The sequence below is a fragment of the Sturnus vulgaris genome, chromosome Z (assembly GCF_052056855.1).
Source record: "Sturnus vulgaris isolate bStuVul1 chromosome Z, bStuVul1.hap1, whole genome shotgun sequence".
NCBI lineage: Eukaryota > Metazoa > Chordata > Aves > Passeriformes > Sturnidae > Sturnus > Sturnus vulgaris.
This window is the reverse complement of record NC_142283.1, coordinates 25,922,378-25,994,466: the sequence shown is the minus strand read 5'-3', so window position 1 is coordinate 25,994,466 and position 72,089 is coordinate 25,922,378. Positions and strand designations below refer to the sequence as shown.

Sequence of the window (72,089 nt, the reverse complement as noted above, 5' to 3'; positions counted from 1 at the left end):
CTTTTACTGCTATCAAGCAGATCCCTTCACTCTCTGCATGACAAGCTAAACGGATTGCATTTTTTGTCCCTCAAGATACAGGATATTTTCCCAACTTAAACATTCCTTACATCTTTTTCTGATCTGTCTGATTTCAGTGTCTGTCGTGGATGTTGAGAACTGAATGCCATATGCTGGAAACAATCACTGTAAAGCCAAATGCAGAGGTTATGTAATGTCCCTATTTATACAGCTAAAACCAGCATGTTTGCCATTTTGCAGTACTGTTGCACTGACAAGTCACATTGCCTTACAGATCACAATCAATCCTATGTCTCAGCCGCAGAATAAATGCAATATACATTAGTCACTCATGAGCATACAGTGTATATTTGATTCTGTCTATGCATTTACAATTTGATTGAGACAGAGAAGTCAAAATATCCAGATCACAGAAGTAGATTTTATTATTTGCTGGTCTTCCTATCTGTGTCTTTTGCAGAGTGTACCGATGACAATTAGTATTTTTTTTTCAAGTTGCTGGTAAGAAAAATCTAGAGCATCAAGTATCTTCACAATTCTAGTGGAGATACCATAATATACTTTCACATGAGTAATGTGGCTAGAGGTCTGTTGTTCTCATATGAGTTAGTGGGATAGTCAACAACAGACTGTGTATGGTACCCTATTTTGTTTTATTTCTGACGAAAGAGATTGGATAAATATTCAGCGTGAAGTTTTCTAAAATTTTCTATGTTGCTTTTTAGAATTTTATCACTCCACTATAGCACAAAAATCTTATTTAAGAGAAAAAAACACTCAAAATCATTGAGGTAAATACTTTCTCTGCTTTTTTTCTTTCATCATTTCTTTCAGTGCTTGAAAGAAAGAAAAAAAAGAAAGAGCAGTGGTATCTCTACTCCAAAGCATCTGTATGCATCATCTGGCACACGAGGAAATCTTTTCTCTGAAATTCTTTAAAAATCATTAAATTAAAAATATGAAGCAACTTTTCAAGGTTTCCCAGATGAGGCATATTGAATGACAGCTCATCAAGGGTCTGGGGACTGAGCTGTGCACTTACACCCTCACTTCCCACACTGGGCTCCCAGTGTCAACCCCAGTCTGCAGCAGGGACGTCACTGCTGACCCAGAGTTGTCAGACAGAATGTCACATAGGCTCCTGCTGTGTCACCTCTGGCAGTAACCTCTCTTGTGTGTTGCTGGCTAAGGATGCTGGACATCTCCTGGCACTCATCTTCACTCAGCCCTCTGATCTCCAGGGTCTCCCTTCACTTCCAGGAAGTTGTCTCTTTTTTTTTTAACCCACTCTTTCCAGGCTTCAGCTTTCCTAACCTGAATAGTCTGCATGCAGAACCAGAATGTGCCATGAGTCTTTCCGTGATATCTTGCATTCCTTCAAGAACTGGTGAATGCAGAATGCACCATCTGTATTTAAATCAGGTATTATCAATATTTACAAGTTCACCCCATGACCCTTGCAACTATCAAGTAGCAGGCTGCCTCCTGGTTATGCAGAAGTTCTGCTTTGGACACCTACTCTCATACACACAGGTATTCAATTATCTGCTGCCTGCTAGCATTTACAGTGAAGCTATTTTTTCAACCGTGGCACTAGCAAGACTTTTTGTGATTCAGAAGTTCTGTCGTGACTCACAGGCTCTTTTGATATGCAAGTATGATGCTTTAAATAGTACACCATGACAGAAAGACAGAGCAGGCAAAGTGGATTGTCTGCTTTGAGAATCTGCTTGGTCCCTGCTAAGTCACACTCATTCACACACTTTCAGTGTTAAAACACTGTAATTTGGTTTTCTTTCTATTAGATACAACAGGGAGGGGGAAAAAACCCCCACAACTAAGCCTTTGTAAAAGGCAGTTAATTTATGCAAATCAAATAGGCTCTTTTTTCTCAGTCCTCCACACAGAGCTGCAGAAAAACAGCTGAGGCACCTACCACAGTTTCTCAGCGAGTGCTTCATTGTCTAGGGGAAGAACTATTTTATCCTATTGCCCTGTCAAGTGAGAGAGAAATTAATGTCTGGACAACCAGGTAAGCACCAGCCAAAAAATATTTTTTCTGCTCTGTGTCACATGAGAAAGAGAACCTATCAACTCTGACTCTACAGACACACAAGTTTTGCTGTGTCCCAAACCTACAGCTTCCAAGGCAAATCCAGGCAGAAACACCTACTGGGCTGAGGGAAAACAAAAGAAACTTCCATACATACCCAGGACACGTTCTGTAATTCCCACGATATCAACACTGATTTCTAATTTTATTCTCAAAAATGAATGTTATGAAAAATGCCTCATTCTATTTTTTTGCTTTTAAAATGCTTTTTTTCCCAAGAGATTTAGGTTAAACATTTCCACCTGAAAAGTGTAAGTGCTTGTCAATGAGTTTATAACTGCACTTGCAGCAACTACAAACTGCCCGGTCCTGCAAGATTAGAGGTCATGTATATCTGTCATCCTTCAGTGGAGGCTCTGGGTAGATGGATTCCATGATAAGGCCAGACAGATTTTGAAACTGTCATACAATTGGTATCCAATATTGCAGTAAAGACTACCAAGAGGAAAAACCATCTTCACTGTGCAGAAGGGGATTGCCAACACCCGGGGACAACCCCAAGCAGGATTATGACCAGTGAGCTGGTGGTCTGGGTACAAGAGATCTGTGGCAACTCCTGGTTTCTAGGAAGCACATAGCTGCTCCAGACGTGTTTGCACAGCACAGCGGGTGGCCAGGGGACGCTTGGAAACCAACAAAGCTGGATGTGTCTGGGCTAATCCAGAGCCATGTACTGGCAAAACCGAGAGCATTTTAAATAATAGTTAACCATGTTCCAGTGATGCCATTAAAAAAAAAAATAAATTATAAGGAAGGCTGATCTGCAGAGATCAGACTCATTTACATCTTTCACTCCTCAGCTGAGCAGTTTTAAGTTTGAACTGAAAAAAGCCAGGCTATTTTGACACAGTCAAACTACAAAAGAAAAAGTGGGCAATTGTGTTTTACATCACAAAATGAAACTGGGGTTTATACTTGTCTATACTTTTGGCAGTAAAATGCAGCAGAAATACAAGATTTTGTGTACTTTAAAATTTTATTTTATTACTGATAGGGACCCATTTCTTTCTCCAGGGAGTGAGAATATTTATATTGTGAAACAACTTTGTACAGTGAAGAGTTAATCAAGAAAGTCAGAATGTAGTTCATTTTCCAGGCAACTTAATTGAACTAGTTTTGGGAGTTAGAAGATACCTTTTCCAATACCCTGTAATGGTTAAAGACTAAGCAACTGATTAGTTGAAGGTTGTATTAATACTAACAGCAACTCAGTGTGCCTTAAACAAAAATAGCAACACCCACCAGAATTCGTTAACTCCTCACTGCCGAATAACTTCATTCACTTCCCACATGCAACCACCCACTTTGTTGATAACTCATTCTTTTAAATCATACTCAGATGCACCTGATTAAAGATAGTCTTGAGGGTGTTTTAAAGACTGGTTACATATTATATGCTTTTGCAGTGAAAGTGTGCCTGCTAAGACAGTATCTGTTTCACAAGGGGTATAGATAAGCTTGTATATGCAAGCCTAATCAGTTCTTCTAGGCCTGCTTTTCCCCCTTTTTTCTGACTTAAGCTTCTGAAATTATATGTTTCACTTAGCAGCAATTCTTTTTTGTTGTGACTGTCCAATCTCCATCGGGTGCTTGCTTGCACAGCCAAAAAGAGCTTTTTCATAGCTTTCTGCTTAACAGAAACTGCGGTATAAAAAGTTTTAGAGAGGCGGTTTCAATGTGGAGGATGTGAAACAGCTTGTTATACTAGCCCTGAAACTTCTACCCCCGAAGTATTTTCTTAAAGGGCTTTTGAGATTTCTACTTGAAAATTTGAAAGTTTAATTTTACCTCAAGAAGAGATCTCGAGGACAGTGTGAGGAGACAAAACTGAGGTCAGCCTGTCTCTTATAATGAAGTGGCCTCCACAAATAGTTGTTCTGTCAGGTTGTTCTTTCAGGTCTTTCATAAATATAATGGCTGCAGCTGTTTCTACCATGTCAAGATCTAGCTTCAGGTCATATACCTGTTGTCTAAGCCATTTCAAAGGCCCCATTTACAACAGCCTGTGGCTGGACAGACTTTAGATGAAGAATCTCGGAATTCAGTAACAGGAGAACAAGAAAGGAAGTGAGAAAATAAAAATATATTAACTTATTTCAAAACTGTCCTGGTTCCAGCCAGGACAGGGTTAATTTCTGCAGTAGCCAGGAAGGGCATGGCCAGAACCCAGAAGTTATTCTATACCACCTCAGTTCATTGCCAGGAGTGGGGGAAGGGAGTCTCTTCCAAGGTGAAGGGCTCTATCCTGGTTGTAGGTGAGCATTTCACTTGTGACTCACTCTCTTCTGTACATTCTGTCATTAATATTGTCACTATTTCTGTTCATTTTCTTATCTTATTGCTGTTTCCAGTAAATTGTTCTTATCTCAGCCCGCAGTCTTTGCTTTTGTGGCCCCAGCTCCCCTCTCCAGCACACTGCACCAGAGAGGGGGAACAGAGAGGGAGCAGCTCACGGTTTTAGTGGGAGCACAAAACTGGAGAATACTATTCCTAAAAAATAACATGTCTAACGAATTCCCTTATTTCCCTCTAGAAGTTCCATAAGAGGAGGCTGCAATAAGACTTGCATCTGCTGTGAAGTCAAATTATCCATCGCTTCAGCTGCAGTAGTAAGGGGAGAGTAAGACTGCATTTGTAAGATATGTGATGAGTATTGTGAGTAACATAATACAGAAGGACCCAAAAAACAAGATTTCATTCTGGGAAAAAAAAACTTAGTCCATTGCTCTCAAGGAAACTGAAGGGAATTTTTCCTTTTTATAATTCCCTTCTTTCTGTCTTGGGACACTGGGTAACATTGTTTCTTCATTATTTATAACATTACTTCTACGCATGCTTTGGCAGATACTTGAGAAATTTGTTGGTTTTATATTGGAGAGACAGGGCTTGAAAGATTAATTGCTGCTTTCTGCATTAGGGAAGCTCTGTAGAATTACTGAATGTATCATGTATGTTTCCATATTATTCTGCGTCAGAGTAACATAATTTTCAGTGTGGGTTTTTGGTTTTTGTGTTTTTTTAATGAGCTAACTATTTGGGAAGTGTGATTAAATTTTATTTCTGTTCTTAATAATGGGGAAGTGCTTCTCTCATGTCTTGTATCAGCTCCTAAAAATACATAAATTTCATGCCAAACTGAATTTCTATTTCAAGATTCTCAGCTTTGCATTTATGCTGAGCCTGACACTCAGAGACCACCTTGCTTCATAGATCCTTAATGGAGCTGAGCTGACTGCCACTGGTTGAAAATCAAGCTTTATATTTCCACTCAGTCATCCCAAGGACTGAGTGAACACTAAAGGAGGAACACATATTCAGAATCTAAAATATTATTACACGTCTTTCCTTTCCTCTACCTTAACAAACAAACGTGTTTTATTGAATAATAAATTCTCAACTCTTGTGCAATAGGAGAAATAAGAGAAAGCATTGCATTTTATTTTCTGAAATTATATTGAGAGTGGCTAGCACTGCTCCTAGGATGGTCCATAGAATGATCATTCATTGTATTCAGATAGATAGATAGAAAGCTGCAAGAGAGAAATTCTGCAGATTATGATCCATAATAATTTGTTCATTATGTACATATTTCAACATCCCACATAATACAGCCACCACACAAAAGCAGCAAAATGCAGCAAAAGTAGAATCATTTTTCTGTGGAATAAATACATCAGGTGATCTTCCATCTAGCTTTGGGAGTTACAAGAATTTGGCACTGACTCCCACTTTCCAACCACCCAAACTCTAAAAAAACATTTCACAGCTGAAGTAAACATCGTGTAGCTCAATTTGTGTTTACTTCGGAGAAGTGCATCGTTTATTTCTGCAAATGCAAATTCTTTGGATTAAGAGTTTTACTGCAGAGGATCTTTCTCCAGCAGCAACAAACATACTTGGTAAATTCTTGCTGACTTCTCCCCACATCTGTCTTCTCCTTCAGGTGCCCAGATGTGAGTTCTAGGATGTCTCCCTCCTTTTTACTCCAGACTGATGGTAAGCCAACAGGCATGTGAAGGTGGCTTTTGCCCTTTTTGGAAGACAGCTGTGACACTTCACTTTCTCCAGTTGCTGAGGTTCTCCCTGGTATCGACAGCCTTGGAATGCTGATAGAAACTGGTTGTACAAGGACATCAGCTACCTCCCTCTGCACCCTAGACTGCAGCAGGATGGGTGGCAGGACATTTGTGGGTGTTAATGCTCCTGCATGATCCCTGACTTGACCATTAAACTAGGCTGGTAGCTCTTCTCCTTCTCCACTGAGTGCAGAGGCCTGGCAGGCTTTGCTGGTGACAACAAGCAGGGTGGTGAAGACCTGCCTAATCCATGTCTGCTGTCACTGAATCACCTACCCCCCACTGCAATGGTCAGCCGCTTGTAGCAGTAAAAGCATCCACTGCTGCTGACACTTCTTCCAAGCCAGTGGAATTTTGTCTTCCCTTATTCTGCCTCTACATCCCTTGGCAGTATTTATTTATTCCTTCTCTGTTTCCTGCCTCTGTCCCCCAACTATATTTGTATTTTTTAGTGGAAGATGTGTCACAACTTTCTTGAATCATCAAGCTGAACTTCTGATATGTCTCCTTGTTTTTATGAGGATAGACCATTCTTGTACTTGGACAATGCTGTCCCTGAAGGCCAACAAGCTTTGCTGGAATTCTTTCCCCTTCAGAGACACCTCCTCTGAGATTCTACCTACAAGATCCCTGAAAAAGGCAAAGCTTTTGTGCTTGAAGTCCAAGATCTGTTCTCTGATGATGTTCTCTAGCCATGTCTCCCGAGGCCAGAACAGAAAATTTAGGAATTGGGAGAATAAAATCCCTAGGTCTACCATAGGAGAGGATCAGTTTCAAGACCACCTAAGAAATCCGAATGTTCACAAGTCCATGGGACCCAATGAGATTCACCCATAGGTCCTGAGGGAGTTGGCAGATGAAGTTGCTAAGCCACTATCCACTTTTTTTTAAAGTCGTGGCAGTCAGGTGAAGTCTCTGATGACTGGAGAAAAGGAAATATAACATGCATTTTTTTAAAAGAGGAAAAAACACCTAGGGAACTAAAGACCATTCAGGACAAGACCATGAAACAAATTCTGCTGGAAACTTTGCTAAGGCACATGGAAAAAAGTGATTGGTAACAGGCAATATGCCTTTAGAAAAGGGAAATCATGCTTGACTAATTTGATGACCTTCCAGGATGGGGTACAGCACTGGATAGGGGCAGAGCAACCCCTTAACATTCCATGATCATTTTCCCTTATATAGAAAAAAATGTTGTCTTCAAATTCAACAAGTTTGTCATCCATGAAGACTCCCTGGTCCTTCTCCACAGAGCTGTTCTCCAGCTGGTCAGCCCCTGACCTGGGCTGGTACTTGGGGTTATTCCTCCCCAGTGCAGCCCCCTACACTTGCCCTTGTTTAACCTCACTGGGATTCTCTCCACCCAAATCTGCAGCCTATGAAGGTCCTGCTGCATGTCAGCACAGCCTTCAGGTGGATCTGCCACTTCCCCCAGTTTGGCATCATCAGCAAACTTGATAAGGACACATTCTATCCCTTCATCCAGGTGACAGAATCACAGAATGTCCTGAGCTGGAAAGGATCCACAAGGATCATTGAGTCCAATTCTTGGCCCTCCACTGCACCATTCCCAAGAGTTACACCAGGTGCCTCAGAGCATTAGCCTAATGCTTCTTGATCTCTCTTAAGTTTGGTGTTGTGACCGCTTCCCTGGGGAGTCTGTTCCAGTGCCCAGCCACCCTCTGGGTGAAAAACCTTTTCCTAATATCCAGCCTAAACTTCTCCTGACACAACTTCAGTCGGTTGTCCCAGGTCCTGTCACTGCTCACAGCAGAGAAGAGATCAGCGCCTGCCCCTCTGCTTTCCCTCATGAAGATGTTGAAGACTGTGATGAAGTTTCCCCTCAGACTCCTCCAGGCTGAAGAGACCAAGGGATCTCAGCCACTCCTCTAGAGGTTTCCCCTCAAGGCCTTTCACCATTTTCATGATCCTTCTTTGGACATTCTTTAACAGCTTAATATCTCTTTTTCATAAATCCTGATTCCGTCAAACAACTTTGAGGAGTGACAACTCCCTCCCTCCTTCCTGTCAGGAATTTAAGGAATAAGCAGTCTCCTAAAGCACCTGGTAATTGGCTTTTTTAGGGTAGAAATGGCAGTAATGATATCTTTCCCCATTGCCACATTGTCTCAGAGCAGCTAACAGGGACTCAGACCTGTCACACTTACTATTTGTACTGAATTTAAAAGACCTTGGGTCTGAAGCTTTCCAGTCTTGTTCTGGCTGAATTTTTGTTGACCTGCAGAGCTCTTTTTATTGTCTCAGCTGTGAAAGCAATTACTCTAATTGAGCAGGTGCTGGTGATGAATCTGTTTTATTTGTATATAATACAAACCACATTTTTTTTACACATAACAGTCATGAGCAGTCATTCTATGCAGAGTGGGATACTTACACCTCTGACCCAATGGCATAAGGCAGAGAAATCCAGGTCTGGTGCAATAGCAAAGGCCTTGAAAAGTAGAGATGCACAATATGATGCAGAGGAGTACAGGTATGGGACAACAGAAAGAGGGGAACAAACTTGGCATTGGAGAGAGCGTCATATATAGTAAATTTGGATGTAGCATGATGCTACATACCACTGAAGAAAAAGGAAGATGTAAAAAAATCATGTTAGCAAATGTGTACAAGTGGCCTCAAGTAGCTCCTAGAGAGAGAAAGAACAAACCAGTGGTATCAGTATAATTTTCCTCCTGAATGATTAGTGAGGCTGACAGCTTCTGACACTGCCCTCTCTAGGGGCCCAAATCAATTGACTTCAAGATGCAGGGGAGCAGTGGGAAGATGGACTCTAGGAAAAGGGGGATAAAAACTACAGAATGGGGATGTTTCAATTTTAATTTTATTATTACCAAGGTTTTTCCATATAGAAGTGATTTGACTGAAATACTACTAATTCATGTTTTGTGATAATTAGACCCAGATCACAGAATCATATAATCATTAAAATTAGAAAAGACCTCTAAGATCACGGAATGACTGAACACCCATGCCAACTAGACCACAGCACTAAATGCCATGTCCAGTCATTTCTTGAACACTTTCACTGAGCACCCTGTTCAGTGCTTGACAACCCTCTTAGTAAAGAAATTCTTCCTGTTGTCCAGCCTGAACCTCCCCTGGCTCAACCTGAGGTTACTTCCCTTTGTCCTGTCGCTCAGTGTCTGGACAAGAGACCAATCCCATCAGGCTACAATCTGTTATAGTTGTGGAGAGTGATAAAGTCCATCTGAACTTTCTTTTCTCCAGACTAAACAACCCCAGCTCCCTCAGCCACTTCTCATACAACTTACTCTCTAGAGTTAGAGCTTCATTGCCCTAAGAAATTTTATTTTTTAGAAAAAGCTACTGGCAGACTGCTGCATGCAGCTTCTCATTTGGATGTGACTTGACTACCATATATTCATCTACAAATGGACCTTGAACTTACATAGAGACTGCAGCAGGGGAGCACAGCTACCACACACCCTTGACCAATGAACAGTACCAGTCTATTAGAGAGACTGTTCTCATTAAAAAAGCACACAGGATCAGGAGGAACACACATGGAATGTCAAGGGGGAAAGGGAACCCTGCCTAAGCTAGCCAGGTCAGTCAGATCAACCCATACAATCAATGGAATATCAGGTCTCACAGACAGATTACCCTTATATCCAACAGATGATTAAAGTGAGTTAAAATGAGTTGGTCTTTCAAGATTTCCATCATCCTAGCAATAAGTTTCTAACTTCACTTGTAGGTAAGTTATGATTCCTCTATCCCATAAGCAGGATTTTGAGTATAACGCTGCAGCAGCTCCCAGGTGGTAGGGAATGAAGCCGTCTCAGAGGGACAGGGGGCTGGCTGCAGCAGGGGTGGAGCAGGGCCTGGAGTCTTTGCTGAAGACTGTGCTATGATGATGGTGGTGGTGGGGTCCATGCCAAGATGACTGACAGTGGAGAGACTGAAATATCACCAGATATCATCAGCAGTCAGTCGTAAAGTAAATTTTGATCTTTTCTAGATTTTGAAAGCACAGTCAGAAAAAGCTTGTCCTAGTAAATCGGGTGGTTTACTGTACAAGGCTGAAATATAGATACAATCTAATTAACCAGGAAATGGTACAGTTAGACCTCATGGACAGGTTATCTGCTCTGCTAAAACCAGTTTTGAAACTGGTTTTTGAAACCAGAGTTTTTGGAAGCCACTGCAAGGTTAAATTGTGATAATAATGTAACCATTGTTCTCACAATAGTATTTACTTTCTCTGAGGTCTGTGAAGGATTTGAATATTAGCATGCATAATAATGTAAAATAGATTTGTAAGGGCAGCTAACATGCTGCCCTTATAAATAGCATGCAAAAGACATTATTTGTGAGAAAAATTCACTCCTCAGGTGTTCCCTTCCATAATGTTTGTCTTGTGTCCCTAGTGTATTAAAACATAAAGACCGTTGTGAGGACATAAACAACTGCGCATTTTGGTCGTGTGGTAACTGTTTTTTTAGGCATCTGTGGACTGCTGTGATGGGAGCAGGCAAACCTCAAAACTTCCAGACTGCTTTTATTTATGTTCAAAGACTAGGCAAATGCTTAACAACTAAAAATTAATCATCATTAGGTCTTATGTATATCATACCACATGCCTGATACTCCTTCCTGGCTCTTGAGTAGTTTTGAGTGGCTTTAGGTCTCTGAGGTCAGGATGGCCAGGCTCACAACCACTGTGATTAAATAAAAGAGAAACAAATTTGGCAGGTTGGGTCCAAAGTATTATTACCTCTTTCTGTAGGATGAAACCAGTCTATTGTGATCCTTCCAGACATGTGCTACTGATTTTCTAGAAGTGAAAAAGTCACCTGTTAGGTGGCTGCTGTCTGATTCCTTCACGGAAACATCCAGTTGCACCCTGGATATCACTGTCTTAGTTCTACTGTTTTTATATAACTACCAAACAAACTTTACAAAATCTGTAGCTTCTGACATCAGTCAGTCTTTTGATATGCGTGGCTGCCATGCACACAGAACAGTCATTAACAGGTCTGATGCCTGGAGTAGGTAAGAGAGGGTAAGAGGTAAGAAAAGTAATGATTTTAATTTCGTTTAATGAAGCATGCTAAGCAATGCACAGGTTTTGGCTGCAGCAACACTATGACTTAAAAGAATTTCAAGCTAATATAGATCAAACCTCAGAAAAGATACAGCTCTGTCTGATTTGATGGTCAAGAGATTCCACAGAAAGAAAAAGAAGAGAAACCCTCTCTTTCACTAAATACCTCCCTCTTCAATCTCTCACACCCAAATTCAGAAGAGTTTGGTCAAACTTTGGGCAGAACAGAGACATGAAACATGTCCTCAGAATATGGCACAGGTTTTCTCAGTTCATATATTTTGTTCTCTGACTCATCCCTTTAAATCCCTTTCCATTAATCAAATTCATCCATGCAAGTTCAGTAGAGAAAAACACAACATCATTAATACAATGACCAACATAATTATTCAATTGGGGGGGGGGGGCACAGTTAAATACATTTTTTAAATTGTAAATCAGGGAGTATGGAAAAAAAAGTTTCTACTTCTTAGGAAAAGTCTTATTATACATCTCAAAAATTACTTCAGCTTTGTTAAATGAAAGCGGAAGATATCAGTCTTCAGTTTGCACACAAAATAGTTTGAACACCTATAAGCTAGAGGATTTAAAATTTTGAGTACTTTTAATTTTTTTTTAAATTCCAAGTATTGTTTGAGTTGTCTTTTGTCGGGTATCACACCACAGAAATGTATGTCATGTATTGCACTGCACTTGTGAACTACAAGGATTAAAACAACATTACAATCTCCAAAGAAGCTTGCACTATCAATAAAAAAAAAAATAAATTGGATTTTCAGATGAACGGCCTGTCTCACCTGATAATTCAAGTTCTCAGAAAGATCAGTGATGACCATGTCAGAGAACAGCTTAGCCAAAGTCAAGAACTGGACCACCAGGCAGCAGCAAGTATTTTTAGAGATACTCCTAGACTGGAGCTGGTAGGGTTTGACATATGCCCAAAGAATGAGACTTCAGTTTATATCCCTTATTTTTATCCAAGCTCGTGCATCCCCAGTTTTACTCCACATTAGTTTTGGGTGTAGACAAGGAGAGGTGGACATCAGCCTATCCCCTCAAACCAGCACTCTGCTCGCACCACATACTGGGAAGAAAGAAATCTTCTTTATCATAAATGGACCCCAAAAGCCTCCTTGGATCCCTCAAAATCACACTAAGGTCCCCAGCATATTTTCTTACTCCTTCTTCTTCCTGCTACAAAATTCAGTTTACATTTGCTAGCAACAAACGAAGGAATATTTGACATATTCTTATTGCTAGAACAATAAAATACAGTTTTTATCAACAGTCCAGAGAATCCCTGTAATACTGTGGATGTGATTTACCACACCTTCAGGAAAAGATCTTATAACAGCAGCATTCTTCTGTTTCTCACTCTCCAAAACACACTCATCTGGCACTATGTCCAGCTCTGGTGTTAATACAGCCACAGCCCTGCAGAGATGAGCACTTTCAGTTTTAAAACTAGATCTGGATTACAGAAATAGGGAGCCTCAATTTCCATTTTGCAGTCACGGTCCAGCAGACACTTAAAATGCAAGTTTTCTTCTAGGGTGAGACCACGAAGTGAACTTTCGTTCTTTCTGAGAAGAGCTGTGCTGAAACAGTTCAAAGAAATGTGTTGTATCGATACACAACAGAATTACTATGAGATCTTTGTTCCAACCTTGCTTCAAGTATTCTTCTTATTTTTCAGAATGGTTATATACCAAAAGTAGTTAAAGATCTGGAGGCTTTTTTGTAAAGTGATTTTGGAAAATGGTGCCCAGTCTATATTGATACTCGAATTTCTTCTTTTTGACAAGGCTTTATAAGATAGGACATGTTTTCAGACTAACTAACTGAAACTGAAGAACTAAGAGAATGTATGGTGTTGAATACAAACACATGCCAAAGTACCTTCTTTACACTTCCAAAAAGTACGTAATATATAGAAGCAAAGCAAAAAAAGGAAGATACTTTCTCGAGGGCTGGTCTCAGCCATCATAATGATCCTGGACCAGCTGATCAGGTGGTACTGCTGCTGCTCCAGTTTTGTCAGACAGAGCCTCAGGAAGTGATAAATCTGAGTGCCCTTCCTGTAAGCAGAACACTTCAGTAGCAAACATCCCTTTATGGTAAGAATCAATTATGGACATTTTAAGGTAATACAGGTGATCTACTGATGAGCTATACCGTCTTTATGCATCTATAATGGCACAAAAGATGTGGAGATCTGTCCCTGATTTCTTATGGCATGACCAATCCAGGTTGATGTAACTGCTGTAAATATCTGACCTACACAACTTTTGAGGGATTAATTGTTAGTGTTAGGGTGATAGCTTAGTGGTCAAGAAAGCCCACTGTGCACCCCAAACGAAGTAGCATGGTGCCCCTTGCTGGGCAGGGGCTGCTCAGGGTGTTTGGTGGTGTATCAAGTGTTACAGCTTGATAGGGCTGGGGCCAAGGGACTCCTTTCACCACCAGCAGCCCCCGTTCTATCTCCCTCTGGGCATTGACTCCCTCCTGATCTTTCCAAGCTGGACTTCCCCGCATAGTGGTGATTCTGGAGACGTTCCTGCTGAGAGCTGGCTGACCCTGTGCCAGCTGTGTGAGCTGCACAGGGCACAGCAGTAAGCTTCCTGTGCCAAGGAGTCAGCACAGACCAGGCTCCCCAGGCACAGGGGTGTTTTTGAAAATCTTATCTTGCATATGGAGAATGTCCTTTGGACTTGTTTGGTCAGCTTTTTTTTTTTTTTTTTTTTTTCCAGTTTGTCATCAGAACTTCCCCATAGATACGAGATTAGAGATAACTTGCTGTGTGATACACAACAGCACTTTGGAGTTAGGCTGAGTTGCAAGAAGCTTTTCTATTGGCATCACTTTATGAAGTAATGAAGCTTTTTTGGCAAGGTAATTCTTTTTGGGGGGGTTAAGAAGGGAATAAAGCTGTGAAAGGTGACAATCTCAGAATCTGTGCAGAAGTTAAGCTTTTCCAGTCACCATGGTTACTTGCTTCTAAGCCAGAAACCAAGAGGGAATGTATAATTTATATCTTTAAACTGGCCTGCCTTATTGAAACTGTATTGTGTTCTGAGTTGGACCAACTTCAGTAGCACAGTTCAAAGAAACAGGCCTGCATTTTATGTAAAATACCAGAGACATTAATCAGAGTGATTAATTCCTGCACTCTGCAAACAGCAATTGTAAAAAATGAACTGATCGAGTCAGAATAAAAATGGGTTTGTTAGGTTTTTTTTAAGGTGACACAAAAATAGCTTTGATATTATTGGGAAAGTGAATGAAGACTCCAGTTGTTTGCCAGTACAAGGCCATGAGGACTATGTAAGCACTTAAAGCAAGTGGGTTTTGGTGCATGGAATATTTACGAGGCCTTCTACATTGATGTGTTTGACCTTGTAGCTGTTTTTGCATCAGGAAAAAATTGCTAGTAAGGAAGGCAGTGTCTGAAAAAAGATGATTAGGAAAACGCTATTAAAACAGTATTTCTGCCTATTAACTTCTATCCACTGGCTGAAGAAAGGACATGATTTCTCTCTCCTTGTCCATTTGTTCAAACTCTCAAACATTCACTCCTAAATAGGAGGGAAAAGAGCTGTTAATTCTGGGAGAGGAAGGTGTCCCTGCCCATGTTAGGGCAGTTGTAACTAGGTGATTTTTAAGGTCCCTTCCAACCCAAATCATTCTATGTTTCTATGTTACTTTATGTACACCAGCAAGAGCTTTCAGAAAGAGATTTTCCTATGGACCATGCAACTCCTAAAATGTTATATTTCATCTCTTTAAAAAACATACCTCGTTTCATATCCATACAATTTACTTACATGATGGCCTGCACCTTTTACTGAAGAGCCTTTTACTGCTCATGGAACATTATGGATCAAATTTAAATGTTCCTAAGGAAAAAAAACTATTTTCAAATTTTGAAAGTCCTAGAGTCCTAGTCACTACCTTATCCATTTCAAAAAGCACTAGGTATATGCCTACTTAGATTAGGTGTCAAGAACCCTTAGATTTTTTCTATGATAACAAGCAATAATTTTACCTCATTTAATTCAATGTTAGTATTGTTGCTAAATGAGAACAGCATTGTGAAATCTGTAGCCTTCAAGTGTGTTTTCTTTATATGCTTTTGATTTGGTCTTTAATTATAAATGCTTACATTGTAATTCCTGATTATACCATCAGTCATCAGTTATGATTGTGTCCAGACATTTGATTTTGACACTTTCGTGATTTACATTATGTAAAGGAAGAGTTCTTGAACACTGCTGGTGTAGCTAATCCAGTCACCACATTTACTTCAGCCAAGGCAAGTGATTCTTGAGCTAAATTGTGAACAAAAATGAACTTCTTGACTGTTGTTATCTGCACTAAAAAGTAAATCAAAAACCAAAAAAAGAAAATACAATACTTGTTTTAAGCAAATCTTAGACTTTACCTGTAATGGTTCAATTGCAAATATCTTTCAGCAGAGAAGAGCACTGATGCCCACCCACAATGTGATGTTATAAATTTAGAAACACTCTTCTGCTGTTACCATAGAAATCATGTAAGTTTGCAACAAAAAAATTATGGGGGAATTCAGGGAAAATTTAAAAGAGGCTGTTAAATTTCATGTATTTTATTTTCAATGCACAAAATACCCTCAGAGTCAAAAAACAGTCAAATTAGCAGAGGAGGGATGTTTGAAATATTTAGCTCTGCCTGAGAAAAGTTTGGAAAAACGGAAGAATTGCTGGTAGCTGTCTTTTCCAAATCTTCTGTCTTACACCATTGGAACATGAATCCTTCAGCTCCCAAGATTTGGGTCAGAGAATTCACTTTTGGGATGAACAGAAATTACACCTATTTGTTGGGCTGAAAAGAGTTTTACCCCCAAATCTACCTTATTTGAGACTTAAGACCTCCTTGGGTACAATGGCCTTTCCAGAAAGAAAAAATCACATCAGTAATACACACTGCTATAACAGAATTTCAAAACAGCTTCTGTGTAACCAACTTGGATAAACAAGCATTTGTGGATATGCTTGTAAGTGAATTATTGTATTATAGTGAGATTCCAAGTGAACCACAAGGTCTTCTCATCAGGAGCAAGTTTTGATCTGAGTGCCTCCAATAAAGAAGGCTTCATGTTCAAAATCACCTTTAGCAGAGTACAGATTTGAAAATGTCAGATCCAGACACCAGTAGATTTAGTAGTGAGATTCTCTCTGATTTTTATACAGTCTGGATCTGATGCAGTGCTTACACAGGACTGAGCTCTTTTCTGCTCCTCACCCCACTCAACCAGAGAGAAGGCTGGGGAAAGGACACCACCAGGAGAGCCGACCCCAGCTGACCAAAGGGATATTCCATACCACATGACATCATGCTAAGTGTAGGAAGTGGAGGCAGAAAGAGAAAGTGAAGGACATTTGGACTGATGGCATTTGTCTTCCCAAGTCACCATCACCTGTAATGGAGTCCTAGTCTGCTGGAGAGAGATGAATACCTGCCTGCCCATGGGAAGCAGTAAATTAATTCCTTGTTTTTCTTTGCTTCTGTGTGTGGCTTTTGCTTTACCTTTCTCTTTACCTTTTGCTCTACATTTTACACTGTCTTTATCTCTACCTACGTGTTTTCTTTTTAACTCTGATTTTCTCCCTTATCCCACTAGAAAGTGAGGAGGAAAAAGGGAGAATGGTAAGAGCAGAATGAGCAAGTGGGTGTTTGGAGCTTAGTTGCTGGCTGGTGTTAAACCCTTTAAACTCTTCTTTCTTTCAAAAACATAAATCCAAACCACTGTGCTGTACCAACCACTAGGAAGAAAACTCACATTAATCCAGCCAAGAAAACAGGACACTTGAGACAAATTAACAATTCCATATGTCTCAAAGAGTCCTTTAGTACTTCCGAAAGAAACCTGGTGAAGTGCTGTTTTATAAAGTTGCTCTATAGTAATACAGACCTTTAATACTAAATAAAATAACACTCTGGCATGGATTTAAATGCTCTCATGGACATGGTTATCTGCTAGAGGTCACCAGTCAAAGTCTCAAATTAATTGTGAAAGAAATAACAAGGAGCTCTGAAAACCTCTGAGGAAGAGTGGCCAATAAATATTTTCAGGTCTCTATTCCTAAACACTTATGATTGTACTTTGTCCCTCTCATGACCACTTTCAAACTCAACGTTCTCCACAACACACACACACACACGCACACATACATTAATGAAGTGAAGGCATTGAGGAACCTCTAAAAGAGAAAAAGACAAATCACAAACTCAAATGCTGCTGCTATTCTCAAACTCTAATGATTCCAAATAACCCAATCCTAAATATTCAGCACCTTACAGGCATTTTTTTGTTGACAGTTCTCCAATAATGACTAATGAAGAAGACAATTCTTTTTAAAATACAGGTTCAAATCTTTCTTTCAAGAAAATAACTGCTTATGGCTTAATGAACACAGTGACTTAATTTCAGTGAGAGGCAAATATTTCATTAGATTGGTACATATGGATTCCCAGGTGTATGTTGATATAGTTTCTTATAAATTTGTTCAGTGTGTGTCAACAAAGGTCTGCACCGAAAGTCTTACAATAATTCATATTTTTTGCACTCAGAGCTGAATTTACTGTGACACTGAAACAATTCAGAAAGCACATTCAGTACCTGAATGCATTGGGTCTGGGTGACATGACTTTCTCCACAGCAGCCCACAAGTGCAACTACTGGCAAAGTCCTGCTCTTCTGGTAGCAACTAAACAACTCCTGGAAGTGGCAAGTGAATTTCTCTTTTTGATTTGCACTGCCCCAATACCCATTTTTAATATTTTACTTAAAGGTTAGGATTAGGGTTAGGACTGCGTCTCAGTTTGCTGTCTCTATTAAGTTGTAATTATCTCACAAGTCCCCTTGCCTTTCTTCTATCTTTTCCCATGTTGCAGAGAAGGAAACTAGCAAGTAGCTGTGTGAGCATTTGGCTCTCAGTTATGGCTGGCCCACAATTGTAAATGAGCAGGTGATTTTTGAGAAGGAATTCATCACAGGAAGGCAGACTCTTTTCTACCTATGCTTTTTTTTCCTCTTTCCCCCTAATTAAAGAGAAAACAAAAAGTTGTGTTGGTCCTGGCACACACCTCTATGTCCTCTCAACTAGCAGCTCAGAGGTGCTCTTGAGAAGCTGCTGTGGAAAATGAGAGTTCTTGGTTAAATGTCATTTGCTGGCAATATTTTTTCATTTTTAGGCTTCTTTTTCTCTCAACAACTCTAGATCGGATTCTCCAAGATTTCTGAGGAGATTAATGAGGTGAACTGAATCTAACTATATATAATCCTTTCATTTGTGTAATATATTGTGTTTGTGCAGTGCTCACTTTTTTGATTGGTTGGGTTTATTTTTATTTGTGTGTGTATGTTTTAATTAATTAAATATTCACATTTCAAGAGGCCATCATGCAGTATGAGGTCGGTAGCTCCGACTTTTGGAAACTCAGCACTTGCCTATTGAGCTACTGCAGCTACAGGTGGGTTAGCCAGGCTGGGAAGTACAGCCTTTGAAGCTTTCCCTAAAAACAAAGTTCACATTAAAAGCTGGATTTCCAGCTCAGGTGTCTGTTCCCAGCCTCCTCCCCTCAGGAGCTTGCTGGAAGTGTAGATGGTGTGGCTGGCAGCTCAGTGCAGCGATCGCGGGGAGCTGCATCTCCGTGATATGACAGCTGGCCAGCCAGCTCTGGGGAATGAAAACAAAACCCTCTCGAGAAACCCAGCCCGGAGCGTCGCCGAGCAGCGGGAAGCCAACTCCAGGCAAACTGTTTCACTTTGTTACAGTGACACCTGGTGTTGCAAGGTAGCTTTTTCGAGAGAGAAACGTGAGGACGTAGCAACAGATAGGCTTGCACTTCGGCACTGGCAAACAAATGTTCCAATTTGCAAACACAGGGTTTTTTTCAGCACTGTTTTCTTCATTCTTCAAGCTTACTAAGCAGGGAAAAAAATAGAAAAGGAATTTCTGTGACTTTGTGCATCTACTCTAGATTATTTATGTATGCATCATACATTATACTGTGGAGCAACAAGTATCACACAGTCACACAGATTTGGGGGCCTTCTCTACAATCAGACAACAAAGCAGTCCTCTAAATATAAATGAAAAAAACTCGAACCCAGTTCTTCATTAAAGTATGTCAAACATAAATTCCACGGGGCTATCTTGATGTCAAATCAATTAGGGAAGATAGATTTAACTACCAGCACAGTTCACTTAAGATCAGTAAATCGAGCTCCCTTGTAATATCATCTACCTTTAAGAAGGAACACAGCATTCTCTCCTGATTTCAGCTGGGGTAGAGTTAATTTTCTTTACAGTTGCTGTCATGGGGCTCTTTTAGGTTTGTGCTGAACAGAGGGTTCATAATACCAAGATGGTTGTCATTTATGTTACAGAAATGAGGTTACAAGAGCCAAGGTCTCTTCCACTCTTGGTGCTGCCACAGTGGTAGGGCAGGGGTGTATAGGAAACTGGGGGGAAACAGAGCCAGAACAGGTAACCCAAACTAACCAAAGGGATATTCCAGATCATCATGTTCGGTATATAAAGTGGGGGGAAGAAGGAGAAAGGGGGGACATTTTGAGTGGTGGTGTTTGTCTTCCCAAGTCACCATCATGTGTGATGGGGCCCTGCTCTCCTGGAGATGACTGAACACCTGCCTGCCCTTGGGGAGCAGTCATTTAATTCCTTACTTTGCTTTGCTTGTGTGTGTGAGTCTTGCTTTCCCTATCAAATTTTATCTTGCCCCACAAGTTTTCTAGTCTTTCTCCTTCTGATTCTCTCCCCAGTCTTGCAGGTGGGGCAGTGAGTGAGCAGCTCCCTGGGGCTTGACTGCTGGCTCGGGTTGAGCCACAACATATTCCCCTGTTGCAGACTAACAAAACTCAGAGCTATGATTATTAAGCAGTAGCTCTGTGAAGAAAAGATCCAAACTCAACAGGGTCACTAATGGTAAAATGCTTTAATATTAAGAAAACCAAAACACCCCCCCAAACACCCCAAAAAACCCCAAACAAAATCTCAGTAAAAAGCTTATCAAATTATGAAGGTAAAGTAGTGATAACTGTGTTTTGTCACTGAGAAGATCTAGCTTCAGTTCTATGAGTGGGATTCTTACTCTGAATCCATTTTTTCTAGTTAATTTCCATTTAGGCTCCAGGAGAAGTACCAAAGAGTAATTACTGTCCGTTGCAATGTTCCCTTTGAATTGCTTTCATGTCAACAAAAGCTATGCTATCTCAAATAGCAACAAGGTATTTCATTCCTTGGAACCTGATGAAAACCTCAGGTAACATGCTGGGAGGCAAGAAACACCAACTTGCCGTCAGGCTAATTGCAATAAAGCTCTAGTTTGTTATTTGGACTGATTTCCATGCACATTACAGTGACAGCTGAAGACTGCAAAGATGAAGAGAGGCAGGTGTCGGCTGTGTGAACTTCTGCACTTCCATACTCACAGGTTGTTTCCCGCTACACTCTCTTCCCCTTCCTCCCAACTTTCCCCTCACCCTCTGCCTCTAAATGGAATCTTGTACAAACTTGGCTGGACAACCCTGCTTGGCACCATCAGATATTTGTGAGAGACCCTTATCTCCTTTTAAAGACTAAAGCAAATGCATTACCCTTCTTTTAGAACCATACACTGCTGTCGTTAATGGCACAGATTAGTGGCAAGGGACAAGAATGCCCAGTAGAATTCATTCTGAGTGTCCAGGGTAAAGTGCTAGGGCAGCGCAGGGGGCATGTTGTTACTGTTTTGCTTGGGTTATTTTTGGGATTGTTCTATTTTCTTTGGATTTTTTTGTTCTGTTTTTGGGCTTTATTAAGTTTCATTTTGGGTTCTTTTGGGGTTTTTTTGTTTGTCTTGTTTTTTGGGGTTTTTTTTTTGGGGGGGGGGGGGAAGAGGGGGTTTGCAATCAGTCAGCTGCTAATGTGATTTTTTGAAGTAACATAGACAGCCACTACTTGGTCTCCACAGACCTTAGGTGCAGTCATGAGAATGAGAAAGGAGCAACTAGTTAGATGTGGTGGTGATCCAAAATGCAATTCTTCCTTGAGAGTTCATAATGTCAGAACTACTAATACCCAAATGCAACTCAAGATAGTAGAAAAACTGGAAATAAAGGAAAACTTCCTGCTGAAACACAGCAGAAACCATAGCCCTGAGGTTCTGGTTACTGCATAGTTTTGGGATGGCTTAAACCTTAAGGCAACAATTTCCTAAAAAGGGAAGATTATGGCAATACAGCAGGAATCTTTCTAGACATTTTCTAGGCAAATTCTTTGTGATATTTTTAAAGCATAAGATTAGTTTTATAACATAAGGATTGTATTATGACTTTTCTCTAAGTAATGCGGGTACAAGCCTGTTCCGTTCTGGAAGGTTCCATAGTTAACTCATTGTCAGGAAGACTAAGCTGCTACTGAAGAGTTACTTTCTTTGGAGAATGAGATATTAGTCATTTCCAGCGAAACTTTAAAAATCTTTGTCATGTAGGCAATAGTAAATCTGCTGTTGGTTAAAAGAATAGAAGTTGTCTGGTTTGATTTGGCTTATTTTACCTTGGATATAGAAGGTTTGGGATTATTTTGCATTTCTCCAATATTTTAAAAAATACTGTAGGGCCTTTTCACCTTTTCCCACAAGACTCATAGGTTTATTTCACTTCACGGACATCTTACAAGTGTTACAACTTTGTATTGGATTTGCACGGTTTTGGTAGGGGTGTGTACAGGGCTGTTCTTTCTGAGAAGCTGATCTGCCAGCTTCCCGTGTGTCTGATGATGCCCAGGCAGTCCATCTCCAAGACGGAGCCACAAAGCAGAGCAGTTTTACCTTTCTGGCATCAATTCTGCTCTTTCTACTGGGAATAACCCGGAGTAATACATTGTTGCTGACAGTCAGAGGTTGTATCAGTTCTCATGCTGGCTAGAAACTTCTACAGGCCAATGGCTGCTGGATGAGGATACAAAATAACCCTAAAAGGAACATAATAGTGAGGAGACCAGTGTCTATGAGGGGAAAATATATTAAACTGTTACATATAGTTTTGCCACTACATTTTATTCAATAAATGCTACAAGTTTCACTGATGGTACGTTTAGTAATAATTAAGAAATTGATACTTTTCATACATAGCTTTGACACATAGTGTCATACTTGCTCACCTAACTTTAGTGAAACTGCAAGTCAAATGCAGGAAGAGATACTACGATCTTGAGGCCCAAAAATGCAAGATGTCCTAAAAAGAGAGATTTGAAGTGAGTGCTGCCATACAGGCATAAACCTTTTTGTTTTGGTTTTGTATAAAAACATGGCCTTCTCTGCTGCAGTTTAAAAACAAATTTTTAAAATATTTGGCGCTGTTTTCAAAGCACTTATGTGAATGCATCTGAACACTTCAGTTTGGGTTTCTGAAGTTACGTCAGAAATGCAAGGAGAGATTCAGGTAAAATCTTAATGCCTTTGGCTCCTGTGTTCATGGCGTCAAATTAAAGCTTATTATTGACAACTGAAGTATTATTATTACCCCTATTACTACAAATAGGTGCTTTCTCATTGACTTCAGGAAAAAAAAAAAAAGGTTTTATGTGATTTCATCTTAACTATTTTAGGGGCTCCAACAGAAAAGTCTGCTACCTGAAATAAGCCAAATATTTTATTTCTAGTCTGTTACAAGTAATTTGTTATCAAGCCATAGAAGGAGCTCACTTGAACTGTTTCAAAGTTTAGGAATCCTACTTTACAAACTCTGTATGCAGTTAATACCTTCTTTTCCACAAAGAGTTTTCAATTGTATTAACTTTCAGATGAAAGGTAGGCAGGAGAATTAAGTTCGATGCTGGCAGTTTGCGTGAGCAGCTCCCTAAACATCTGATAATGAAAAACATGTCTCCGTGTCACTTACAAAGCTTTCCTCATTAACTCTGAAAGCCAGGCTGATGCTTCCAATAAGCACTTAGTTTTGCATTTTCTACCAGCATACATTTACTGATGAGAACTCCTAAACAACGAAAACATACATAATTATAGGGCTAGAGAGGTTTACAGGGTGGCTCACATTTGATGACCTGCTATATTTTTTCTATTTTCCTTGCTAATGCTATGATTTACAGCCAAGTACATGCCCATTATAGGGAGAAAGCAAGCTGTATTTTTCTTAATTAACCGGTAGCCCTATAAACCTGCAGAGGCTGGTATTACTACAGTATTTTAGAGGAATACATATTAATCAGTAGCAAAAACAAAAATAGAAGAGCCAGCCCATGCAAAACTGGAAGTAAATCATGGGGCAATGTTTTTTGCATTACCTGATCCTTCAAAACATTTGATGATAGGATGTCTCAGAGATGCCTGTGAACTTTGACAGAGAAGATTGTTAAGGAATTATGCTAGGAGGTAGCACTGTGTCTATTACTCTCCTCATACTGCAATGAATCCAGGTTGTCTTAAGAAATCCTTATATATGGCAATTTGATTTCCTGAAATGTGTATGAGTCAACCATGTTGAGTTCTGGCAGCTCCAGCCTACGAAGAGCATTTCCCCTTGTGGAGTAAGTATCATCTGGCATGCCTGCCTCACACATACCGGCAGTCCACTATCTAATTAATTACTTCAGCGTTGAGTCATGCCAAATGAGACTCCTAAAGGCAATCTGGTAACAGGAACTCAGCTGTCAGCAACATCACTGCATCAATAGCGATGCATTAAGTATTCCACAGATGACTAATTAACATCAATCATTTTCTTCTTCACTAATGTATTTGGTGAGCCTCGCAAGGTCCACACGAATCCTGAGACCCTTGATCAGTCATACTATTTAAACTGCATCTCAATACATTCCAAGCACCGTGGCATATTTACTTCCTCTAACGTTTATAGACACAAATTCATTATTATTTGTGAAAGAAGACATAGATTTCAAAATCTCAATTAAAAACTCTAAAAAATCATTCCATTTATATGACTACCCTGAAGATCTCAAAAATATTTTACGACTTTTGATATCCTTTCTTTTAAAAAACATTCTCATTTCTATATGATTTTACTGAAGATCAGCATTTAAAGGAGTTCTACTCCTGCATTATCCTCTGTTCAATAAGTTCCTCAAAAAGAGACAAGAAAACCAAATCTCTGATATTCAGAACTCTTATAGTATGAGTTATAATACCTTAATGCAGTTCCAAATATATCCTAATCTTCAGTCAAAATTAAACAAGAAAATTACAATTGTTCCTTTTACTCATGTTAAAACTGTCTTCAGTAAAATGCAAACTCCTTTTCCATTGTGAAGCTGCCATTTTATAAGCTGACTCACAACCACCACGTTAAACGGTGTTGCAGAAATGATTTCCAGCAGTATTTCCTTTAGCCACAGTTACAACCAAAGACAGAAGGCTTGCCAGAATCAAAAACTGTCTTCAGATAGGCTGGACTAACACCAGCCAGCCACCACTGCAGCTGTGCCCACCCACAGCGAAGTTTTATCATCTCTAATACGAGCTCCAAACAGAGCATCAGGAGTGCAACACGAAGACTTCAGAGGACTTTCCCTCTGTACAAACATTTTTGCACTGTGTTGCAACATATTGTTTATCTCTGTTGCTCTGCTCACTCTTGGTACTGACAGGTTGTGTCACCACTATGAGAAGAGAATTCTTCCCTTTATTTTCTCATAATACAGCTCCTGCCAGTTTCATTACATGTTTTCCTATCATTCCAGGACTTCCTCTCACCTTTCGACAAAGGATAGGACATTCTAAATTTTTCCAAGTGGAAGAACATTTCCCATACATATGTCACTTTCAAAAGCCAAGTTTACTTTTGGTGACAGTCATGGTTTCCCCTTCAGAGAGACCCCTTCTGAAGCTATATCCAGATTACTTATTAACTTCCTTCTACCTACCCTCCTACCTGGTCATCTGCAGTGTGTGCATGGGATACTCCTTGTTTACCCAGACCTTTTTGACGTCAACTGGCAAGAAAACAGATGTGACTCTAAGTCAGATGTCATTGCTGTCCTGTTGGGAGGACTTATCTGTCAGTGAAACACGACCTTCAGATCCAACACTTCTGAACACACCTGACAACCTCCTCTTCTGTCACTAAACACCTCTTGGCATTTTCCAGCTTGACAGGACAGCCATAGGGTGTCTATCTGCACCCAAAGGATTAAATTTCAGTATTTCCTTCATTCCAAGGAAGGGATGGGTAACAATCTCAGAGTTGAATTTCCTCACAAAGCATTTGAAAAATGTAATTTGAGAATCAAGTTCTTCCATGCTCACTATTGTAAATCAGGCAAAGCACAAAAGCAGATGTGACATAGCATATTTGTTGTGGTTCATCATTTTTACTCGTTATGACCTTGTTCCCTCTTTTGTCAAAATGGTTCGTCCCAATGTTGTACCCCCCTGTTTGGTTTGTTCCAGGTTGCCCTTCTTCAATCACCCCTAAGCTCCTCCCCTTCTTCCAGACCCTTCCCTGCCCATCACTTCAAACCCAACCCTCCAAGTTGTCAATCCCCACTGGCCAAGCCTGTTATTCTAGAAGGTTCACTCTCAGTTGTAAATTATGTATTATGTGATTGGACCTTGTATGTTGATCCCCTCCAACATTCCCCTTTATTGGTTTGCTGTAATTGAAGTCCCTCCCTGTCACTCCCCCAGGTTTCCCTGACTGGTCTCTGTACTGTACCCTCCTATGAGGGAGGGCCCTTATTTAAGTTCATGTACAGCTGGTCTCCTCGCCTTTCTTGGTATCCCTTTCCCAACTCTGCTTGTCCCCCTACCCGCTCCTCTAATAAACTTCTTGGAACTTCAAAAGGACCCTCTCCGACTCTTTGCCTTTCCCCAGACGCCAACAACTGCTATAAAGGCTCTGAGCCTTACCCTCATCCTGGGCTCCGAGAGACTCTGGAAGAGGGCCACTCTTGGCATCTCCCCCACCTCAAGAGCTAGCTGCGTGGGTTGAGATCCATGGACAGAGGCAGGCGGCGTCACATATTGTCATAGGTAAATACTGTCAGTTAAATGTAAAGAGCAAGAAGACAGTATAGAAGAAATCAAACCATCCTGAATGCTGTAAAGACAGTTACTGTAACTTCAGTTAAATTCTTTGTACAGCTTAATCAATACCGGACTAGAAACTGGGGAGAGAGTAATTCTATAAGCAGCACCACACGATGCAAGTCTTGTCTTATCAGAGAAAACTACATCAGATCCAGATGAATCTCTGAATTCTGAAAATGAAAAGAAAGTATGAGACTGGTTATGAGAAATTCTAAAGTCTGCAGGGTTTTCTTTATAAAATATTGTAGCAACAAGATCACAAATCTGTAATGCGCACTTATACATGGTAAAAAAGCTTTAATTGTTCATGAATTGTACTGATGCTGATGGTATTTATGCACTTGTTTCTTTTTGTGGGGAAAAAAGAAATTAACAAAAACCTGAAGGCATAAGGGGAAGATCCCATTTGGGAACCCACTGACAGAATGCTGCAAGTTTTTCCTTCAGAAAACCATTACAGCTGCTTTAGCTCTTCCTATCTCTGTTTATTCTAGACTTTCAAGTAGATTTCCAGGTAGCAATAATACTTCCAAAGGTCGCATAATACTGAATTTCAATTACACAAAGAAGCTTTATTCCAAAGAAACAGTAAGTTGTTACATGTATGAAATAAATAACTGTGCTTACAGATAGGATTTCTGGGTATTTTCAAAGAAATTCTGTTCCTAATACACAAAAATGTGCATTAATACAAATCCCCACATGCATCATCATACACAATGCCAACATTTACATAAAAGGACCTTAGATGTCAAATCAGGGTTTGGAGCACTTTAAGGCAAGCATTGGTTTACCATATTTGATTGCATATAATCTCTAGCATAAACACAACCTTTTAGATCTCTGTTGTTTCAAAATTGATACTTTTAAATCGTTCTTCAAGCACATCAGAATCTTCATCACTGTCTGCACTACTAAAATTTGTATCAAAATCCAGCTCATTCTTCAATTTACTGCTCTCTTGGTCATTTTTAGAAGCTTCACTCTCAGTTCTGTCTTGTTCTTTATCAATCCTGTAGAAAGTAAGAGGGATATTATCACCACCCATCTCTGGAATTTAAACAAGAATAGGATGGAGGATAGAATATCCTCCCAGCATTCCATCCTAATAAAGGATGGAAGGTGGAAAGATGTGGAAAGAAGAAGGAGAGGGGCAATAAAAGTCCCTAAAGTTACTTCACACTAAATAGAAGGGATATAAAACACAGTAAAACACAACCAAGTATGCATTACAAAGTATTTAGTACAGAAGAGACTGTAAAGGAAGATAAATAAACATTTGAACAGCTTGACCAATTAAGCAACTGCTGGACTGTGAATTAATGTTTTATGTATCATGCTCAATGAACACAAGCAAAATGCCAAAAGCCTGCTAAATGTACTGTGGTAACTGTACTCAATATCAGTCCTTGTTTAATTCTTCTGTTCACTAGTAACTAAATCATCAAGAGGCAGACAAAATGCAAACAGTAAAGTGACTTCTGCATATTTTATGATGCTCAACCAGAACCCATTTTGAAGTGCTTTGTTAAGAAGATATACAATTTACCCATTGGTGTTAAAATGTCTTATCCAAGTAGGACTTGTTTTGTCTCAGCCCCACTAATATCAACAAGCATTTCATCCTCAGTTTCATCTGAAGAAAGTGAAGAAAATGTCTCCTACTGATTCATGTTGGGATTATTGAGAATATGGCAAAAATTACAACAGCTTCTTGGCAGTTTTCAAACAAGGCTTATTACAAGGGGAATTATCAGTACAGGACTGAAACTATGTACTCTAGGAGTTACTTACGGAATTACTATTTCTTCTTGTTTCCCACACTTAGCACAAATTTCTAATTTACCAGCACACGGTCGACAAATAATATGGTAAGGATCTTTTACAGTTTTCTGGAGGCACTTCACACTGTGAAGAGAAAGAAAGCATGATTAAAAAAGTATTGTGGATGCTTACTAAACATTCTGTGTTCAAACACAATATACAAAAGAGGAACAAACACTCCACAAAAGAGGAAGGCCGGTTTCAAATTAAACACTTTGTGTTCTATCAAGTACCACTATCAAAATCACTGCTACTCAGCCCTATCCCTGACTTTTCTCAGGAAGAATTACTAAAACAAGTACTGAAAAAGAAACATTAAATAAAGAATTTAATATTTAAGTTGACAAAAGAAACATTTCTGTTCATTTTAGTACATAGTTTAATTTACTTTAAAATTGCATAGCTTCTGGTTTCATGATAGAAGCAGCATATGGCACAAAAAATACATGGACTTTACAAATACAAAGCTTTCACTCCAAACACTGCAACGACTTCCTTTTGAACTTCTCAGATTATAAAATAAGTCAGCGCTAGACTTTTGTTTTCTATGAACACAAGCCTGCATGGAGCAGTATTCTCAACAAACCCAACCTCATAAGGTAGAGGGCTCGGCTATTCTTTTTCAAAATATGATAATATTCTGTAGATTTAGCAATTTCCAAATTTCTGTGGCTTAACATTCAGCTGACATTACTAAAGCCTTGTATATCTGGAGAACAAAACCTAGAACAATATACTCCTTTAATGTTGCTGTCTTGAAAGTAATTTTCTTGGATCTCATGTCCTCAGAAGTTCTTCCCAGACATGTCATACTAAGCAGGGGCACTACTAATGCAAGGCAGATTTATATATTTTTTAATATGTAATCACTAAATAGCTAATAACTAAATACTCGAAATAGAAGTAAAGTAGGGAGAACTTGTAGTTGTACTAACACTCATCATTTTAAAGATGTTAAAAAACTAAAAATACATTGAGGTACAAAGAAGGCCTCCATCCCCATTTTTGCAATATGAAGAATTATTTTTATTTTTAATGTCTATTATGCTTTTACTTCACCCAGAGGCTTCATCTGTTGAAAATTTTTATAGTCTTGTCCTTTCAGAACAATGGCTCACCTAGCCATTGTACTGATGGCCTACAAACCATCATCTGTAATGTTAGAATGCTCTGAAGCACAACTTTCTCATTCAAGAATATGAGAGAGAACATCACATATTCTGTTATAAGCTGCTGTTCTACAATGTCACTTTTTCTACATCCAATGCTTCCCTGATTTACATGGTGGTTTTGCCTGCTTTCTTCCCTTTGGGGAAGAAAACCAAAAAAAAACCCAGATGCAAACAGTTATTTGAGAAAAAGTTAAAAAACCACAAAATTTGACTTAATCTGTGGTGAACAGAACAGAGAGTGTTTATTTTTTATTCAGCAAGCCTTCTACCTAATAATTAATTTTTTTACACGAAAGGGTGAAACTGATTACTAATACCAAAATACAAGCTACTGTGACAAACCTGTCTATATTGCACACCACAGCCCAGCTTGGTTTCTCTGAACTCTGTTTCACTGCTGAAACACCTGTGTCTGCTACCACAGGAGGTAAGGACCTCTGCAACTGAGCAAATAAGAAAGAAGCAGAAATCATTCCCTTCCGAAAACTAAAATAATTTATATGTTTGTGATCGATTAACATATTTATCATCTTTGTTTTACAGTTACACAAAAACAAGTAATACAGAACTCTATGCAAACAGTGCCATCATTTACTGCTTATGATTATAGTTTCTTCCAGAAAAAGAGCAAGCATGCTAAGAGGTAATGAAATTGCAAACATTAGCAGAGTACAGAACTCAAGAGATGTGCAGATCCCTCTAATACACATGTGAAAGAAGACTTTAGAGAATCATGTTACAACAGGTTTAGGTTTGACTTTTTGTTCAGGAGAACACACTTGATGGGCTTGGAAACTTACAGGTCCACAGTTCAACCAGTTTTAACAGCAAAGAGGGAAGCAGTTGCTTCTCCTCTGTGTTTTCTTTTCAAAAGTTTAACATAAAAGACATGAATTTGAAAATTAACATTGCCTATATGTTGTCATTGCACATGAGACTCCACATTTGAAAAATGTTGCATAATGGCAGCTTCTTCCTGTGAGTTTCCAAAGCCAAAATGTTTTCCAAAAGCTCACAAACCACACAATCAACAATTAACAAAAAGTATCTTCACTCACCATTTTTTAGGTTTTGTAAGTAGTTTGTACTTTCTGAATTTTACCCGCCATTCCAAGATACCTTTGCAATGCTGACACACTCCATCATGACGCTTAGCATTTATTTTCTGAATAAGTAAAATTTAAAAAAATACATTAATGACTTCCTTCTGTAAAAAGTAAAATCTTGCTTAGAAAGCATTTTTGCCCATCATATGATTGATACAGTACTACAAATATGTTTGCCTTTCATATACATTTGTAAAGAAAGTTTCTTCAATGGAAAGAGTATCTTGAGATTAAAGACTAGATTACTAATATTATTGTTATTATGTTCTTAATAGTGATACTTCTTTTTGTTATTATATTGTTGATAATAGATTACTGTAGGTATTCTATTATTTTAATCTCCAGAAATTTTACAATATGGATTTAAGTAGTAGTAAGCCCTGAAATACACAGTTTTTATACAAAGAAGACAACTGACAAGACAGCATTTGACTTATTATTGCTCAAGCTATCACTATACTACATAGTTTAAATAGTCTCAGGATTTTTCCTCAAATAACAATACAGTAAAATCCACATGCTATTTGCATTCCATCTCTCTCTAATCCCAGCTTTCCTTTATGAAAAATATTTTTGCTCTCTGCACCTAAGATAAAATCTTTAAAATGGCAATTTAAACCATGGTATATTTTCAAGACAATGAAAAATTTATTGTAGTATCTCCTACAACATTCTGTGTCTCGCTTTCTCAGAAATATAAAATGTTAACTGGCTAGTAGTATTTGCACAAGAGAAGTTATTCTGAGATGGGAAACAGTAGTACTAAACCAAACTCTTACCTTAAATAACAAGCTATGCCCTTGTATGCTCAATCTAATTTTATTTCTTCTCTGTTTAAGAATGACAGCAGTATTGTTGTCTATTACATGGGTGCTCATATTCATTCAGAAATTTAAAACCAGAAATTTCACAGTAAAAAAATGCATATAAAAATGCATTTTTTACAATAGTTTAAAAATGGCTACTATATCAACATTGCATTATTAAATGGTTTAAACCACATCTACTTTTTAGCATACCTAAAAAGAATGATTCTGTATTAATCTGGATTACAATTTATGTTATTCTTTCACAAATAAACTGGAAAAAAGTTATTCCATGAATATAGCATCTTCTGAAGTAATTTCCTGCTTTTGTAACCCACAGAGCTTCTTACTACTCCACAATGCTCTACCTCAATACATAAGGAAAAAAAATAAGCCAAGCTTTAAAAATACAGCATCTTATTCTAGTCCAAAAAATGTGTATGGCAAAGGAGATGCTACTTTCAAGTGAAACTATACTCTGAGACTTGTGTTCCATTGTCTCCTTTGTTATTAAACTTACACATCCAGTATGAGTTTTCCTATGGTGTGGTTAACTGAATGTGTGGTGCTTTCTGGTTGTTTCAGTTAAAAGAAAATTATTTTCTAAATTATCAAATACAAACTTGGCATATTAAGACGACAATCAAACAAGGTTTTGCATACTGCTTGAATATTGAATATAGAAAGCTGTGGTTCTGATGCATTATGAATCTATTTTCCAAAAAATACAAACAATTGCTTAATGTGCAAAATTTCTGAGAGAATAATTGGTAAGTTCCCAGCAGATATTTGTTAAAGGCGATTCAGTATCTCACAGTTCAATATCTTGCAATTCAAACTGCTGTGAGCAGTGCCTGTGTTCAGTCTTTCAAAATCCATCCAGTTGAAAGACAAGCCTTGTTTTCAGCACTTGACCAGCACAAAGTAAGGCTCCAAGCACTATAGCCCCCATGAACTTCCAATCACTTACAATTTAGCCTGAACTTCCTCGTGCTCGCTCCCCTGACTTGCATTGACTGGTAATGCAGCAGGGCAGTAAGATACAAACACTGTGATTTGTTTTTCCGTGTGGGGACACATTTATTGTTACCAGCTATTTTTAGGTTTGCTAAGGTAAAACCCAGTGAACGCCAAAAGAGCAGTAGCTTAAGCTGAAGGCAAATGATTGTCTTTCCAAAGGAGCAGTTAGCTTCCTGGATGAAAACGACATTGTTTCCCTTAACACATCCTGACATCACGGCTGGGGCTGTGGTCAGGAGCCGTGCCACAGTGTGATGCAGGCACAGGTTCAGCAAAGTCTAAAGCACCTGAAATGTAAGAGCCTGTGCTCAGGACTGCACACCCTGAAGAATGAAACAGAAACTACTTCAGAAACCTCTCATCTGAAGCAAATCCAAAGTTCATCAAACAGGCAGCCTATTACAAATACTGCTAAATATTTGCTACAGAACAAGGAAATATGCATAGTTATTATTCATGAAGCTTTATAAAGCTCTTCCCCACCCCAATACCCTTATCATCTGGCTGCAGAATACACAACAATCACACACAGTGATGCATTTCTTTTTTCTTCTTTTTCTTTTTCCAATCAAACTGAAACACTGACCATCCCAAAAACCAAAGATCTGAAGATGAAGAAGGGGCAGTACAGCAGGGCACAGGCAATCCAGGAGGTTCCTAGCATACACTGATGACAACTGCCTTCTCCAAGCGACAAAAGAGCCAACAAGGAGAGGTGCTGTGCTGGACCTTGTTCTCACCAACAAGGAGGGGCTGGTGAATGCAAAGCTCACGGGCAGCCTAGGCTGCAGTGATCATGAAGCAGCAGATTTTAAGGTCCTTGGGACAGTGAGGAGTGTGAGAAGAAGATAACTACCCTGCACTACAAGAGAGCAGACTTTGGCATCTTCAAAGATCTCCTCAGTAGAGTGTCATGGGATAGAACTGTGGAGGGAAGAGCATCCCAAGAGAGCTGGATGATACTGAAATTGTCTCCTTCAGTTTCAAGTTTAATGCCTCCCTACAAGTAGGAAACCAAGAAAGAAAACCAAGAAGCCTGCATGGATGGACAAGGAGCTTCTGAAGAAACTTAGATAGCTTACAGAAGGTATAAAGAGGGAAAAGTAGTCTGGGAGGAATACACAGAAATTGTCCAAAGAGACATGGTTAGGAAAGCTAAAGTATAGCAGAAATAAATCACGCAAAGGACGTCAAGGGTAAGGAAAAAAAGGTTCTTTAGGTATATCAGTGATCAAAGACAGACTCAGGAAAATGTGTGTCCCCTCAGGAGGGATACAGGATACAGAAGACCTGGTTACCCAGGACATGGAGATGGCATTTAGACAGTGGGATTGAGTGTAACCTCAGCGAGTTTGCCAATGACATCAACCTATATGATCAACACACTCGAGGGAAGGGATGCCATACAGAAGGACCTGGCCAGGTCTGAGAATGTGTACAAATCTCATGAAGTTCAACAAGGCCAAGTGCAAAGTCCTGCACCTGGGCTGTGGCAGTCACAAGCACAAATACAAGGTGAGTGGAGAATGGACAGAAAGTACTCTGAGGAAAAGAACTTTGTGGGTGTTAGTGGATGAGAAGCTCAACATGAGCCACCAGTGTGTGCCTGCAACCCATAAATCTGGCCAGCAGGGCAAGGGAGGGGATTCTGCCCCTTCACATTGCTCTTGTGGAACACCACATAAGCATTCAGCTCTGGGACCCCCAATACTATAAAGATATGGACTTGTCATAATAAGTTCAAATGAGGGCCACTAAAGCAGATCACAGGGCTACAGTACCTCTACGATTAAGGCAGGCTGAGAATTGGGGCTGTTCAGCCTGGAGAAGAGAAGGTTCTGGGGGGACCTTGGAGGACCTCCCAGTACAAGAAGGGGGCTACAAGAGAGCTGGAGAGGGACTTTTACAAGAGGATGTAGTCACAGGCCAAGGGGGAATGGCTTCAAACAGAAAGACTGTAGGTTTAGATCAGATCTTAGGAAAAAATTCTTTCCTGTGAGAGTGGTCAGGCACCAGAAAAGGTTCCCCAGTGAAACTGTGGATGCCCCACCCTTGGCAGTGTTCAAGGCCAGGCTGGATGGGGCTCTGAGCAACCTGGTCTAGAGGAAGGTGTCTCTGCCCATGACAGGGGGTTTGGAGCTAGATGATCTTTAAGGTCCCTTTCATCCCAAACCATCATATATTCTATCATCACATTTATGTGTGTCAAAAATCACTTTAAGCATCCTGATCCAGGCATAAAGATGCCTGGGCTGTTCAACATGGTAAGACCACAAATCTAACACAGCTACTCATAAAGAAATCACATTGCATCTGCTCAGAATGTCACAAACTGGAAGAAAGACAACAGCTTTGAAGTTCTAATTTCCTCCATTTAAGAGGCACACATACAGCATCTTCCTCCTCTTCAGCAATTTCCTGCATTTTTTATTCAATTTTCATACCTCAAGTATGGGGCATTGTAACTAATCATTGGCTCAGCACATCTGAATACAAGAGACACTAAGGTTTTACAACCCTATTAGGCTGTTGGTTTAGAAAATCAATAGAGAATGATGGATTGATGTAAAGAAAGCAGTTAGAGTTTAACTTGTGTTCGTCTTTTAGATTTATTTTGCTCAAAACAAAAAAAAGAGGCATGATATTTAAATGCGACCATTACTAAACCAAGTTGCTAATTTACTGTGGTTTTTTGCATTTAATTAAGCATTTCCTCTGACCAAAAAAACCTGCAACACACCGCTTTCAAAAGCAATGCAGACTTGAAGAGGTAAAGAAAGATGTTCCTAATGAAGGATTTGAATAGTCTGTTTTTTTCAGATTTTTGAAATTGCTTAAAAACATGTGAGAGTTCTCATAATAAACCAGAAGACAAACTTTTCTTGTTTCTCAGTTCCCAGTTAGAATGGGGAAGTCACTAGTAAAATCAAATGAACCCCTCTGCTTCTTACTTTTCCTACTAATATTTACTTTTTAATATATTTTTTATCTTGTTTAAACTTTCACAAACTCATATTTTCTTCTTTTTGTCCATTTAATAGCTTGCTTTCCCTTAAGGGTATTAAAAAAACCAACAACCCACACAAAGCCCTGAAAAAGGCTTGTAAACTTCATTATTCTTTTCTACCCAGCCTTTATGCAGTCAGGTCCTCACACACAAATAGGAGGTAGTGCTTGAAATTATTAATTTCTTGGTGTGAAAACTACTCCAACATGTTAGATTATGATTCTGTTGCAGCAGTTTCTCTGGGATTTTCTTTATGCTCATTTCCCTGTTTCAGTCAATAGGTCTCTCTTTTCTTTAGCGTACTTTGCTCCAAGGACAAGTGCAACTCATCCAGTGCTTGAAGCATGTCTATACATTCTCCAGGGAAATTACAGTTATGCAATACAGACATACCTAAGCAGTCTTAAGATATGATGCCACAAAATATTCCATGTGCACACTATACGCACAGTCAGTTGTACATTAACAAACAAACGTCCTCTGCTCATGTAACCTAACATTAAATCACCTAACAACCTGCCAAAGGCAATTCAGAACGTATTAAAGTAAACGAATGCACCTACACCTACTAACTTGGCACACAAAATAATCCCTAGCTAAAACTAGCATTAAAGGGCTCACAGGTAAGATGTAATGACAGGGCTTCAAAGAAGCTTCACCATCTGTTTGTAAGCTTCTAATTATGTGTGAACCTGTAGGTATTTAGATTTCCTTTATTGAAAGCAGATTCCTGCTACTGAGCACATATCAGTGGTCTATTCTGCTATAAATGAGTGTAATGTTAATGCCAGCCATAAACTTTTTCTTTGTCAGAAACACAGGTGACACTGCTTCAATCACCAAGGACAAATGCAGCACAAGGATGAATGCAGGATTTCTGAAAAACTGAGCTTCTCAAAAAACCAAAACTCCACAGAACCTCTAGCACATGACTGTAAAGCAGTTAGAGTAGGTCAGTGAAGACTGATAAATGTGAAACTGAGCTACCACATGCTAGATTTCAGCGTTCCAATACACATTACACAGGCTGAAATTGTCTCCCACTGAACTTCACTTACTCACATATTGTATCAGCATTACTTGAAATTCCTTTTTCTCTTGATATTTTCTCATCAAGTGTATTTCAAAATTTACGTAACATATGGATATAGCATTTAAGAGAGCACTGGAAGGACTCTCACCATCTCCCCCAGAAAGAATGGAAAATACACAAAGACACATAAACACACACACACACCAGACACACCTTCTGCACCTACCCACACATTCTTTCTCTCACTCTCTGCCTCACCTCCACAGTTGGGCCAGAGTCCAGAGTAGATGTTGCATTTGCTCCTATTCTCCTTATATGAAAGGTTACCACCCAAGACTGAAGGTACTTCTGAACCCAGAATAACAGGAGTGGCTAGAGAGTAGATTTCAGCCTACCAAGCTACTCTATGTTGCAGCAAGAATGCTACCTAAGAAACATGCAGTCCGGTTATCTAACAATTCCAGTCGGCCACTAGTTTATCTCTTTCTCCCTCCTGTGCTTCCAAATACGATTACTGACTCAGCATTTAAGCTCTATATTCAGCTGTTCTCTTCCTAGTGCTTTCTCACAGTCTCAACCAGTGTTTCCACTAAAACAAGTGATTTATCCATGTACCCAGCTTAAAAAGTAACTGACATAAACACTGTAGTAAAGCTATTATTCATGTAATAACCCCTGAAATTTAGGGAAATGTGGACTATCATCTTGGGTGTACTTAATGAAAGGAAAGAAATTGAGAAATAAATCAGTCATTTGAGTGTAAATATGAATTACTTTGTGGTTTACCATATTACTACAATGGAATTCTAAATGTTCACGTTAAATGATATTTGCTTTCATTTCTAGAACTACTGCAGCTTCCATGATGACTTATGTAATATACTTTACATAAAATGTATATTCATATAACACAATGTATATTCCTCAGCTCGTGCTGCAAAGAGCTATTCTGGATTATACGATGTAATACAAACATCATTAAACAAATTCCAAGATTCAATTACTAAGAAGACAGTGTCTTGCCCTGTCCTGGCTATTCCTTCTTCAGGTCATCCTAAGATGCAAACTCTTCCAGCATTTTTGTAGGCTGTTTCCCAAATACAGTAGAAAGGCAGTGTACTTTGTTTCAAGGATGTTTCACCTCAACAAGCCTCAAGAGCAAGGCTGTAGTAAAGACTGATCTTCAGAGGAAAGATAGATGGATCTTCTAGCATGTTCTCAAGTAACCAGATCTGTGGCCTCTAAGATTACAAAATGGATGACACGGTCAGTGTCAGATGAAGAGCACAAAACACTTCAAAAAAACCAAAAACAAACTGTGTAATGACTACCAGCAGAGAAAAGTCAAAATACTATTTGATCAATTTCCTCTGCAGATACTGCTTCACTGAGAGAAATAGCAGTAACAGCATAATTAACTACTTCAATTCCACGCACTTTACAACCTATTTTATATAACTTTACAAGATATTGTAGTAAATATTCAACATTGCTTATGCAGTGCACAATTGCAGCAGGATCCAAATTTTCAGCTGATAAGCATTTTGCAGCCTTTCAGGATAGTATTGCATTGGACAGTGTACAACAGTACATAGGCCAAATACAAAACCTCCCATATGTTTAACAGTGATTTACAAGAGATCCACTCTCTTTGAGGAGCTTTGATCCTGAGGTACTGAGGTACTACCCATTACTGTGGCAATGGGAGGCAGAAAGGAGTACCCACTCTTCTATCAGTCCCTGTGACAGAATTTCTGGTTTCTTCTTTTTCCTCATCACACATCCATGACACAACCGATTATCCAGGACTACAAAACACAGAGATGCAAAACTGTCAAAAATGTCATCATTCAGCACAGTCTGTATCTAAACTATAACATTAATCACTACTTATATTTGCTAGTCTAACTTCTTTAAAATTTCACAAATAGCAGAAATGAGGCTAATCATCATTATAATGACTCCTGATTATCCCTGTCCTGGTTCTGGCGAAGCCATGGTCAATTTTTCCAGGCTAGGACACTAAGGTTGTTCTATACAACCTCACATTATTTTCCAGGAATGGGGAGAGGGTTTCCTTCCAGGTCACACAGCATGGTGTGGTCTGGTACTGCCAGGGGTCCCACATAGTGATCGCTTGTGTGTGAATCATCTGTTCTACACTATTGCTGTTACTGTTTGCTTTCTTATTTAATTTGCTGTTTCCAGTAATTTTGTGCCTCTAATTCTCTTCTCCAGGGCTATGCAGGGAGAGAGGTGGGGAGAGGGGTGAGTGAGTGAGCAGTGCGTGGCTTAGAGTGTTTCAGTTGGACAACTAAACTGGGAATATAATTCCTAAAACATGGCAATACCTTAGGACTTGAATTTGTACATGATAGCATGCTCTTAGATAAAGGAATGCCTCCTACAAAACATTATCTAACCCCTAGGAAGTGCATTCCTCAGGATACTACTTCCACACATTCAGCCCTCACCATGAACCAGCAGGCATAGAGAGAAAAGAAATCATTTGCTTGAAATGGAAAGAAAAAAGAGACAAGTTGATGTCCACAGTATACCTTGGCTACATTAAAAAATATATATTTATTTGAGTACATGATATTGTGTAGCCAGTTCTGGAGGATATAAATTATTGTCAAAGGGAAAAACAGCCATGTGGGTATTAAAGTGATTATTTAAATTACAAAACTTATACGAGAATTCATTTTCTCTTTGCAAACTTTTTTGATAGACCAGCTCTTTACAATACTTTTGTGTGTGTATGTTTGCACCTAGACAGAAAATACTCTCCTATCAGAGGTCATGCAGTGACTCACACAACAAATAATACTGTCACTGCTTAGACTCCCAGGAAAGCAGCCTGTTCAACTTGCAGAACCAGTCCTAAAAAAAAATCTCAAAAAACAAAACAAACACAAAAAACCCAAACCTCCCTCTTTGGCATTAAGGCTATAACTTACTACTTTGTACCCTTCCTCCCGGCTCTTTTTGATATCCCAGGCAAGTTCAGTTAAAGGGACATTGATTATGACAGCAATAGCATCAGATAAACTCTCCTAGATTACTCATCCTCTGTTTTCTCTTAGTCACCTTCTCGGTTTAGCCTGTGAGATGTTGACATCTTTGTTGATGTCAACACACTTTAGCGGTATTACTGCTCAGACAGACACACTGTGTGTTCTTCAGCCCCTTCCACATACTATGTTACCAAAACTACAAAGCATATCTCAAGAATATATTGTAGACCATCTCCCTTTCCCTGCTTAGAACCAAAAAAGACAAAACAGTCTTCTGAAACAACAGAGTGAAGATGATGACTTTTGTAGCAAAAGTGCTGATAGACTAGCTGAAGACACTTTTCTATCTAACTAATCAGAAAAGCCTTTAAAAAAAATAATTAAAGCACGCATGAAAGTTTTATTTATGTGTTATGGGGGAAAGTTGTTCCAACTAAGCTTTCAAAACATCAAGATTTCTGAGTTATGACCACATGGTCACAAACCTTGAGAACACCAAACACCTTACAAGAAGTCATATGGATAACACGCCATTAAACATTTAATTACTGCACTCACTGCACAAATGTAAGCGCTTTATTTCAGACTTCCTCTTAATAATTCTTTGGCTTAACTAGGTCCTTTCATGACATGCTTGGGGCGGGCAGACCCGACCCAGAGGTATCTCCATCACTAAAACGGTGCCTCGGCATCCACTGCCGCTTCACTTCGTTTGCGATCCCGAAGCCCATCAGGACCAGGCACCAGACCTCACACAGGGAAAGGGCATGGCTTCAGAGGCCGTAGGGGGACCTACCCACGCTTTCGGCAAGAAACCCTTCCCACCGCTCCGGCCCCAAGCACTGCGCCGCCTGCAGAGGGGTGGCTCCTGACGCCGGGACACGGCCGGGACACGGCCGGGACACCCCCGCGCCCCCAGCCCGCCCCGCCTACCTTGCGGTGGGCGCTGGTGTCGTACTTGTCGTTCTGGAAAGCGCGCGCGTTCTGGTGGCGCTGGGGCCGCGTGCGCGACACGTTCCCCCGCTCCGAGCTCATGCCGGGCCGGCGCCGCGTGCCCCGGAACCGCTCCGCGGGCCCGCCCGCGCTGGGCGGCGCCGCCGCGGCTGCGCCCGATTGGCGCTGCGGCCCGAGGGCCCCGCCCCGGCCGCCCCCGGCCGCCCCGGCAGCCGCCGCGCCGGTGCAGTCTGCGGGCGAGGCGAGGCTGGCGCCGCTCCGGAGGCTGCGCGGGGCGGGCTCGGCGCTGCCAGGGCCGCGCGTTCTCCGGCCGGGGCCGGGGTGCTGACGGCCGCCTCCCGCCGCGCCGTTACTCAGCACAGCCGGCGTCCCCACAGCCCGCCGACCCTGGCAGTCGGGAGAGCGCGGGGCCGCCGAGCGGAGCGCCAGGTGCAGGTAGGGGCTGTCCTCCCCGGCGTCGCGGGGACGGACGGTGTGCGGGTGACCCGCTGCCGCGGTGTGTGGGCGAGTTGTTTCCTCCTCGCAGGTCCGTCCGTGTCTCCCGCTCCGCTCGGACCCGCGGCCCGTCCGCGCCGCCCGGCGCAGGCGTGTGGCGGCCCCTGGGGCGAGCGGAAAGGCCCGCGGCGGCCGCCGGCGTTTCCTCAGCCAGCGGGGCGGCGCGGCCGCGGGCTCCGGCACCAAGCGGGCGGGAACCTGCCGGCCCCGGCCACCCTCCCTGCCCGCGTCCCGGTGTCGCTGGGCTCGGGGGTCTCTGGGGTTGTCTCCTGCCTCGGGGTGCCCTGCTGCTGTGGGCGATGTGTCCGCATGCTCCGGTCTCCGTGGTCTTGTCCTGGACTCCTTTGTTGGAAGCGGGCGCCCTGATTGTGACACGCTTGTTAAAGTCTGGCTTTTCGCGGCTCCAAACAGTCCTTTGAGTCACTGCTGAGGACTTCGGCGGAACCCTTTTCAGATGCCGACACAGTTAATTTAGTTCCCGCCAGCCTGGTTAAATTTATTCCTTCTCCTTCTGCTATTGAGGGAGTGACGCTGGCCTCAACATTGCTCTCAGGTACCATTAATAAAAAAATTTAGAGTGTTCGGTTAGTAATTAACTAGGAAAGTTCACGACTGCGGAAATCCGAGAAGAACCACCTAATTTACGCAGAGCGGTGTTGCGGGCGGAGCTCCGTGTCGGTGGCCGGCCGGCCCGGGACATCGGGCTGAGGCGGCTGGAAGGCAGCGGGGCTCTGGCAGGATGGTTTCAGCAGGGCAGCTCCGGGGTGCAGGGTCTTGCTGGGAGCATGCAAAACATTATGTAATCGACTTAATCGCGCTGTTGTCTAGCTGGAACCTTTAGAGGTTTAGTTCTTTCTTCGGGTGATAAAGAATATCTGGATTTTTCAGTTCATGTTTCCTGTATTCCCTTTCTTTTTTCAACTGTGCTGTTGGGTTTTGATCTATACAAAGTAACCAGCAGAGGGTAAATAGTGTCTCTCTATATAAGTTATGATAGCTAGAATTTGTAGGACTAGCGGGGATGTTTATGTTCCGCATCAAATTAACCAAAGTAAAGTTTTGGTTCCATCAGGCTTCTCTGTTTTCATGTAGTATACTTTGTCCTTTGAAAGCTACCTGAAATAGTTACTTCACAGTATTTCTTGGTGTAGCGTTTCCGTAATTGAATAGACTTCCTTTGTATTGTTTTCTGGACTTACTGTGTATTCTTTCTTAATATTCTCTCAATCCTTTTATGTGGTACTTAATCAGACACTAACGATTTCTTTTTCACTGAACGTTTTGTTGCTTTAAGTGTTGCACGAGTTAAAGGATGTTCATATCCTTCTGTTCCATTTTTAATATAACACAGGTGTTGTAATAGATATTGGTACTTAAGCAGCAGCTTGAACACAAGTTTTCATTGTATTATGTTCAATGAAAGTGTGAGGGAGAAATGCTTTAGAATTTCTTGTTTCAACAGTGTATGATGAACACTAAAGATGAAAAAAAAGCAATCAAACAACAAACCCACACCCAAAATACACACAAACGGCAACCAAACAAACCCCAAAATTTTAACATCTTGCCCACTGTGGTTTGAACAACACTTAAACTTCCAAACCAGCAACAAAATTTATGAGTTTGACTTTGTTCTTATGAATAGTTCTCATGAAATAGGTAATTTAATTTAAATAAAAATTATAATATTTTATATTTAATGTAAATATAAAACTTCTAGGTAAGTGTTTGCAAGGGTTGGGCTGCTTTTGAGACTAATACATAATGAAGTATTCAAAGATGTGAATAGCAGGTTCCACTTTCTTGTTGTTATGTGTAGAGATAAGAGGGCAAGAATAATTACTCCTATGAAAAACTACATTTGTGTTATCTTAGAAATCTCAAGATAAATACTTGACGTATTCTTTAAGATTAAACAGACGTTTTCCCCTTTCTGTCAGCTTTTATGAGAAGCCTAATTGTCACAGAATGAATTGAAATCACTGCCTGTGGGCAGTTTCATATTTGTAATTTTATGTGTTAGGTCTTTACTCATAAGAGAGTTAAAGAGATAAAACTGATAAAATGCTCTTTCCTTTTAAAAGCTGTACCAGAAGGGGTGGGTAATACAGCTTGGTTCTCTTTTACTTCTTAGCCTCTATTGCTGCATAGAAGAGTTTTCTGCAGTTTCTTCCACAGAATTTTCATACTTAATTACTATGAAATACAATGTAACTTTAAAGGGGATGTGTATTTCTTTATTGTGTTCTTTTTGTTGTTAGTATGTTTTGCCAGATGTAAGAATTGTTTGCAGAACAGCACTGGCATTTTTATTACTACTGAAATGTCAAGTAGAAGGTGAGATAGTTGTGTTGTTGGGATGTGTTGATCTCAGAATCTAATGATGCTGTAATGAGCACAGAGGTTTACATCATACATCCTCAGAAGGTGTTAGACTATACCTTAGGTATTCACAGCATATCTTAGTCAAATGAGTCCCATTAGAGTTACTCATCTGAACTTGTGGGACCATATGCTTAAAGTAATCTGGTCAGAGCTGTTTTTGCCTCAGCTTCTCTAAGGATCCAGATAAAGCACACATCCAGCTTATTCGCGCTCTCATGTGAATATACAATTCATCACAGTGAATGACAAACGAGTTCCAGTATAATAGAAACATTGTTTACATTTAGTTGGAACTATTCTCCTGTGTAAATTTGATGCCTAGAGGAGCTGGAACAGAGACTACACAGAGTTAAGGAGAATAAATGGATATTTATTGAGAGGCCTTCAAAGGCCACACCCTGGCAGTGCCAGTGCCACAGTCGTGGCCCTTGCCTGGATGGCTCTAAGATGGAAGCAAAAGAGGGTTTGGTCACGAGATCTCACACCTTCATAGATTTTAGTCCATTTGCGTGCAGGAGTCAATTGTCCAATTAATAATCACAAATCGTGAAGTTTCATCCTCCTTGCTTGCCTGCGTGCCCGCCCTCCTCATTTCACATTGTTTATGCTTAGGGCCTGAAGTTTGAAGAAACTGTCCTTTAGTCCTTAGCTGGAATAGGACTGTTTTGTCTTGACCACCCGAGCACAACAGAAAAGCACACCTAAGGAGAACAGAAAAACTTAGTACTTAAGGCATCAAATTCAGTCGGTGTTTTGTATCAAATTGGTTCAGTTAGTGACCTGCAGTTTTTCTTGAGTCTTCTGAGTGAAGAAAGTAGCATGTATTTCTTTTAAAGAAAAGAGTTGTTATTAGCCATGATTTAGTTGGATAATGACTCTAGAATCAGAATATTTTGTTTCAGTAAGCATATTTTCCATTGGATTAAAAAGATCAATATATAAAGCCTACATTAGTCTAGCACAGGGGAGGCATAATACTTCATCTGTGGTCTTCAGCATGTCATTTGCCATATCTGGTGACAGCTCATTTTTAGCACATTTAAAGTAACGCTATCTCGGAGGACAGTACCACCACATCAGCTGATTTACTGTGGTTTACTGCAGTACTGTGCTGTGTGTGAATCCTGCAGGCCAGTTTACAGACTTCTGAAATTATTTTGGTGAAAAATAGAAAATAGAAAATATTTTCTGAGTGAGATCATATTTGTAGTGTTGCTGGGCTTTTTATACTTAAAAATAATGTAAACTCATCTTCTAATTCTTTCTGAGAAGTGGATTTGGAAGCTATAAGAAATTCTGTAGCTATAGTTGTATGCTGGTATAGAGTGCAATCTGCTGTTCCTGGGCAGAAACAAACTATTTATATCTCACTCTTGGAGGTGCAAATTCTTTGAGATTTTTCACGAAAAAGTAATACTCAGCCCCTTAGAATAAAGTATAATATCTAACTTTGCCTTCAGCGTTTCTAAAAAGGTAGGAAAACTCACTCGGAACAGATTCATTTAACAGTTTCTGATAGAAATAGAAGTGATTTTGAGTATTGGGTCATAAGTACTTGGAAAAAAAGCATGTTGAGGCATCACAGGAGTTTCTCTGGATTATGAAGATGAACTCATTAAGTAGAGGTGAAAGAAGTTGCTTCTTTGGTGCTCATAACTATAAGAGAAGTAAAGAAGGAACAAATACACACCACCACCCTCCAAAACAATTTTTGAATTTTTACTTTGCATAAGTCAGTCCAAACCTTTTGCTAATACTTAGATTTCCTCCATAGACTCCTTCCACTTATCCTGACTTGTGGGTATAACTGAAACTTAATGTTCACATAATCTCATCTGATGGGGATGAGTTATTCCAAATTTGAGTGGCTAATTGTGCTGATAGACAAGATTATTGTTACTTCTGCTGGCAGGAATATGGCCTTTTATTCAGGATCTTCTTTAAGAGCCTATCTACCTTCTTATGGGAGCTGATCAATACTTCCTGCCATATCCTCTAAACTGCAAGTGTTGATCTCTCATGTCTAGGCATTTGTGGTTTCCCTCTGTTTTGAAGAAATCTAGAGACCTCGGGTGAAAACTCTTAGCTGCAGCAGCCTCTTTTTTTTTGTGCCCTCTTTTTATGTAGTATTCCACAAATGCTCATGGTGTTTGTCAGACTGTCTCACTGTGCCTGTTTTTGCTGGTCTAAAACTATGCTCCATGTAACATTGCTTGCCGTATGCTTTCATACTTTACCACCAGGAAGAGACCATTCACACATTCAAAAATACAGATAGTTGTTCTGTGATATATATTGAAGTGTTTTTGCAGCACTATCCTTGAAGTTTTTTATAAAAGAAATTTGCCATGAAAACTATGTTTCTGTACAAGTATAAGAACAAAATTTGAAATCTATAAATACGATTAGGTCTCATGGTTAGCAGTAAGATTTTATTGTTGGATGACCCAAATACTTCTGGAACAGCATGGTACTGTACACAACTGAAATCTGCTTGTTTCGTAGCTTGAGTCAAAGTGAAACTTGTGTTTATGTTCATAGGGAACTGTCAGGAGATGAACTTGAGACCTGTAGATAGATATGCTATGGAAAAGTTGTGTAAGTTAAGATGAAATGTCTGATGGTTTAAAACAAGGAAAGTAGAGTAAATGCTTATCTTTGGTGGGCTGGTTTCCATCATGGTACTTGTCAAATTTCATTGGTCTTCTTATTTCTGGGAAAAAGTATTGCTGCAACAAAGAATTCCCCCCTCTCCCCTTCCTACTCATTGCTCTAAATTGAGACAACACTACTTTAAGGGCCACTGTATCTTTACCTAGCTTCATTTAGGTGTAGGTGTGTTACTTTTTTTTTTGCCTCCCCCCCGCACTGTTAAAACCAGTGCTTTGAATTGGTGCTATAGATTACACTTTAATAAATATCTGTGATAGAGCATTTAGTTTGGGATGTGTTTCTTAAAGCATGAAAAAACCTCCAATTTTGTAATTTATGCAATCCCAATTCCTATGTGCAATACAGCTAAGAATTTATTTGAAGGTTTCAAAACATTTATGTTGGCAAGTATGAGGAGCAAAGATAAGTTTATGGTTACATTTTCCTGTACCAAAGCTCTACGGTGTTTGTTAAGCCAGCAGCATCATCTTGTTTTGTCTTCTAATACTTCTGATAGTGCATGCAGGAGCCCATACCTAATGATCACAATACACATTCTTTTTTTTAGGAAATGCTGTAGTGATGTTTAGCTGCAGAAATCTGCATAACCTTAGTATGCTGCAACTCTGCAATATATTTTAATTGTTCTTTATCACATGTTGTTTGTCGGTGGGAAGAACATTTTTCTTAATGTCTTAAGATGAGGAACCTCATTTCCTCCAAAGAAACTCCAAAACTCATGCTTGTTCTTTCCCTGGGTAGCCAATCATGTTTTACTTTTGATATCTGGCAGGCTTTAGAGTCATCACTCCTCTTTAATAATATACTCATTGTGAAGTAACTAATAATATCAAATTAGATATTATATGGAAATATATGTATACACATATACATATATGTTAAGTCTTTGTTTTCTTAAATGTTCGAAAGTTACGCATTATTGTCTAGAGGCGTTATTTTTATATATTTTTTAAAGCTGAGGCTTTTTTAATGTCAGATTGTACTTGGAAGCTGATACTATTTTCTTTTCCCATTTCAGACTTAGAAGATGAATAATCTTTCCTTTAGTGAACTGTGCTGCCTGTTCTGTTGTCCACCATGCCCAGGGAAAATTGCCTCCAAGCTGGCATTCTTACCTCCAGATCCCACATACACACTCATGTGTGATGAGAGTGGTAGTCGCTGGACTTTACATCTCTCAGAGCGAGCAGACTGGCAATATTCTTCTAGAGAAAAAGATGCCATTGAGTGCTTCATGACTAGAACATGTAAAGGCAACAGGATTGCCTGTATGTTTGTGCGTTGCTCGCCTAATGCCAAGTACACTTTGCTCTTCTCACATGGAAATGCTGTTGACCTGGGTCAGATGAGCAGCTTTTATATAGGACTGGGTTCACGGATTAATTGCAACATATTCTCCTATGATTATTCTGGATATGGTGCAAGTTCTGGAAAGCCGACAGAGAAGAATCTGTATGCTGACATTGATGCTGCTTGGGTGGCTCTTAGAACAAGGTAAGACATTAATTGCCATTTTTATTTTGCAGCATGCTTGTCAAATGGTTTTATTTCACAGTAGTTAAAACAGCAATGCTGTGATTTAGAATCAGTGGATTCGTATCCAGGTTGACTGGTGGTGCCTCGTGCTGAAGGCATTGTCAGTATTAAGCAGGATCAGTGTATATTACTTACATACTGGAAAAATTGAAATTGAATTAAATTTAATAAGCTGTGACTCAAATGATTAAAAGATCATCCTTATTGTCATAGTTTGGAATCTTCTAAACTCCAAAAATTAGAAAGGTGGGAAAAATCCACAATAATTGATAGCCCAGTAATTAACCCACTGTTGTGATGTAGGTGCGAGAAAATGCAGATTGTTTCTTCAGATAATTTCCATCACCTACTGTTTTTGTAGAGAGGGGCAGAGTAGAAGCTGGTACAAGAGAACTTGGTGAGACTCTATTTCTGTATGGTGTTGAGATAGAATTCTGAAACGAAGGTGGACAAGCAGCTACAGCATTTCCAAAGGGAGAAACTTTTTTTTGCTTTATATAGAAAGCTATCTTCACAAAATATAATGTATGGGATACGTTGTAACTGATCTGTGTAAATGACTTATGGTGGTAACAAAAAAGGGAATTTGGAGCAGTGGTGTTAACTCAAGCAGAATAAAAATGGACAAGGACAAAATGCAAATGGAAAGATGTTATTTCAGTAATTTGTGTTCTAAGCCTCTAATTTTGTGGGGGATAAAATAGCAAGATGAAAGACTCTGAATGCATTCACTGATATAGGTGAGAATCCTAGAGAATCCTGCACCAAATAAATGTGGCTTCTCTAATTTGAGAGCAATTTTCACCATAATTTTTTCCATTTAGCTTAATATTCTTCTCATGTTACGAATACCCAGACTGCAAAAACTATTTTTTAAAATAGTGTGCAATCATAACTGCTCACCAAAAATCCCAGCACACTCTCTACTTTACACCAAAAGGATTAAAAACCTAAGTGTGTTGTTATGGCTTGGTCATTGCAACTTGAGCATCCTTTTTAATAATTATAGTACCAGGGATATGATTTAGTGTAAGGGCATGTGGACTTTAAATCCTGGATCCTGGTGACAGTCCCAGTGAGTTTAGAACCTAATATATAGTATTAATGAGCAGATTACCCCTTTCCAATGTTTTAAATACACATTTAGTCTTGCATTCGTTTTACATTATAACAACAGTATGATGCTAAAAACATTACATGGTTTATGAACAGTGTGGAAGACACTCTGAATTATTTAAATGTGACAGAAAATGGAAGAGAACTAGATGGTGAAACATGATACTTTGTCAGTTTACAGGCTCTGCTTTATAAACTAATTTGTAATTATTGTCTCTGGTGTTGCCTGCAAAGGCTGACCTGGAACAGAGCCTGGGCAGAGCAATAGGAATAAAAGAGGTATTTATTGAAATGATACATTTTGGGCAGTGCAAGTGCCGGCAGGGACTGCACCCAAATCAAATCCAAGATGGATCCCAGTAATGAGTCTTTACACTTTTTGAATTTTTGGTTCATCTACATATTGGCGTCAATTATCCAAACACAGCCCTGGGCTATGAAGTATCAGCCCCCCGGCTGGCCCCCTTTCCCTCGCTGTTCCTTATGCTTTTTGGGTACCGGTTGTCATGGGTTCTCTAGCTAGAAAGGGATTGTTTTCTCTAACTGCCCTGTGAAGAGAACTTACTAACACCTGATACGATGTTCCAGAGTTACACACTAAGGAGCAGAGATTCTGAAAAATCTAAAAGCTAAAACCCAAGGCATCGCTGGCAACCTCTTTAACATTTATAACTAGTTCCACAAAAACGAATTGATTCAATGGGTTGTTTGTAGGATAAATGTGAGTATAGCTGTAACTCCTTGGAAATTCTTGTTGATGAGGTAAGAAAGGGACCCTAAAGTTTTAAACAGTGTGCCTCACAGTTTGTGATGTGTTGAAGAAAAGAATGGAGAAGTTAACTTTGGAGATTGATCACAGTTACCCATAGCTCCCTGCATTCAGTGTTCTGAAAAATGGAATCACAGAACCCAGCACTAAAAGGCGTTTCTGGGGTAATTGAAATCCTGATGCTGTCTTAGTTCAGTCAACAAAACTGCTTGTGGTATAGACTTGCTAGCATCTTAAGTTTTGTATCTTGGAAGGACAATCCACATACTTACCTGTAAATCAGCACAGTTGTCCAGTGGGAACTGGACACCTGGAGTGAAATAGTCTGGAACTCATACTGAGGGTTATGATGAAATTTTGCTGTGAATATTAATACTCGTGTAAGTGAATACAGAAAACTAGTTTGGCAGCCTATCAGAACAGGTAAACAGCAGATGTAGATGCTGAGTTGTGTCCCTGTTCTTTCAGTATGTTAATAGGAAGCAGTAGCTAGCTATGTGGATGATGGCCATAAAAGAATGTGGTGTGATTCACTGCCTTCATCAGGTTGGAAAAGTTGTACATTGTTGCATATTCATGTGCATGGGACTATATAAAAGCTGCAAGTGAGGACATTGTTTTTCCAGCTGTCATAGCTACCAAGTGTTGAAATACCAGGAGTCATTTTGGGATACGCCTATTTTCTGCTGTTGTGGTCTCTGAAGGCCTTTGATGACACCCTAGTAAGGGTGGAAAGGTTTAACCAGCCCCAGGCAAATGCAGGGCAAGTGGCAGTCATTCAGAAACCTCTGAAGATGTGCCAGAATTGCCTCATGACCAGATTTACCTGTGAGAAGCCAAACAGCCCTTTCATTGTTGCTTATCATGGACTGCATAATAATTGAAAAATTGAAGGGTAAATCTCACCATCAGATGATGTGTCAAAGTGGACAGAATGTCCATAAATTGAACAGCCAGGTATAGAAATAATACTGAATCTCTTCGGATGTTGGCCAAAAGTGTTAATTTGATAATTCACAAATTACTTATTTTTTTGTTCAGAGGTAGGAGGGGTGGGGTTCAGCTAGAAGTTGAGGTACGTAACTTTGTACATTTGGAGAGAAATTGGGATTTTATTTAAGTTGATAGAGAAAAGTATCTCAATAACCATGGAAGAGAAATCTTGGCAATAGAATAAGCGTATTTGCAGCATTTTAAAGTTTAGAAGAGGTGAAACTGTCATGAGAGTGGCAGAGAAGATGCAGTTTGTTGATTATAATGTGGACAATGGGCTTGCCTCTCATAAATTATAGTTCATTTTTTCTTCGCCCAATGTAAAATATTGTATGCACAAGAAGGGGAATGCACAGTACAGTTGAGGAAGAGCTGTATGCTCCTGAATTTTATTCATGGCCTGGAATGTTGATAGTTACACATGTGGAAAATGCCCTTCATATTCTGCAACTTGCAGCTGTAATTTCATGTGTTACGTCCATGATGACAAAAGATTTTGAATGTGCCTTGTAAATTCCCTCAGGATGTTCCCCCTTGTTCCATGTGCCCCAAGTGCTGTGTTAGTTTTCTAAATGTGTGTGTTGCGATAGCTTCACAAACTGTAGCTTCTTAAGAGCATCTAGCGTAAGCTTAAAGAGGTACTATGGAAAATGTACCTTTCTAAGCTTGATCTTATCAATACTTTATTTCATTATTGTAAAGCAATAGAGCCTTTTAGATTAAGAGCTGTAGTTCAGAAGTAAATATAAATTACCTTGTCTCCCTTATGTATATCCAGATCAAAATGGTAGGTATTTTTAAGAGCCTGACAGTGTAGCATGGTAATTTCTGCTGGTATTTTTTTCTTAAAGGTAACAAAGTTAAGAACCAAAAACAAAGAAAAAACCCAAATAAACAAAAAACTCTCCCTACCTTGTCATATCCAGACATGCATTTTATAGTTTGCTTATTGGACATCATGGCGATGTGATACATATCCAGTGAAAATATAAAATAAGGTGAATATCTAATGTAAGTGATGTACGTCCAGTTAATGTGTTCAAGGAAAGGTCAGACAGCACTTTGAGCAACTTGATTCAGTGAAATATTACCTCCCTATGCCAGGGTCCTGGACTGTATCACATTCCAACCTAAACTGTTCTATGATGCCATGAAGAGAAAAAAAGAGAATAGAGGGACAGAGAAAAGGTGGACCACCAGTAAGTAAAGTGCAGGAAAGATCTTGCTACAGAAATATCAAGAAAATAGTGGAAGAGTTTCTGTTAAATCATATGAAGTTCATCACCAAAGGAAAAAAAAAGAATATTTCATTGCTGTTTAGCAGTTCTTTTCCTACCAGAAGCTGAAAAGAACAGGCCAGGAGTGTTTAGGGTTGCCTCTTTTGCAAGAGGCCATCTATATCTCGTCAGGATATGTAGGGCCACAGAAAAGGATCCTGGCTTCATTAGTATTGGGTCCTGCTTCCAGGCAGTGGAACAGTTGGAACGGTTGGCTTGCTCCTTCCTCAGCTCACCGGTGGCATGGTGTTTCCTGCCTGTCCCTTAAAAAAGGCAACATAAAGGAGCACAAAAGCAGTTGCTCCACTACTCCCAGACAATATTTATTTAGTTCTTTTCACTAACTGTTAAAGCCTAATGAAGTGGAACACGTTGCTGAAGCTGCAGATAGGGAAGTGGTTCTTTTCTGTTTGGCAATAGCTTAGCTTTGTAGTGACATCAACATGTGCCTTTAGCGTGGTGATGAGGCAGAAATTCGTGAGCACTCACTCTGTGAGAATGTCAGGAAGCTTACAGGAGCACAGGTTCTGTATCAAAACTGCTCTTTAGATTCTATCTGCTTTCCAGGCAGATAACCTGTAAGTGTGTGAACATAAAGGGTGTTGAAAGTAATTGAAATCTCAGTTGCTCTGGGAAAGGGAAAAATATTTCTGCAGTTTAAAGGCTAGCTGCACCATCTGTTTAGTTTTGTACCAGATTCTGCCCAGAATAACTTGTCCATGAGGAAGAGAGCTTCCTCTGAGAAGGTACATCGGTGGATAGTTACTTTCAAGGTTTTCTTCCAAGGTCCTTTTTGGCGATTATGGCTTTAAAAAAATCGCTAAACCTAGAAACTCCTTCCATTACCTTCACCCCCACATTGAAGGTCTGTCTATGCTGACACAAGTTATCTAAGATTACTTGAGTGGACAACAGTGTTTACATTAGTCCTATTATCAACATAATGAGCTTTCTAAGATAGCAACAGTCTTTACAGCATGTCTTTGACCTCTTGTAACCAGAGGAACTACTTGAAGCATATGGCTCTGTAAATGTCATGTTCCACTTCCTCAGAATGGCCTGTGCTTATAAGGCACTGATTAAGAGAACAGTGTTACTGAGACTTTTTCTCTTGATCTGGTGCTCTTCCTTTGGAAGATCAGGTATGTAATCATCTGGTAATTTGACACAAAACTTGGAGTTTAACGGGCTACGAGTCTATCAAAAGAAGAAAACAAATTTTGTGAGTAGGGAACTTCAAAACAGTTACCTTTCCAAGATTTTTTTCTGTTTTGGATTATAAAGTGGTACTTTTGAGAGATAGCAACAGAGGGACAGTTGGGCTTTTTCTTTTTCCGAACATTTCAGAAAGCCTGTTGTATTGGGCTTGCATGGTTAGGCTTTGGTAGCAGGGGGATACATGGGTGCCTTCTGTGAGAAGCTGCCAGAGGCTTCCTCCATGTCTAGCAGAGCCAATCTCTGTCAGCTCCAAAGATGGAGCTGGCCAAGGCTGGACCAATTAGAAATAATGGTAGTGCCTCTGGGATAATGTATTTAAGAAGAGGAGGGGGGGAAAAATCATTGTGCAGTTGTAATTTCAGCCAGAAAAGAGTGAAGTTAGAGCATGTAATGGGAACCAGACACTTCAGACACCAGGGTCAGTGGGGAAGGAGGTGCAGGAGGTGCTTCAGGTGATGGAGCTCAGATTCCCCTGCAGCCTGTGGTGCAGACCATGGTGAGGCAGATGGGCCCCTGCAGCCCATGGGGATCCACAGGGATGCAGAGATCCACCTGCAGCCCACGGAGGAGCCTCGCACCAGATGTGTGAGGTGGATGCCTGAAGGGAGGCTGTGACCCCATGGTAGACCTGTGGAGAGAGGGGTCCTGCTCCTATGCTGGAGCAGCCTGACCATGAAGGACTTCAGCCCATGGAAAAGGGACCCACACTGCAGCAATTTGAGGGAGACTATTGCCTGTGGGACAGACTCACATCTGAGAAGTTCATGGAGAACTGTCTCCCATGAGAGGGATTCCATGGTGAGCAGGGGAAGGACTCCTTGCTCTGAGCAGAGGGAGAAACAACCCATGATGAACTGACCATAACCCCCATTCCCTGTCTCCATGCACTGCTGGGGTAGGCTGTAGAGCTGGGAAGGAGAGGGGGTGGGGGGAAAGTGTTTTTGAGGTCTGTTTTACTTCTCATTATCCTGCTCTGGTTTTGTTAGTAATAAATTCAGTTAAATATCTCTACTTCTAGCTGGTTTTGCCCATGATGGTATTTAATGAGGGATCTCTTCCAGTCCTTAGCTCAGCCCACCAGCCCTTTGTTAAATTTTTCTCTCCCCTGTCCAGCTGTGGAGTGGAGTGAGGGAGCTCCTTTGGTGGGTGCCTGGCATCCAGCCAGGGCCAGCCCACTAAACCATTTCAAGAGAAAAGAGAAGACTGGAGTGGGCAAATGTAATCTCTGTTTTCCAAGCTGCTTGGAGTTTGTTATATGGGAGGCGGGGGTTGATTATTTAGGTTTTCAGCCTCTTCAAGCCAGAATATTCAGAAGTCTACTTTAAATCACCACTTCTGGTTATTGACCTCTTTATTTTAGTTTACAGATTGCAAAGCATGTCGTTTCTGGCGGCCACTGTGAGGCAGTCTATTTGACTACGATGGAGTAAGGATTACTTTACTCCAGATATTGTAAAAGCTTTTCTTGGCTTATTTTCTTGTAGCCGTCATTTATCTATCTTCAGGCTGAAGGAATCTGATCAAAATATAGGGGAAAGAATAATGAGAAAGAGAAGACTATATGTTCCAAAATATACATTTTAAGTTGTGCTTTTAATTCCTGTGTAATGGCCTGTATCTTGTAAAACTCATCCAAGGAAATGCAAGTGTGGTAATTGGCAAGGTTTATTATTTGAAAAAGCTGTTTTATCGTAATGTGCTGTGCAAAATGCATGCCATACTAGTGATGCAACATGTCAGGCATTAATGCAAATTTTGTTCAGATTATGTGGGAAGGAGGGAAGGTTGTACTGTACTTTCAGGATGGACAAATGTGATGTGAATTGGGAGACGAATTGTAAAATGATAGGTGCTAAGATGTTCTCAGGTGTTTCAGAAGACATGCAGAAATAGTGAAAACCTTAGATTTGTTTTTTGTTTCAAAGCTTTAATTTATTGTTTTTACGTGTGTTGGAATTTTCAGAAAATCTTGTAAATGCTTGAAATTGCTTATTTTTTGAGAACTGTCATGAGCTGAAGGGCTTGCTAGAAGTTCCAGGCTGATGATGAAGACTTAAGAGTTTTAGAAGTCTTAATTTGATCGTAATCTGATTATGACTAGAAGCTCTTTCTAGGAAACACTGACAGTAATTAAGTAGTCATGATGCAGCAAGGTTCCTATGTCAAGCAGAGTCCGCCTCTGTGCTAATACTTTAAAAGCTTTTACATTTCACTCTTATCAGAACCTAATTTAAATAAACACATGAATAATTAAATAGACAATGTTAGATGTGAACAGTGGGTTTTAAACCAAAGTTAGCAAGTTATTGGCATGCTTAATGAATTCTGCTGCTGATATGTAACATGTAAATCTTCCTAGATATGTATTTTTTAATGAACTGTTTATTATATACTGATGCAACTTAGAGGGCATTTTTTCTGGCTTATTGAGAAGTACTTGTGAATTTGGTAATTTTGGTTTTGGTTGGTAATTTGAATGGTACACATGAAGCACCTTTTTTCCTAATGTTGCTAATTTTTTAGTCTTTTAGTCTTTTTAGACTTTACTGATTTTAGTGTTTGGTTGCCTATACACTTATTTACCCGTGTTTGTAAGATACTGGAGAATTTCTTTATTACTTCTGCTCCCCTGCCTTTACTGGAGGTATGCAAAATATACTGATTTGGTAACTTTTTTTGTGGGTATGGGGATTGTTATATGTGTTGACAGAAAATATGCATTCCTTTATTGTTGACAAGGTAACTGGTGCACTTTTCTACACTTGATTTTCATTCCTGTTAGAGTGGCAAACATCAGACTTGCCCCATGTTGTTTCACAGTGACATTAGGCCTAGGCTGCTCTTTATGAGAAAAATGATTTGGGTTTGATTTTTTGATTTAGTTTTGGGGCTTTGAACTTTTTTTGGAGGTGATGGGGAGAAGTTGGTTTGTTTGGTGCATTTTCTGGAGTTTTGAGGAGGGTGGTTGTTACTTTTGGGTTTTTTTCAAGGTACTTCCTTTCCCAAGTTTAGATATGCTGCTGCAGTCTGACCTGTGCTAAGAGTACCTGGTTAGTAGAGGGCAATGGATCAGCAGCTCACTTCTGTTGCAGGCACTGTTCTTTTTCACATTGCTGTTTTCTTTAGAGGCTTTTCTCGTGTAACTTGGGTAGCAATTACTTTTTGTATTCATACTAATGCCGAAAAATATATTAAACTGACTTGTCTAAGTGTTAACTAGATGTTTCTTTTGTTTGCCCTTGTTAATTGCATCTTACTAGGAGGGAGGCTTTGACTTCAATTCTGTATTCCCTGTTGGGCTGTCTTGCTTATGGATTAGGTTGATAAGAACAAGCTTCTTGGCTATTACATGGAGTGCTCAATATTGTTATACTGATCACTGTCAGTATGGGCATGCTTTAAGTCTCACTAAATTTATAAACAATGTTACCAGCTTGCAGGTTTTGTCAGGTATTAGAAGAGTAAAGCTTAAATTTTTGCAGGCTTGTTTATGCTTCATGTGATGTAACCTAAGAGCTATTAAGGCTCTAATCTGTTTTTTATTTTCTGTTGTAGGTCCGCTGGAGTTAATAGTAAAGAGTTTTAACTAGTATACAACCTATACTGCATTCACAAATCCATATTTTAAAAATCAAATCATTATTTCAATATAATTCAGGCATAAGGAAAAAAATACTGCAAATAGAGAGTAAATTAAATAATTATTAAATTAAATAATCTATTTTAGTCAGGAATGTCATAGAACACACTTGCTTGCTCTTCTACCAACTTCTGTTTCATAGTTGATACTCTTCTGAAAATTTTCACTTTCAGAAACACTTTTTTTGCCTTGTTCTATAGGTTTTGTCTGTTTCACTTTATATGCCACTTTTGAAACATTTCTAATTTTCTAGGTATGGGATTCGCCCTGAAAATGTGATTATATATGGCCAGAGTATAGGAACGGTACCATCTGTGGATCTTGCTGCTAGGTATGAAAGTGCTGCTGTAATTCTTCATTCTCCACTGACTTCAGGAATGCGAGTAGCTTTTCCTGATACGAAGAAGACGTACTGCTTTGATGCATTCCCAAAGTAAGTTGTAGGATTTTTTTTTTTAATTTAGCATGCATTTTCTTTATTACAGAAGTTTTCAACTAAAGAAACAAGTAATCTGGCAAATTCTCTGAAAATTTTTCAAAAATTTAGTGAAACAAATGGAGAAAAATCAGTGAATAACACCAAAGAGGAACATTTAATTTCAAGAAGCTTACAAAACTTTGTAAACATTACAGGCACTTTGCATCTCTAATTATTTTAGTGGATATCTGTAAAGCAGTAATTCATTTTCCTATACATAACATATAAATCCCTAGTTCTAACAAGTAGTTCTATCCAGTGAATTGTTAGTCTGGATAATTGTGAACAAAGTCGTTTGCAGTATGTTTCTCTAAGACTGAAAAACTAAGTAGATCTTAACTGAAGAAAATTCCTGTCATGTATTTCAGAACAGTGCTGTTGTTTTCATAGATATAATGTTTTTCTTACAGCATTGACAAAATTTCTAAAATAACGTCTCCTGTCTTAATAATCCATGGAACTGAAGATGAAGTAATTGACTTTTCACATGGCCTGGCGTTATTTGAGCGTTGTCAGAGACCTGTAGAGCCACTGTGGGTAGAAGGAGCAGGCCATAATGATGTGGAACTCTATGGACAGTACCTTGAAAGATTAAAACAGTTTGTGTCACAGGAACTGGTGAACTTGTAACTTTTGTTGTGTATTTACATGTTTTTTTCATTTCACTGCAGAACTGCACACCTTGATAACTATGTAAGTTAAAACCTGAATGTTGTGTTTTCAAATCATCTTGGTTGCCTTCATTAATTGTACAGGTAGTGATTTGTCAACATAATTAATGAAGGTTTTAATGCCAGCATTATAAACTGGAATTCCATGATCATGCAGTCAGACTTGGCAGTTTATATTTCTTTGTGTGAGGTTTTTTCTTCTTAGATGTAAAGGAAAAAAATCACAAGGAGTACTGTAAGAAAATTTAATTATGTAAAACCAAATGCTGTAAAAGTGTTGCCAAGTGCTTTAGCATATCAAAAACAAGTTTATACATATTTTTTAAACATCTCAAGGTGTACTGTGACTTACTCTGTTGCACAGGTGTAATTAAAAAACAGACTTCTAAGCAGCTGTTCTGTAAAAATGTAATAGCCATGAAATTTGAGCAAATACTAATGTATGTAATAAGAACAAACGGTCACTGAAAATTACTCATGCCCTGTTACAGGGAGAGGGGTGCAAAATAGATATATTTTCCCATATTTTTCATTTCTTTTGTGCTTAGATTTCCTTTAGTTATTTTGTACTCGTGTTGTCCCTTAGCTTTCGGGTTAATGTACCCACTCATGTTCTCAGGAGTCTTAATCTTGCCAAAATAATGCCACAAGTTATCATAGTTGTAATGCAAGTATCATTCACATGATTACTACTGAGACCACTTCTTTGAAAATAGGTGAAATACCTCTTTGAAACCATTAAGACTTATAAAACCTAGAAGACTTCTTGAACCATGCAGTTTTAAACACTGATTTTTCTAGAGCCACAGTGTGTCATTAAGAAGAACTTTGAAGTTTATCCAACATTGTAATAATGAGTTTGCAACTTAGCAGTTGTCTGATCAGGCTTATTTTGGATGTTTAGTGTAAAAGCTTATTGTTTCTTGAGTATTGTATGGAAATTTTACTTATCAGGCCTGAGTGGGGTGGGAGGAGTGGCAAGAAGATAGTATTGACATTTTTCTATTAACTCATCATGAAATAAATTTAAATTGCCTTTCCCTTGAATGCATTGTGCGTGAATAAAACTATGAAAAATAAACTTAATTATTTGTAGCCTAATTGTAAACAAAATAATATTCCAACAATACGCACTGTGCTTTTAAGGCCTTACATAGTTTAATTGTTCTGCTTGTTTTTTGTGATTGAGACTATTGTATTCTTAAATGTAGCTTTGAGTATTGTGAAAACTTTGGTTAAGATGTGTTGATAACAGTAAACAATATTCCACAAATTTGCAGTTCTTCCTTTTTCTTTTTATTCAAATAAATAGCAGCGGTTGCTTGCAGTATCAAAATACTTAGCAACTCCCCATATATTCAAGAAAATCTGACATCTAAAGCAATAACCCATTGTTCTGAATTCCCAGCACATTTCTTTATCAGCAGCTTCTGTTCTGATCACCTCCCACCTCCATGCCTCACCTTTCTACCATCTGCCATTCAGCACACAGGCTTTCTGCTGCAAAGCTGCTTGTAAACTTTTCTTCTGTAATTAATTCTACTATTTTCTTCTTTGAAGTTAAAAGGAATTCTTGTCTTGTGCACTTTGGCGCATTAATTGAGTAGAAAAAAGATTGTTAGGTTCCTGTTTGATTTTTTTTTTTTTTTTTTTTATTAAGGATGATTTAGTGACTTCTGAAATTCAGAGTATATTCAGGAACAGCAACATTAGACTTGAGAATTTTCACCCTAGTTCAAGACTTTTAGATACATGTGTGTAACTCAGCTCTATAACATTGTATTTAATACATAGTTTGATTTCCTTTTCTTACTACCTTCTAGCCACTATCTCCAATGGAAATTATTACCATTAAATGTTTAAATGCTTTCTTTGTGATGAATAAAGTTTGTTTTGAGATTCACCTTCAGGAATTCACAAATAAAGAGTGTAGAAGTGCAATGTTAAGTGATACGTATTGGCTGTACTTTGGTTGCCTGCCTATTGCAGGCAACAACTGTCATCATAAGGAGTTGTCAGATTGTGCTGGGGATATTATGGCACCCTGTAATTGAAACAGACATAAAAGGTGTCATAGCAGTTTTGCTGCTTTTGTTCCTTTGTTTTGTTGAAACAGAACAAAAGATCTGACTAACAGTGTTTTGTCTTCAGTACGTGCAGCTGTGCTGGATTGCAGTAGTGAGTAGAGCTTCTGGTCTATTTTGCACATTTATGCATGGTTAATTATTGCCAGTTTGTGCTAATTTATGTTTATACCTGTATTTTTTTTTCAAATAAGTTGTATACATGAAGGAATTTAAATGACTTTTAGGCATAGCCTAGTCTGTAGTGCAGATTGTATTATGACAGCAAACTTGTTAGTGACAGAAAGCAACTCTGAGCTGTTGCAACGATGAGGAAAACATTTGACATCCTGATTGTCTTATCCTTATACCATCATTTTGGTGAAATTGACAATGGGCTGTTGTTTAATGTTACAGATGCAATTGTCTTCTGATAAATAAAGTTGATTCAGCATTCATTGAAAAGACAATGCCTGTATTTTAGGGAAAAAGAAAAGAGTGGTTTGTAAGCCTCGTGGTGTTATTGCCTCGTTAGTCTTTTTTTTTTTTTCTCTTTAAGAGATGTATTTGACAGTAAACTGTCTTTTCATTTCTGGAAACCTTGTCAAATCAGTTTTCAAAACAACTTCATATATGTACAATATGTAATTACGTACTAAAAGTGGCATGTATTTGGGACATGTTTTACTTTTACAATCACAGCTCCATAAAACTCCCCTCTCTACTGTCCACTTCTGGCAGAAAAGAATTCTAGTGTATGTTCAGTTATCTGCTCTTGTTGATTGATTTTAAACTTGCTTTCCTTTTCAAGACCTTTTATTGGGGGAAAATATGCGTGTTTATTTTTGGGCTTAATTGGGTGACATTGGACAACAAAGTAGTGCTCATATGGAATATTTCAGGTCATACAGATACTAATTTTTCTCACTATGCTATAGGCATTTTTAGTATCTTAAAGTCAGAAATAAGGAAAATGGTGTGTAAGTACGTGATTGGTTGAAAACTTTACAGAAAAGGATCTGGGGACCCGCTGGGACCGGCTGCACATGAGCCAGCAATGCACCCTTTACGCCAAAGGTGAACAAGAGCATTCCAGGTCTGATAGGCAGAGATTTGCCAGCCGGCCATGGGAAGTGATCCTATCCCTCTTCTTTGCACTGTAAGTGTAGATGTGTGTGAAATGCTGAATCTAGCTCTGGGCTTTTGCATGAAGGAAGTCCAGTGCAGGGCCATAGCTATGACTGAAAGACTGGTGATCCAGCATGGGAAGAGATGCTAAGAGAGCTGGAGCTGTTCATCCTGGGGAAGATGTTTGTCAGGATACTGACTGTTGTGTGTGAATATCTGACGGAGGGAGTGGAGAGAGTTGGACGTTCCCCCTGTACTGCCCTCTGAGAGGGTAAGAGTCAATGAGGACACACTAAAAAACAGAAAATGTAATCTGAAATTGGAAGGCTTTTTGGTTTGTATTTTTTTATGAAGCAGGTCAAACACTGGGACTGACTGTGGAGTTCTCATCTTTACACATAGTCAGAATTCAGCTGAGCACAGCTTTAGGCAGCCTCCTATACCTGACTCTTCTCTGAGCATACAAGTAGACGATCTCAAAGGGTTCCTTTCAGCCTTCGTCGTTCTGCGTACACCAGCTCAGAAGTGGAAACTGTTTATTTTTAAAAATTATCTTCGTTTGCTGTTCCCTATTTCTGATGCTTTATTTTAAAGCAACAGGAAGCAACAGAAGAGCCCTTTTTCTCTTAGTCCTGAGACCATCACTGTTTGATGCATTGCTGCTGAGTCAGACTAATACCAACTTTTGTATCACAGTGTCATCAAAGATCACAGATTGCTGCAGTGAAAAGAAAATATAAAAGAAAGGTTGAAAACCTAGAAGTGATGTATAAGCATGCTATCCTGAAAAGAGAAAAAGTGCTTGAAAGATATCTTAAACATTGTCAAAGATGAAAATGTTGTATTCACAGCTACTATAAAGTTATGTGATATGGTGGGTTTGGGTTGTTTCAGTAAATTTGGGTAATAAAATTGTTCTACTTCACCTGATTAGCGTTTGTAAAATAGAAATGAAAATAGTTTCTGGGGAAGTTTGTCACGAGCTAGTAACTGTCAGGTTCGCTCACCATCACTTAAACAGTTCAGATAACTCTGATTGTTAAAAGTTAGTGTGAAAAGCTTGAGTACCACCAGATTGAAATGTCAGCATGGTATAACCTTAGAGCTCTTAACATATGGAACTTCATAAGCAATTTAATTTGTAGGATTATTAATCGTAAAATAGCCATAAAAGGAAACAATGATTCCTTAATAAATTCTATAGTATGATTATAATAATTTCTACACTCTATCTGGGTCCTTTTTTCTTTTTAAAACTTCTCAGTTAAGGTGTCTTCTTTCTGTGAAATGAAACAAAATCCTAGAAAACTTCTGGTAAAATGGCAAGGAAAATGTTTTAAGAAAGAGGAAAATACAAAAGAAATTATCTTAACTACAGCTTCCTCTTCCAGTGAGGAAGGGCCAACCATAAAAAAATTATCTCAGCATTAAATTTATCCCAGGGGCATTAGTACTGTGTCTTAATCTAATAATGTCTTTCAAAATAATGAGAAAACCTTAAAATGGTCTTGTTGCTTAGAAGAGGTTTTGTGGTTGGAAAAGGAGGCACCATAAAAATGGTTGTTATTTTAATGTTTAGTTTTCAAATTTTTTTTCTTAAAGAGGGCAAATAGCTTTCTAACCTGCAATGAGCACTGCAGAGAAGACATGAGAGAGACTTTGATGAGACAGTCAATACACCTTCACATTAGGCTAGAAGCTGTGTGTACCTCAAGTGGATAACTGCCTCGTCTCCTAGAGCTTTAGGTGAATGCAATGGGAACGTAATCACGCTGTCATACTGGGACATTTTTAATTTTCCAAGGCCACAAAAGTTTTTGCAAGAAGTTTTTTCTGGAGCCAGGTAAACGTTGGATTGACTAAAAGTGTAAAACTACTATGCCAAAGATCCAAATAAGCCTTAAGCTAGAACAGCATTTGAAGTAATTTGATCAGTAACTCATCTATTAGCTTAAGGGCACATAATGGCACTGCAGTTCTTTCTCTAGCACCTGAAGTATTGCAAAGGTGCCTGGTTGGCCAAGTTATCTGCTTTTAAAGGTCTAAGTATACTTTAAATGTGAATGTTGTACATTTATGTAAGTCAGTATAAGTCATTCTAAGGAGAACAACAAGTGTGTGGATAAAAATCACCAGCAACTTTGCAAGAGCATTACTGATTTGTAGACACATATGATGCATTCTGATTTTGCCCGAAATACTTCTTAAAAAAAGTTTGCGAGGTATATTTGGTAGATGTTGCACCCTTTTCAAAACAGGAACACAACTATCTGGTTTAAAACAGCCTCCCAGGATGGTGCTGTTTTGTTGCATCAATGGCAATGGTTTAATTCATTAGAAAAACATTCACAAAAGATTTGGGTGGTAAAATCTGAGTGCTGATGAGTTTTCAGACCTTTCTGCTTCTCAAGATGGTACTAGTTAAATATATAGTTTACTTCTTTATTTTGTATTTGCGTGGGTGTATCATAGTGTATTGCATAGAGAAAAGCAAAGCAATGCATGCCTTACTTATCAGAATTGTGTCGTATCAGAATTCTTTTTGTGTTGCAGTATCATTTATAGTTAGCAACAACCTTTAATAAAAGTTTCTTCCTGTCAAAGATTTTATGGCCTCCAAAGTGGTGTAACACAAACTACATGCTTAGAGCCAGAACAGGAGGGTAGAGCAAAATTGCAGACTTGAAAAAATGTATGAGTTCCCATTCTGCTGTATTTGTAGAGCCCAGCATTGTCTAAGTTTGCCCATCATAGCAGGTGTGTAATAAATACCCTGTCATATTACTTAGGATTCTGAAACAGAAAGAATTTGTGTCCTGGTTTGAGACAACTTGAAGGAGAACACTCTGGAATGAGCTGCCTTCCTTCATAGATTCAACCACGCCCTTTCCACCAATAAGTAATGAATATAAGTAGATGTGAGTGAAAAGGTAAGTTTACTGACAACGGGGACAGCAGCAGTCAAGAAATAACACCAAATGGCCACCAGATACAAAACTGCTAAACGCCGCAGACTCCACAGAATGGAGAGACCCAAAATGCCAGGGACAGCCCTCCAGGATGATGCTCCACAGCTCCACAGCAAAGTGCGTGGTTCGAAGGACGAAGGCAGAGGTGGTGCCAGTCTTCCCCCACCATCCTCCTGCATTCTGCATATCTCCAGCTGGGGTTCTGGCTGGTGTTCATGTGGACGAAGGGCTGAAAAGCTGCGGAAGGACTCCCCCTTTGTCTCGGCAGGAGCAGTGAAGGCAAGCTGGCTGGGCTCGGGCGACTTCTCTCCTGGAGCGGGGACCGATGGATCTGGACCAGCTTGCTCGGTGCGGCAGTACAGGCGACAGGTGGCATTTGCCTTCTGGCAGCTCAGAACTGCCGGTTGCAGACTCTCCAAAACAAGAGAAAAAGGCTGAACGAGAATCCCAAAAAGAAGCGGCTCTGCTTGGGCAAAGACCCAAGAAGTCAGCGAACCAAAATCCACATGGCAAGGGGGAATAAGCTGCTTGTGTAAGCCGACTTTGAAAGCATCTGATAACACCCTCTGCCCCAGCTTCTCGACTGCATGGTCAGAGAGACAGGAACAATTTGGGGGCCAAATAGATATGGAGTACAGCAACATTTTGGGTTGCCAGTGGCAAATTGAGCAATCTAGCAGTTAGGATGATACATAGGCCTTATTTTGTGTGCTTCGTTGTAGTCACAAAGTCTTGAAGGTCCTTTTTCAAGGAAAAGTTGAGATTCGCTTGTCGGTAACTAGAGCTCTTCAGAGACATATGATATCACAAGGCATGATAAAACCACAAGGACTGGCAAATCTGCATATGCAGTCCAGAAGCAACTCCAGGATAATGCAGGTAAGGTAAACATTAAATTTAGTCCATGGTAATTTCAGACTGCTGGTACAAAGCATTATTGTCCTGCCATATTTTCATTTTCTAATATAAGGAAATTGATTTTATGCAAGGCATCGTTCATGCATTACAAAATCGCGTTGTGTTTCCCCATGTGTGTCTGATCTGTGACATTTAGGCTTGCTTTCCACAGAAGTTTGCATCAACAGGTTTTTTAAAATGGTTCAGTCTCTCCTTCCAAGTGATAGGAAAGGAGAAAATGGCCTCATGTTGCACCAGGGTGGGTATGGATTGGATATTAGCAAAAATATTGTCACCAAAGAGTCTGTCAGGGATTGGAAGAGGCTGCTCAGGGAAGTGGTTGACTCACCTTGCTGGAGTTATTTAAAAGACAAGTAGATACAGTGCTTGGGGACCCGGGTGGGATGTGGGAGATCTAGCAGTGTTGTGTTAGTGATTGGACTTCTTGACCTTAAAGGTCTTTTGCAGCTTTAACAATTTGATGAATTCTATGGGGAGTAGCTATTTTAAGAAACAACCATATATGAACAATAGCGTTCACATGTGAACAAAGCATTATTACTTCTGATTATTGCTTTGTCAGTGTTTAACAGCTGTTCTGAGTCACATTGTCTCCGTGGCATGTGAGGATGGGGCCATAAGAATACGCACATTTAATGGTAATTTTTTTTGTCTTTTTATTTATTTATTCTATCACTTGTTCTGAATTGTAATTAGTAGTGTATGACTTCGGTAAACATTTGGATTTTTTAAGTAACCAAGAATCATTAAGGTGTGTTTGTTTAAGAATTCATGTTTTGAAATATATATTTCCATGTATCATGACTCTGATGTGTATGCAGCTATTGAGTAATTGTATAGTTGTGGTTACTGCGCTGCAGAGAGAGAAAAGACAGAAACACACATGGGCCTCTTTTGGGGAAAAATGGCCAACTTTATTGTACGGACAACCCGTATTTAAAGCGTGTTACGTGCAGCTAGGACAGGACAGTAGTTCATCAGACAATTGGGAAAAACATCCTCGGGACAGTACCTCAGGATGTATCCCATGGGAAAGACACCAGGTGTTAATCTTTATTATGAATTCCATTCTGTTTTTCACCATTTTATCACCCTGGGAGATTTCCTCCCTAACTGAAGCTGTAGTCAGCTTGTCAGCCTGGGAATGGACCTGAGAGTCAGGAGAAATCCAGGCATGAAAAGAATTTCCAAGCTGTAATTCCCTAGCTCTCTAAATGTGCGTGTCCATATATAGTTTCATTGTAGTCAATCGTGATCATTTATGACAAGCCAAAAATTTGACTCTTTTTATTAGCAAATCATTCAGTTGGCTGCAGTGCTTTTCTATGCTTCCCTTTCATGGTTCATAGGAGTTTTTTCCTGTTACAAAGGTCTAATTAAAGAACCAATTTGGTTATGATGGTGGGAGCTGATCCATTGTATTGAGTTTATGGGAAACAGGGAGACATCTGTTTCCATATCTAAGTTATACATTGTTGCGGGTTTCTGCACTACGCAGATTGCACGTGCAGCAGGGATAGGGTGTGCAATGAAGTTTTTATTTTGGTAAACATATGAACTTCTTATATGCCAATTTTCCTGCAATAACCTATGCACTATAAATGCATGGTTATTTATGCTTTTCTTTAATTGGATCACATTTTCACATGGCTTAGCACCTGCAAACAGATTAGCAACTAATACACAGAAAATGCTTTTCTTGTAGCAAATTCTCTTTACAAGTGCTGCAATGAGTCAAGTAAGTTGTCCATCTGTCCCAGTGCTCTCTCTGCAACATTGCTAGTCAGAGGTGTGATTTAGAAAGAGCTTTTAGACTTCATACTCTCTCATACTCTCCATTGTCAGATCTTCTCATGCTCTGCTGACATCCTAAATTAGAAAACTAGAAATGTTAAAGACTGCATACAAGCCTATGCCCCTTAAAATCTTCAGTGTGTGGTGGTATTTATTGCCTTTTTAAACTTCTTGATACTGTTATTCCATGGCTACAAACCCAAAATTTTCATCATTCTAAAAGAAATACTTCCTTTTCTCTGTTTTAAAATCCATCTTCTTAATTTTTCACTCTTAAATTAATGCCCTGCCTTTTGTGTTTGCAAGGTTTGGTGAACAGTTCTGCTGCTATCTTGCCTAACTATTCTCCAGTAGATTTCATTATTTTTCTTGGTAAAGGAAGTGCCCCCTCTCATTAATCATTTAGTTGTCCTATGATATGTCTTGTTTGAAATGTAATGCACTCTTAGGGTGCACTAAGAAACTGCATTACTGAAAGTATGTGCTCATGCTTTCAAGTAATCTGATAAAAAGAGACACAATATGTATTATCTATAGAAAAATATAGTGTATAAATATATAATCTAGCCATTGCTATATTTTATGGAGCAGTATAGATACTTTTATTGACTTTTGATGTCATTAATGTAGAATAGGATATGGTACTTATTGGATGCAGGTGCTCATACTGTTTCTGTGACAGAATAATTTTTAAAATATGCTAATAGAAGAAACCATGTCTCCAAAGCACTTAGGTCTTTTTTAGCATAGTGAAAGCAGTGTAACTAGGTACTAACAAATAATTTGAGAACTAATTTGTGGTCATCTTTAACTTGTTAGTAATGTTTTCTGATACATACTATAATACTTTGATATTTTTGACCAAAAAAAGCTGCATATACATTGACAATTCCTGTACTGATCCCTTCTTCTAAATTTATTAGATTTCTAGGAGGAATAAAACATTAAGTGTCCTAAGTATCTACGCTGTTTTTTTTTTTATTACGCTTCATTGTGACTGATTATTTCTTATGCCATTGTGAGTCTTGAAACACCTAGGTTAATGATTTTTTGAAAAATGCTGCACCAGAGAAACAATTAAATTAATAATGTCAAACTTCAAAGGCTCTTGATCATTAAATTGCATGTTGCCAGATTGCTTATTGTGATGTTTTCTGCTGTAACAATACTGAAATTGCAGCAATTGCCACCTGCTGATGTGGCCCATCCTCCCTTGAATTTAGATTATTCCTTGGCTTCACACACCCATTTCTTCCTGCTGGCTCTTTGTTGTCCCTGGCACTAGCCCTGTGCCTAGCTGTCCTTGTCTCAGTGCTTCCCAAACCCATCTCAGAAATCTTCCAGCCTGCAGCCAGAAGTGGATGAGGGTCCATAGACTGCGTGCCACATTCTGCATTTCAGTGGCACAGAGGAGCGCAGACGAGAAAGGACTTGCTGCAGCAAACATTCGGATATTCCTGCTTTCGTAAGGGGAGGTTGGCTGCCAAGCGGCTGGAAGGCCAGAGGAAACAGAACACTGCAAAAGCATGTATCTGCTCGTAAGTATTTCTCTTCCGTCTTCTTGTGGGAAAAGAAAATAACAGGAAAGGGAGGATGTGGAAAACAGGACATTCCACTGGGGAAAAAGGTTAAGGTAAATGTTCGGCCTGGTGAAGGCCCAAAGATGGATCTGCAGATCAGATGAGAGGAGTTTGTGGTTAGGTAGTGGAAAGCAAAACCAGCAGAATAAGACAGCAAAAGGGTAGATGCTGGGAGAAGTGAGAGATTTTGACAGAACTAGGCAAAATGTGGAAAAGGAAAAATAAGAAGAAAAATACAAATGGAGTTTAAAGCTTTCGTCTTTTCAAAATAAAACACTTTTTGAAAGAAAAATGTAACAAATTCAATGGGACTGGAGCAATTAGTAGATAGAGAAATGCCAAATATAATGAAAAATAGAGAGAGGAAGAAGGAAAATATAAAAATGAAAGGAAGTGGAAAGGGGGAAGGGGAACACCCTACATTACTTGTATTTTTCCAATTCCTTTGTTTTATCATATGGCCTTGGGACATCTGTTTATTGTGATTGAAGAATTTATGTCTAACAATGGCATATCCTCTGCTATTACTCATTGATACTATTACTGTACTAGGGCTAGACCAGTGACCTCCAAAAGTTTTTTGATTATGCACCTTTATCAGTAAGACCTTTTTGAGTATGCACCCATAATAGAAGCATATGTATTTGTTTATAAATTGTATACGTGTACTATTCTCTTCATGTATATGCACATTTTAAATATTACCAAAACAGAAATTAAAACAATGTGAGATCAAGATGAAACAAGCAAACACTATATTGAAATTTTTTATTTTATATTATTTTATTTGTTAATGCTAGAACTCATATTTCTTCACTCCAGTGGATTGTCTGGCACACATCCTGGGCTGTACATTTCCCTGCCACACATATACTTTGGAGAGCACTGGACTAGCCCCCAATGCAAAGTCTAAAGCTTTGTGATGAGCTCTCTCTGAAGCTATTGCTTACATTTCTGATGGCCTTGGTGAGGAGGATAAGGAGGTGGCCTCCTTATCACAAGATGCAGAGCTGCCTAAACTCTTTTTAAGTGTTTTACAGTACCACACAGAAACAGATTCAGAAATAGCTGGTTAGGACCAGGTAAAATCATTGACAAAAATAATAATTCAGCCTGACCACATTTGAATTTTCTATGTTCTGTTTTCTTATGTTCACCAGCTACAGGGAAAAAGTTTACTATTTCCAAAAATAAAAGCACAGTGTACTGAAAGCAGTAGCCATGACTTTAGAAGTTTCTAGATCAGCTACACCCAAAATAGACCTACAGCTATTTGATAAATACATTGAGAATTCAGTTTAGTCTTTTATATTTTCCTAAATTTCTTGTCAAAGTAGAATCAGCAAATTGAGTTGTGCACGTCTTTCGAATTAGACCTGCAAGCAATCATGCTTTCAGTTACACGGATAAGATGGGACCCACTTCTTCAGGCATAACTTTATTTATATATGTTGACTCCTGGTTTTCAAATGTGTTTAATATTAAAAGTAAGTGTGACATTCAAAACTTCAATAATAAATTACACTGGGTTTTCTTGATAAGGGTAAGTCCACAAAAAAGCCTCTGTTTTGCTGTTTTCCCATGTGCTTTCCTGTGGAAATTCACATAACAAAGGTTTTGGGAAGGTAAGAATTGTAAGAATATTAGCATAGACATGTATTTAAAGAATATTTCTTTATACCTGTGTAACATTTACTTAATGTTTGTATTCATTTTCTTATGTCTAGAAACAGCAATTTGAAGCAGTGAAAAAGGCAAATACTTATAGTGAATAAAAACTATGATAAAATTATGGATTATTTATACGTATTTTCAGGTTAATTTACATTTGAATGCTTTCTGACCTTCTTTATGCCCTCTGCTGACATGTACCTGAATTACCAGACATTATTACATTTAACATCCTAACCTAATAATTCTGTGTTGGCAGATTATCTAATGCAGTCTGCAGTTCAGTGGGAAGACTGGGTTTGAGTGCTCTATAAATGTAGGAATTCATGCCAGCACAAAACCTGGCAAATTATATTAACCCCTTTACTCAAATTTATACTAATGTATCAAATATGTAATTGGATTTTAGTTCATGGAGGGAGGTTTCTGATTTTATGTGTTTCCTTGTAAGAGTCAATCAGTCCTATTGACCAGTCATGTTAATGGCTTAATGACCAGAACGGATAGATCCCAAAAAGGTGTGTTTAATTTTCCTGAGTCTGACCTTTCTGCTGGGAATGTTAGAAAAGACACTAATGGTTACAAAACAGACACCGGTTTGCACTGACTTGGACTGAGAAGATTGCTTGTCTTCAGTATGCTTACTCATGGTGGCATCAGGCAATTACTCTGTACTTTGTTTTCAACTCACTTTATAAACACAAATCCATCATTCTTTTAATCTGCTGGAGTGCTGGTTGAAGTTGACTCAAACATAAAAGGGTCTGTATCCTGTGTTGGGTCTCTGCTACCCATTAAGTAGTATTTAATGACTGTACTATTTGTGAGACAATACTGGCAGAGTCGTAGGAAGACCCTACTGCATTGTGACCTAGATCATTATCAATCAGATAAACTTAAAAAAGAAAGGCCTACCGAGCTGGTTTTTAGATTTACTTGTAAATAGAATGCATTCTATAAAGTTTTGTACAAGATCTGTTATGCAGAGGATGTTTATGAGTCTTTTCAACAAGGAAGAGACAGTAAACTCTTTAATATACCAATCCAATATATTGAAAACATTGTTGGACCACAAAAATTCTTGAGTTTATCCCTCTCCCACAACACAAACTAATCCAAGCCTGGTCCTTTTAATTACCTCCTGTGTTTTGAACCATCAATGGACACGAAAGTTGTATTTCCAAACTCCAGCTTCAAAACAGAAGCTAAAGTACGTAATTTTAAAAAGAAAGCTTAGATTCTGATGTAACCACAACATTCAAAAGAAAATAAGAGAGACTGTAAGGCAGATGTTATTAAACTTCAAGCTAATGAAAAAGTCATGAGAGCTGACAACACCAAATAAGTTTCCACATTGATTTATAGTTCTGCTCCTTACAGGACCTATTTGAGACCAATTGGTCATTGCAGGATGAGTTCTGCAGTCTCAAGGTCTTGAGTCTGTCAAGGACAGGTGCCTGAGGTTGTAACCAGTGGGTACCTTGGTGTATATAACATGGGAGGTCACAGCTTTGGCATCTATCCACAACTTCTCTGAGTAACCCATTTGTATTTCAGAGACGATTAAAAAGAGAGATTAAATATGTTTGTGTCAGCCAGACGTCAAAGGCAGCAGTCTGCTGCTTTAGATTTACCCAGTTCCATAGTAGATGCAGCTTTTTCTTTGCTAGTGTTATCTAAAGGTTCGGAAGAGCCTTAGGCCACAGACATACTAAAGGTTCTCTTTCTTGTAGCTCCTGTGGAAAGTATAGGAATCATCTTTTTAAGTGCTATCTTATTGCATAGCCAAGTTCATATCCAAGAAAACTGCATTCACCAGACATTTCTATTCAGGTCTTGAGTTCTAGCTTGAGACTAATCCAAAGAAGGAAACAAGTCTCCTGTGAAGTTTTGGATGTTGTCAACTGCATATGAAAAAGTCAGCATTTTATTCACAAAAAAAAAAAAAAAAGAAAGAGAAAGGCTGTAGCTGTCTGTATTCCTCATTGAGGGAACATTTGACAATATGGCCAGTGAAAATGACAGTATGTACACCAGGATAAAAATTTAATTCCTTTAAAGAGAGGAAGAAATTCCATTCCACTGGTAGGAAATTCCAGTTAGCAAGTGTGTATTTCACTCCAAGTTTGAATTGGAATATGGTACTAATCAATAGTGGTGAGGAGTTACTAGCTACAGTAGCTTTCTTTTTTCTCAAATAGTAATAAAGTGTTTCACTTGTTTACTAATATTTCCTTTTAAAATGTGGTTACTCCGTTTCAGGATTAGCACCCATGAGACATATGGGAGCCATTCACATCTCACATCTTGTGCTCTACCAGCCAACAATCTCTGCTATTAGGTTGCTATGCATATTTTAAAAT

The 72,089-nt window shown here is 39.2% G+C and overlaps 2 protein-coding genes across 4 annotated transcripts; one reads left to right on the top strand and one right to left on the bottom strand.

Annotated features, from left to right (window-relative positions):
- Nucleotides 1–26,960: 26,960 nt before the first annotated feature.
- Nucleotides 26,961–40,485, bottom strand: CZH9orf85 (chromosome Z C9orf85 homolog). 2 transcript variants are annotated; one of them, XM_014886301.2, is made up of 4 exons: nt 40,332–40,485; nt 30,468–30,574; nt 28,208–28,321; nt 26,961–27,426 (listed from the first exon to the last, which is right to left on the bottom strand). In XM_014886301.2, the coding sequence occupies exons 1-4, from the start codon at nt 40,431–40,433 to the stop codon at nt 27,249–27,251; spliced, it is 501 nt and encodes a 166-aa protein (XP_014741787.1). In that variant the 5' UTR covers nt 40,434–40,485; the 3' UTR covers nt 26,961–27,248. The 2 variants fall into 2 exon arrangements, with proteins under 2 accessions (XP_014741787.1, XP_088012397.1); XM_088156271.1 differs by lacking the exon at nt 40,332–40,485 and adding an exon at nt 38,108–38,184.
- A 92-nt stretch (nt 40,486–40,577) lies between these two features.
- On the top strand, nt 40,578–58,876 carry ABHD17B (abhydrolase domain containing 17B, depalmitoylase). 2 transcript variants are annotated; one of them, XM_088156270.1, is made up of 4 exons: nt 40,578–40,787; nt 46,924–47,399; nt 56,708–56,887; nt 57,343–58,876. In XM_088156270.1, exons 2-4 carry the CDS (start codon nt 46,933–46,935, stop codon nt 57,560–57,562), a joined length of 867 nt encoding a protein of 288 aa, XP_088012396.1. In that variant the 5' UTR covers nt 40,578–40,787; nt 46,924–46,932; the 3' UTR covers nt 57,563–58,876. The 2 variants fall into 2 exon arrangements, with proteins under 2 accessions (XP_088012396.1, XP_014741781.1); XM_014886295.2 differs by lacking the exon at nt 40,578–40,787 and having other exon boundaries at nt 46,844–47,399.
- The last annotated feature ends 13,213 nt before the right edge of the window (nt 58,877–72,089 follow it).

Coding starts and splice junctions, on each gene's coding strand:
- CZH9orf85 (XM_014886301.2), bottom strand. CDS start 40,433: ATGAGCTCGGAGCGGGGGAACGTGTCGCGCACGCGGCCCCAGCGCCAC. Junction 30,575..40,331: donor ACACCAGCGCCCACCGCAAG/GTAGGCGGGGCG, acceptor TTACTTATTCAG/AAAATAAATGCTAAGCGTCA. Junction 27,427..28,207: donor CAAGAAGAAATAGTAATTCC/GTAAGTAACTCC, acceptor TACTTTCTACAG/GATTGATAAAGAACAAGACA.
- ABHD17B (XM_088156270.1), top strand. CDS start 46,933: ATGAATAATCTTTCCTTTAGTGAACTGTGCTGCCTGTTCTGTTGTCCA. Junction 47,400..56,707: donor TGGGTGGCTCTTAGAACAAG/GTAAGACATTAA, acceptor CTAATTTTCTAG/GTATGGGATTCGCCCTGAAA. Junction 56,888..57,342: donor TGCTTTGATGCATTCCCAAA/GTAAGTTGTAGG, acceptor TTTTTCTTACAG/CATTGACAAAATTTCTAAAA.